We start from the raw sequence: 72,089 nt of genomic DNA on the forward strand, positions 1-72,089 counted from the left end.
AACTCTCTGTAGGTCTGAATCCAATATGGCTCCCAAATGAACCATCCGCTGTGACGGATTCAGGGACGACTTCTCCCAATTTATGAGCCACCCGTGTCTCTGTAAACAAACTATCGTCTGTTGGAGATGGCTCAACAGTAAATCTTGCGACTGTGCTAAGATTAATAGGTCGTCTAGGTATGGGAATATTCTTATCCCTTGTTTGCGCAGACAAGCTGCCATAACCACCATGATCTTGGTAAACACCCTGGGTGCTGTAGCTAGCCCGAAGGGCAGAGCTTGGAACTGGAAGTGTTCCTTGAGGATGGCAAACCTGAGGTAACACTGATGTGATAGTGCTATAGGTACATGCAGGTAAGCATCCCGTACATCCAGAGATACCATATAGTCCCCCGGTTCCATAGCCAACATTATGGAGCGTAACGTCTCCATGTGGAACTTCGGGATCCATATGTAGTTGTTCAACATCTTCAGATTTAGAATTGGTCGATATGACCCATTTGGTTTCTGGATTAGAAACAGATTGGAGTAATACCCCTCCTGTCCCTTTTGTGATGGAGGTACTGGGACAATCACACCTGACTGCAGTAATTTTTGGACTGCTTCTTGCAGGGCATTGGCCTTCGACTCTATACGAGACGGGCTGGTGCAAAAAAATCTTTGAGGAGGCTGCCTCCTGAATGGGAACCCATACCCCTGAGATACTACCTTCTGCACCCAGGTATCTGTTGTTGACTGTTGCCATGTGTGTGCAAATTGCAGGAGTCGGCCCCCAACCCTGGAATCCTCCGGGCGGAGGCCCGTCTCTTCAGGCTGAGGGTTTCTGTTCAGGTTTGGAAGCTAGCTTTTTGCTAGCCCACTGCTTCCTACCCCTGGATTTAAACTGGGGTTGTTTAGGCTCCTCTTTACCTTTCGCTTTGCTTTGCCAGCGAAATGAGCGAAATTTTAAACCCTTGGACTTAGCGTTATAGGTAGCCAGAAATCTGACCTTCTTCGATTCAGCCTCTGACTCTAGGATATCCGATAAAGGTTTTCCAAATAATATATTACCCACGAAAGGCAATGCTTCCAATTCCTTCTTGGACTCCGCATCTGCCTTCCAGGTCCGTAGCCAGACTGCTCTGCGAGCGACTACTGCCAGGGCTGAAGCTTTAGAAGCAACAGTGCCTACATCAATGGCTGCTTCTTCTAAATACTGTGCAGATTGTCTTAAACGGCAAAGACGATCCTCTTGCTCCCTAATAGGAGAGGGGATGTCATTCTCTAGTTCCTCTATCCATTCGCCCATTGCCTTTGCTACCCAGGCCGAAGCCATAGCAGGTCTTACCACTGCACCCACAAGAGAAAAAATATTTTTCAATAGGCTCTCTACCCTCCTGTCTGTGACATCATTCAAAGAGGTAGATGACAGTGGCAAAGCAGATTTATGCACGAGTCGCAGAACATGTGCATCTACTTTTGGAGGAACTTCTCTCTTCGAACAATCTTCAGCAGGAAATGGATAATAAGAATCCCATCTCCTAGGAATCTTATACTTTTTACCGGGCGCTGCCCAAGACTCATCCATCATTTCCGTCAACTCCTCTGACGCTGGAAATTCAGCTTTCACGGACTTTGTTCGTTTGAATACAGGTGCTTTTGCTTTTAATATAAACAAGTGCTGGGCGCTGACTATTTTAGGGACAATCTAATCTTTCTCTTTAAGAATTAGTCGATTCTAGGGTACTGCTGCTTCCTAAGGAGATCACTGAATCTCCACAAGAGACAGAAGAAAAGAAACAACAATTGAAGCGCTGTACTACCAGAATCTTTAAATTAAAATTAAATTTATTTATCCCACCACATCCTATAATAAAAAATATATATACATACAATAAAAACAAAAAGGACAAAAAACACACACGGCCGGTGTCAATAATAAAATATTAGAATAAAAACACCAACAATGAATTATTGGTCATATGGTTGGGGAATTCCACACTTCTATATAAGAAGTAATTAATTAATTTGTATTTAATCAGGGTAAAAGAATCACCCCAAATACAACAATTGAAAAATATCCAATCTTAATGACCAATATTCACTGCTACCATTTCGGATCTACAATACTTCATTGAGCTTCTCAGCGTAATTAATGTCAAACAAATTAGAGATACATAATACTCCGACTGCTAATATTCAATTTACAATTCTTAGAACAATGATTCATCTAAAATTGAACTGCTATGTTAATCTTTTAGTGATTATTTGAATCCTCCATTTAGCCTCTTACTTTCTTAACTCAAGTTCAATTTGCTTCAGAGTGGTATATTGATATAAATACTTTTGCCACTGTTCTGATTAGTGGCTGTGATCCTTAAATAATTCCAGCAGTCTCCTCCAATAGGACTAATTGAAGCACAGTCCATTCACTAAAATCCAATCAGCTCTCACTGGTGGATTTAATCAACACTATTATCATCAGCTCTCACTCAAATAATTATTGGTCATGAATTGACCTTATTTCATAAGTCCCGCAGAGTTTGATGATTTATTGATGAGAGTCCATGATTACTGTATTGTATTTAATGTATTCAACATTTTCAGCAATCTATATCCATGGTGTTAATGGCTAAGTCTCAAGCAGATCTTCACCTCTTATATGGGGTGTGGGGCACAACAATTCAACGGACCTTATTCTCTTGCTAATGCAATGCTAATTCTCTGAGAAGGAACACACGGGTCCGGTTCTGACGGCTAACACTCTGAGGGGACACGATGGACTAACTTGCGGCACGTATTTACTGAGGCTCCAAGGAGGGAACATCTTACTGTGAGAACAGCCAGTTCCATTGGGAGTGCTCTAACTGCATTAGCAAGAGAATAAGGTCCGTTGAATTGTTGTGCCCCACGCCCCATATAAGAGGTGAAGATCTGCTTGAGACTTAGCCATTAACACCATGGATATAGATTGCTGAAAATGTTGAATACATTAAATACAATACAGTAATCATGGACTCTCATCAATAAATCATTAAACTCTACGGGACTTATGAAATAAGGTCAATTCATGACCAATAATTATCTGAGTGAGAGCTGATGATAATAGTGTTGATTAAATCCACCAGTGAGAGCTGATTGGATTTTAGTGAATGGACTGTGCTTCAATTAGTCCTATTGGAGGAGACTGCTGGAATTATTTAAGGATCACAGCCACTAATCAGAACAGTGGCAAAAGTATTTATATCAATATACCACTCTGAAGCAAATTGAACTTGAGTTAAGAAAGTATGAGGCTAAATGGAGGATTCAAATAATCACTAAAAGATTAACATAGCAGTTCAATTTTAGATGAATCATTGTTCTAAGAATTGTAAATTGAATATTAGCAGTCGGAGTATTATGTATCTCTAATTTGTTTGACATTAATTACGCTGAGAAGCTCAATGAAGTATTGTAGATCCGAAATGGTAGCAGTGAATATTGGTCATTAAGATTGGATATTTTTCAATTGTTGTATTTGGGGTGATTCTTTTACCCTGATTAAATACAAATTAATTAATTACTTCTTATATAGAAGTGTGGAATTCCCCAACCATATGACCAATAATTCATTGTTGGTGTTTTTATTGTAATATTTTATTATTGACACTGGCCGTGTGTGTTTTTTGTCCTTTTTGTTTTTATTGTATGTATATATATTTTTTATTATAGGATGTGGTGGGATAAATAAATTTAATTTTAATTTAAAGATTCTGGTAGTACAGCGCTTCAATTGTTGTTTCTTTGCTTTTGCTTTTAACGCTGTCTTGGCTGGTTCTTCCAGAGAAAGCACAGCCTTTACTGCATTAATGAGTTCAGCTACATCTTCTGAACTAAAGCTCTGCGACTGATCATCATACGGAGTTGAATCTATTGTTTCCGCATCATCATCCGATGTATCCTCTTGTGTAGTCTGCCATACAGACGTATCTGTCTTAGTCTTACCTGCCCCTTGGTTGCTTGTAGAGGCTACTGGAACCAAACCATAGGAAGGGAGCTGCATGTATGGATTCATAGTGTAACCTAACCCTTGAGGTGATGCTACTGGAGCTAACCTGTCCGCTATTGAAGATAGAGTCTTTGCGAACATATTCCATGGTGGCTCTACTGGAGGTTGAACTAACTCCTGTTTTTTACTTCGCTGAAAAGCAAAACAGTTTGCACACAAACCCTCATAAGTGACCAATTGATTCATATCAATTACCCCTGACTTACAAGATAAGCATGTTAGGGCTATGGGAGTGCTTGACAAATTCTCCTCATCACTTTTGCCGCTCACAGACATTTTTTCTGATATTGACTACACAATTTTGTGACTGAAAAACACCCTATAATCAGTATATAGAGGTGAAATCAATCTGACCACAGTGCACCTGATTTGAGGGTCAGAACAGGACTGACATTACACAGAAAAGTCAGCACGCATACTAGCAGTCAGTCACATGTTAAAGCATTAGACATTGTCATAAGAGAATACAACCTCCATAATAACTTATACATAAGTAGGAAAATTGTACTTCTGTTTAACTGGTTCTTTTTTCAACATAACATGCAGAAAACACAGTAATATACAGGGGTCTCATATGCAATAGGTACTAAAAATTAACAATGCACACTAAGAAGTAGAAGGAATTTTTAGTACTGTATACCCTGCCTCCAGAGAGCGGGATACAGGGAGACTCACCACACTTCCATATCCAAGCAAAGACGCTCGTAAGACGCTGAGTGGATTCAGACGCTACTGGTGTACACTGCCGCTTTTGGTAACTGATAACGGACACGGACGCTCACCAACGGACACGGACGCTGAGCGACTCCACGTGCATGCAGACGCTAAAGGCCTGCGACTCGGTCTGGGCGGGTTTATATCCAGTGTACACAACCGCAGCGTCTAAGCTGCGACCGAGTACCCTCGTGGTGACCGGAAGTGAGGTCATTCAGTTCATGAAACGAGAGACACGCGGGAACTGGCCATGAACTCAGAGGAGGGACGGCCAGGAGAGCGTCTGAAACCCCCTGTTGACTTAAACTCCCAGGATCGCGGCCTCACCTAGTCCTGGCGCCTATGATCTCCAGAGCGTAGCGCTGTCACACTTGAGATGTTCGGCGCATCAACACACTGTTTGCAGTCTCCACCAAATCAGTGTAGCTGTGTCCTGACCCCTCTAGTAAGAGGAAGTCCATAGACTCACCGTCTCCCCATGCTCCGGCCACAGCCTGGTAACGTCTGCTGGACCTGCTAGAACATCCGACACAGACACCTTCGCGGTACAGTGCTGTCTCGACGGGCAAGCGTTGTTGCGACCCGGTGGGGAGTTGTTGGAGCGACTCTGTCTAATATGCGTTTAAAACGCTGTTAAGAGAAGTCGCTCAAAAACCAAAACAGTAAGTCTATAAAAATAAAGTAATGAAAACTTGAGGCTGCTTTCTCAGCAGCCCTGTGACCATGCGGCTTCCTGCCGCACCAAGCAAAAAACTGATCTGACTGAGTCAGTGGGCGGGACTATATAGTGGAGGCCCCAATGCATCCTGGGAGGCCAGAAAGCTCGTGACCGTGTTGGTGCCATTTTCGCTGTCGCTCGACAATATCCTAATGTTATCCTGTGGATACCTGTGGACATAAGAGAAATCACGTTATCAACGTGTTTATTCTTACAGTGAAATTTTACATTTCGGAATTAAAAATTTTTTTTAAAAAAAAGCTTCTTACACATGATCTGGCATTTCAGAAACCTGTTTTAACTCTTCAATTCAAACTCCAAAAAGCAATGAAATTCCAATCATTAAGTCTGACGCCTTAATGGACGTGTTCCTTGCGTAATACAGATATGGTATGCCATCACAGCCTGTGGGTAAGTGCAGATTCAGCACTCACAGAGTGAGATTGCTGTCACTCACACAATGGTGGAGCTGCTAATTCACAGATTTGTGTGCTCATTGGAATACACACATGCAGTCTATGCAACTGAAGGTCTGAGCGGAAGACAAAGCTGCTCGGATGAGGTAAGAGTGTTGTTGATTGGAGGGAGGAGACAGAGCAGTGTGGATGGGGGAACAGAAGTGTGTGGATAGAGGGAACACAAAGGAGCACTGATGGGGGGACAAAGAAACACGGGGTAATTCAGACGGGCAGCGATCGCAGTCTGAATTAGTTTGTGGGGTGTGCACGCGCAATGGCCACACTATGCATGCGTACCCCGGGAGCCCAGTGAGATGCTATCAGCATCTCACTGGCTGCGATCACCCTGCCTGATTGACAGGCAGAGGCGGTTGCGGGGAAGGAGGGGAGTGTGCCAACGGCGTTAGAATGCCGTTGGCGGGGAATGGTCTGCACAACGGAGGCGTTTCCGGACCATTGGGGGGGCGGGCTGCGGCAGTTATACCCCTGCAAAGAGCGCAGGGGCTATGCTGCCATGGATATACTTGACAGGTACAAAAGCATCGCCGCCGTGCAATGCTTTTATACCTGTGGGGGGGCCTGACATGCGGGGTGGACTAGCCCTGTGTCGTCCCCCCACATGTCAAGAGTAAATGATCGTAGGTGTGTTAAATTTAGCACATCTACGATCAACACTGAATTACCCCCACAGATGGGGGGAGGTAAGACAGAGTGCAACAGATGGGAGAAAGACAGTGGCACAGATGGTGTGGAGACAGTGCCATGTGGATGAGGGGGAAAGAGCAGCACAGATGTGGGAAGGGTAAGAAGGGTAAGAGCAGTACAGATGGAAAGAATGGCGCGTATGAGGAAGGCAGAGCAGCATGGACGAGGGGAATACAGTCCCAACATCAGAGGGGATAAGTATTTTTACCTTCCCTTGGGGGGGTGGCAGTTAGGCCTAATCCTTGCATGGGTTGAATAGGGCAACCTCCCCCCAATAGTGACCCACAAAACTTACCTTCAGGATCTCAGCTACATGAATGGGGTAAGAGTGGTGTGGATAGGGGGCAGATTAAGCAGCAAGTGTGGGAAGGGAGACACAGTGGTGCAACGATGCAGATGGGTTGAAAACACTGGCACGGATGGGTAGAAAACTGGCACAGATGGGAGAGAAGACAGTCTGCCATGTATTGGAGGAGGCAGAGTGACGTTGAAGAGGGAAACACTGAGCAGCATAGAGAGAAGGAAACGGTGGTACAGACAAGGCACAGGTGGGGAAAGACAGATGGTACAGATAAGTTAGTACAGACTAGCACAGATGGGAGAACACAGCAGTAGGGATTGGGGACGACAGAGCAGCATGGGGGTGTATAGGGGAAGTAAGTGTAGATGCATAGACCGTAGAGGGGGTATTATAGTTTTAGCAATTAACCAAGATGTTTGAGGGAGCTAAATGTGTATACTAAGTGAGATATATGTATGGAGTGAGAAGGATGTTGTAACAAGGTGGGATTGTTGTGGTGACCGAATAGGATGGTTGTGGGCAGTGTGTGGTATGGAAGCACCACATAACTACTCAGACCTTCAGTTGCATAGACTGCATGTGTGTATTCCAATGAGCACACAAATCTGTGAATTAGCAGCTCCACCATTGTGTGAGTGACAGCAATCTCACTCTGTGAGTGCTGAATCTGCACTTACCCACAGGCTGTGATGGCATACCATATCTGTATTACCCAAGGAACACGTCCATTAAGGCGTCAGACTTAATGATCGGAATTTCATCGCTTTTTGGAGTTTGAGTGGAAGAGTTAAAACAGGTTTCTGAAATGCCAGATCATGTGTAAGAAGCCTTAATGGGACATGTGAAACCATAAGGTTTTTTGTCTATGGAATATATATATATATATATATATATATATATATATATATATATATATATATATATATCTCTACATACATACACACAAACATATAGTATATGCAGAAATGCCACTCACCTTTCAGGACTTACTATGATTAAAGTTGAATAAACTGACAGAGTCAGGCGTAGATGTGGGCCTACGTTTGGGCTCCTTGAAAGTCCAGATTTTGGCCTTATCCATTTTCTTCCAGAAACAATTTGCCTCCATGCCTGAGGTTCAGACGTTCTTGAAGGGTGTTCTGCACATCCAACCGCCCTTTGTGCCACCCATGGAACCTTGGGAACTTAACGTGGTGTTGCAGTTTCTACAATCGGAATGGTTGAACCTTTACAGGAGGTTGACGTAAAGTTTCTTACGTGGAAGACGGTTACACTGTTGGCCTTCGCTTCAGCAAGGTGTGTGTCGGAATTGGGGGCGTTGTCTTACCTATTTGATTTTTAATGAAGATAGAGTTGAACGCAGAACTCATCAGCAATTTCTTCCAAAGGTGGTGTCTGCGTTTCATATCAACAGCCTATTGTGGTTCCGGTGCTTACTGACACCTCTTCCACTTCAAAGTATCTGGATGTTGTGCAGGCTTTGAAAATCTATGTCAAACGGACAGCTCGTCACAGAAAATCTGACTCGCTGTCTGTACTCTATGATCCCAATAAAATTGGGTGTCCTGCTTCCAAGCAGTCTATTGCTTGCTGGATCAAGCTTACTATACAGCATGCTTACTCTATGGCAGGTTTGCCGGTTCCTAGATCTGTACATGCCCACTCTACTAGGTCAGTTGGTTCTTCCTGGGCGGCTTCCCGGGGTGCCTCGGCCTTACAGCTCTGCCGAGCGGCTACTTGGTCAGGTTCGAACACGTTTGCCAAGTTCTACAAGTTCGATACTTTGGCCTCTGATGCCCTTCAGTGTGGTCAGTCAGTTCTGCAGGAACCTCAGCAGTCTCCCACCCAGTTTGGGAGCTTTGGAACATCCCCATGGTACTAATGTGGACTGCAGTATCCTCTAGGATATAAGAGAAAATAGGATTTTAAATTACCTACCGGTAAATCCTTTTCTTGTAGTCCGTAGAGGATACTGGGCGCCCGGTGCTTCGTGTTTCCTGCACTGTTACTTCGTTAAGTAATGTTGTTGGTTTAGCTGTTGCTGTTCAAGTTTGGTTAGCATGGCTTTCCTCTTGTTTGTGTGTGCTGGTTCGAATCTCACCACTGTTCTGTCACATCCTTCCTCAGGATATGTCCGCCTCCTCTGGCACAGTTTCTAGACTGAGTCTGGTAGGAGGGGCATAGAGGGAGGAGCCAGTGCACACTATTGATTTCTTAAAGTGCCCAAGGCTCCTAGTGGACCCATCTAGACTATAACCCATGGTACTAACGTGGAAACCAGTATTCTCTACGGACTACGAGAAAAGGATTTACCAGTGGGTAATTAAAATCCTATTTTTTCAAACACAGCCTGTGACATGACAGTTAGGAGCTGATTGGCTGGTACTTTATCTCCATTCAAGGCTTAGTAAATAGACCCTCCTTAATCTCCTGCTATGCAGGGAATACCAATCTTTGTGACTACATTGTTCAAAAAGGGATATTTGCTCAGACATGGCTGTTCTATAAATGTTTGGGAATAAATTAAGGTGTAAGTATTTTAATCTACAGTATCCACAGGATCTAAAAAGAGTACTGAAAATTACATTTACTATAACCAACTATCCAGATAAGATGCAGGAAATACATAGGTACTTGCCATCCTGATGTTTGGGATCAGACTCCAGCGGTTTTGCAGTTGCCGTGTCCATTTTGGGAGGCAATCTACCAGAATGCGGAACAGCGCACAAAGAATGACATTGATGCACAAATAGGCATAGTAGCCACCAGGTGGCCAAAGAGCAGGCTGACTCTACCAGAACTATATGGTGGCAGACTAGCGTGGCTAGGTAACCATACTGTCCCCGGCTTGCAGCATTTGACTGGTGCCTTGCCGAGAATGAAGAGAAAGATAATAAGATTTTACTTACCGATAAATCTATTTCTCGTAGTCCGTAGTGGATGCTGGGGACTCCGTCAGGACCATGGGGAATAGCGGCTCCGCAGGAGACAGGGCACAAAAGCAAGCTTTTAGGATCACATGGTGTGTACTGGCTCCTCCCCCTATGACCCTCCTCCAAGCCTCAGTTAGGTACTGTGCCCGGACGAGCGTACACAATAAGGAAGGATCTTGAATCCCGGGTAAGACCCAAACCAGCCACACCAATCACACCGTACAACTTGTGATCTGAACCCAGTTAACAGTATGATAACAATGAAGTAGCCTCTAAAAAAGATGGCTCACAACAATAATAACCCGATTTTTGTAACAATAACTATGTACAAGTAATGCAGACAATCCGCACTTGGGATGGGCGCCCAGCATCCACTACGGACTACGAGAAATAGATTTATCGGTAAGTAAAATCTTATTTTCTCTAACGTCCTAGTGGATGCTGGGGACTCCGTCAGGACCATGGGGATTATACCAAAGCTCCCAAACGGGCGGGAGAGTGCGGGTGACTCTGCAGCACCGAATGAGAGAACTCCAGGTCCTCCTCAGCCAGGGTATCAAATTTGTAGAATTTTACAAACGTGTTCCCCCCTGACCACGTAGCTGCTCGGCAAAATTTTAAAGCCGAGACCCCCTCGGGCATCCGCCCAAGATGAGCCCACCTTCCTTGTGGAATAGGCATTGACAGATTTTGGCTGTGGCAGGCCTGCCACAGACTGTGCAAGCTGAATTGTACTACAAATCCAACGAGCAATAGTCTGCTTAGAAGCAGGAGCACCCATCTTTTGGGGTGCATACAATATAAACAGCAAGTCAGACTTTCTGACTCCAGCCGTCCTGGAAATAAATATATATATATATATATATATATATATATATATTTTTAGGGCCCCGACAACGTCTAGCAACTTGGAGTCCTCCAAGTCCCTAGTAGCCGCAGGCACCACAATATGTTGTTTCAGGCGAAACGCTGACACCACCTTAGGAAGAAACTGGGGACGAGTCCGCAGTTCTGCCCTGTCCGAATGGAAAAACAAATATGAGCTTTTTTTAAGACAAAGCCCCCAATTCTGACAATCGCCTGGCCGAGGCCAGGGCCACAACATGGTCCCTTTCCATGTGAGATATTTCAAATCCACAGATTTGATCGGTTCAAACCAATATGATTTGAGGAATCCCAACACTACGTTGAGATCCCACGGTGCCACTGGAGGCACACAAGGGGCTGTATATGCAATACTCCCTTGACAAACGTCTGGACTTCAGGAATTGAAGCCAATTTTTTCTGGAAGAAAATCTACAGGGCCGAAACTTGAACCTTAATGGACCCCAATTTGAGGCTCATAGACACTCCTGTTTTCAGGAAGTGCAGAAATCGACCTAGTTGAAATTTTTTCGTGGGGCCTTCCTGGCCTCACCCACGCAACATATTTTCACCACATGTGGTGATAACGTTGTGCGGTCACCTCCTTCCTGGCTTTGACCAGGGTAGGTATGACCTCTTCCGGAATGCCTTTTCCCTTAGGATCCGGCGTTCAACCGCCATGCCGTCAAACGCAGTCGCGGTAAGTCTTGGAACAGACAAGGTCCCTGCTGGAGCAGGTCCTTTCTTAGAGGCAGATGCCACGGTTCCTCTTGGAACAGACATGGTTCTTGCTGAAAGCAAATCCCATCTTAGCTCCCGAGGCCATTAGTCCTCTGTGAGCATCTCTTGAAGTTCCGGGTACCAAGTCCCTCTTGGCCAATCCGGAGCCACGAGTATAGTTCTTACTCCTCTACGTCTTATAATTCTCAATACCTTGGTTATGAGAAGCAGAAGAGGGAACACATACACCGACTGTTACACCCACGGTGTTACCAGGACGTCCACAGCTATCGCCTGAAGGTCTCGTGACCTGGCGCAATACCTGTCCCGTTTTTTGTTCGGGCGGGACGCCATCATTTCCACCTTTGGTCTTTCCCAACGGTTCACAATCATGCGGAAAACTTCCCGATGAAGTTCCCACTCTCCCGGGTGGAGGTCGTGCCTGCTGAGGAAGTCTGCTTCCCAGTCGTCCACTCCCGGAATGAACACTGCTGACAGTGCTATCACATGATTTTCCGTCTAGCGAAAAATCCTTGCAGTTTTGACCACTGCCCTCCTGCTTCTTGTGCCGCCCTATCTGTTTACGTGGGCGACTGCCGTGATGTTATCCCACTGGATCAATACCGGCTGACCTTGAAGCAGAGGCCTTGCTAAGCTTATAGCATTACAAATTTGCTCTTAGCTCCAGTATATTTATGTGGAGAGAATTCTCCAGACTTGATCACACTCCCTGGAAATTTTTTCCCTGTGTGACTGCTCCCCAGCCTCTCAGGCTGGCCTCCGTGGATACCAGCATCCAATCCTGAATGCCGAATCTGCGGCCCTCTAGAAGATGAGCACTCTGTAATCACCACAGGAGAGACACCCTTGTCCTTGGATATAGGGTTATCCGCTGATGCATCTGAAGATGCGATCCGGACCATTTGTCCAGCAGATCCCACTGAAGAGTTCTTGCGTGAAATCTGCCGAATGGAAGCGCTTCGTAATAAGCCACCATTTTTTACCAGGACTCTTGTGCAATGATGCACTGACACTTTTCCTGGTTTTAGGAGGATCCCGATTAGCTCGGATAACTCCCTGGCTTTCTCCTCTGGGAGAAACACCCTTTTCCTGGACTGTGTCCAGAATCATCCCTAGGACCAGCAGACGTGTCGTCGGAACAACTGCGGTTTTGGAATATTTAGAATCCACCCGTGCTGTCGTAGAACTACTTGAGATAGTGCTACTCCGACCTCCAACTGTTCTCTGGACCTTGTTCTTATCAGGAGGTCGCCCATTTTCTTTGAAGACGAATCCTCATTTCGGTCATTACCTTGGTAAAGACCCGGGGTGCCTTGGACACTCCAACGGCATCGTCTGAAACTGATAGTGACAGTTCTGTACCACGAACCTGAGGTACCCTTGGTGAGAAAAGCAAATTTTGGGACATGGAGGTAAGCATCCCTGATGTCCCGGGACACCATATAGTCCCCTTGTTCCCAGTTCGCTATCACTGCTCTGAGTGACTCCATCTGGATTTGAACCCTTGTAAGTGTTCAAATTTTTCAGATTTAGAATCTGTCTCACCTAGCCTTCTGGCTTCAGTACCACCCTATAGTGTGGAACAATACCCCTTTCCTTGTTGTAGGAGGGGTCATTTTATTATCACCTGCTGGGAATACAGCTTGTGAATTGTTTTCAATACTGCCTCCCTGTCGGAGGGGGACATTGGTACAGCAGACTACAGGAACCTGCGAGGGGGGAAACGCCTCGACATTCCAATCTGTGCCCCTTTGATACTACTTGTAGGATCCAGGGGTCCTGTACGGTCCCAGCGTCATGCTGAGAACTTAGTAGAAGCGGTGGAGGGCTTCTGTTACTGGGAATGGGCTGCCTGCTGCAGTCTTCTTCCCTTTCCTCTATCCCTGGGCAGATATCTTATAGGGACGAAAAGACTGAGGCTGAAAAGACGGTGTCTTTTTCTGCAGAGATGTGACTTAGGGTAAAAAACGGTGGATCTTCCAGCAGTTGCCGTGGCCACCAGGTCCCATGGACCGACCCCAAATAACTCCTCCCCTTTTATACGGCAATACATCTTTGTGCCGTTTGGAATCTGCATCCCCTGACCACTGTCGTGTCCATAAACATCTTCTTGCAGATATGGACATCGCATTTACTCTTGATGCCAGAGTGCAAATATCCCTCTGCGCATCTCGTATATATAGAAATGCATCCTTTAAATGCTCTATAGTCAATAAAATACTGTCCCTGTCAAGGGTATCAATATTTTTAGTCAGGGAATCCGACCAAGCCACCTCAGCTCTGCACATCCAGGCTGAGGCGATCGCTGGTCACAGTATAACACCAGCATGTGTGTGTATACTTTTTAGGATATTTTTCTGATAAGCATGTGAGCGCCTTATCCACCCTGAGGGGTGTTTCCCAATGCGCCTTAACTTCTGGCGGGAAAGGGTATACCGCCAATAATTTTCTATCGGGGGAAACCCACGCATCATCACACACTTCATTTAATTTATCTGATTCAGGAAAAACTACAGGTAGTTTTTTCACCTCACACATAATACCCTTCTTTGTGGTACTTGGAGTATCAGAAATATGTAACACCTCCTTCATTGCCCTTAACGTGTGGCCCTAAAGGAAAATACGTTTGTTTCTTCACCGTCGACACTGAAATCAGTGTCCGTGTCTGGGTCTATGTCGACCGACTGAGGTAAATGGGCGTTTTTACAAGCCCCTGACGGTGTCTGAGACGCCTGGACCGGTACTAATTTGTTCGCCGGCCGTCTCATGTCGTCAACCCACTTGCAGCGTGTTGACATTATCACGTAATTCCATAAGTAAGCCATCCATTCCGGTGTCGACTCCCTAGAGAGTGACATCACCATTACAGGCAATTTGCTCCGCCTCCTCACCAACATTTTCCTCATACATGTCGACACACACGTACCGACATACAGCACACACATAGGGAATGCTCTGATAGAGGACAGGACCCACTAGCCCTTTGGGGAGACAGAGGGAGAGTTTGCCAGCACACACCAAAATGCTATAATTATACAGGGACAACCCTTATATAAGTGTTCCTCCCATATAGCATTTAATATATATGTATATCGCCAAATCAGTGCCCCCCCTCTCTGTTTTAACCCTGTTTCTGTAGTGCAGTGCAGGGGAGAGCCTGGGAGCCTTCCCCTCAGCCTTTCTGTGAGGGAAAATGGCGCTGTGTGCTGAGGAGAATAGGCCCCGCCCCCTTTTCGGTGGGCTTCTTCTCCGGAGATTGTGAAGTCTGGCAGGGGTTAAATACATCCATATAGCCTCAAGGGCTATATGTGATGTATTTTTCGCCATACAGGTATTCTACATTGCTGCCAGGGCGCCCCCCCCCGCGCCCTGCACCCTCCGTGATCGCTGTGGGAAGTGTGCTGACAGACAATGGCGCACAGCTGCAGTGCTGTGCGCTACCTGAGGAAGACTGAAAAGTCTTCTGCCGCCTGGTTCCGGACCTCTTCAATCTTCAGCATCTGCAAGGGGGTCGGCGGCGCGGCTCCGGGACGAACCCCAGGGCGAGACCTGTGTTCCGACTCCCTCTGAAGCTAATGGTGTCCAGTAGCCTAAGAATCCAATCCATCCTGCACGCAGGTGAGTTGAAATTCTCTCCCCTAAGTCCCTCGATGCAGTGAGCCTGTTGCCAGCAGGACTCACTGAAAATAAAGAACCTAAAAACTTTTTCTAAGCAACTCTTTAAGAGAGCCACCTAGATTGCACCCTTCTCGGACGGGCACAAAAACCTGAGGCTTGGAGGAGGGTCATAGGGGGAGGAGCCAGTACACACCATGTGATCCTAAAAGCTTGCTTTTGTGCCCTGTCTCCTGCGGAGCCGCTATTCCCCATGGTCCTGACGGAGTCCCCAGCATCCACTAGGACGTTAGAGAAAAATGGTTTAATTTGTTGGTCTGTCTTTCTTTAACTACCAGTCGCTAACCTATTGCAGGGCTGCCATGAAGTATTATATAGATACACATATACCCATAAACATAGATACATGCACACAAAGAGACCATCCCGACATTTAAAAAAAAAAAAAGTTTTTATTTTGATCTCAAAACCTTTCAATGAAGATAAGTTGCACCTGGAGGTCTGAAAACGAAGCAGCTATATATGCACATATTTGTTGACCTAATGTTTAAAAGAAATACAACAAAATAGATCAGTTTAAGGTTTATCATCTTAAATAAATAAAATTTTATCCGGGTATGCTCCCTGATTTCTTTCCATGGACATGACAGTTCAAATATAATCCAGTATCTAAAATACGGTGCCATTACTTGTAAAGCCAATGGAGACATGGCATGCTTTCATGTGTTGGTCTGTAGTCACATGGATTCTCTTGACTTCTATGGTCTGCAGGAAATCCAGTCCCACAGAATAGGATGTCAGGATGTGGCTAATAAGCCGTGTCTGTTTTTCAGGATCTCCAGAGTAGGAGCCAGAGCGCTGGATCAAACAGAAGATAAATACGTAACAGTGAATACATATATATCTACTAAGTGCATTAAATCAGATGCTAACTTTTTATTACCCTATAACAATTACAGAGTGGCTCTTTTCCACTAAAATGTTAATTACATTAGATAAAACAAAATTAAGTGAAATTCTAGTTTAAATTTGCAATTATTTTCAATTATTTAAAAAAAAATAACAGTTGTTAGAAATAATAAGAATTTACTTACCGATAATTCTATTTCTCGTAGTCCGTAGTGGATGCTGGGGACTCCGTCAGGACCATGGGGAATAGCGGCTCCGCAGGAGACAGGGCACAAAAGTAAAACCTTTAGGATCAGGTGGTGTGCACTGGCTCCTCCCCCTATGACCCTCCTCCAAGCCTCAGTTAGGATACTGTGCCCGGACGAGCGTACACAATAAGGAAGGATTTTGAATCCCGGGTAAGACTCATACCAGCCACACCAATCACACTGTACAACCTGTGATCTGAACCCAGTTAACAGCATGATAACAGCGGAGCCTCTGAAAAGATGGCTCACAACAATAATAACCCGATTTTTGTAACAATAACTATGTACAAGTATTGCAGACAATCCGCACTTGGGATGGGCGCCCAGCATCCACTACGGACTACGAGAAATAGAATTATCGGTAAGTAAATTCTTATTTTCTCTGACGTCCTAAGTGGATGCTGGGGACTCCGTCAGGACCATGGGGATTATACCAAAGCTCCCAAACGGGCGGTAGAGTGCGGATGACTCTGCAGCACCGAGTGAGAGAACTCCAGGTCCTCCTCAGCCAGGGTGTGCCCCTGACCAAGTAGCAGCTCGGCAAAGTTGTAAAGCCGAAACCCCTCGGGCAGCCGCCCAAGATGAGCCCCCCTTCCTTGTGGAATGGGCATTTACATATTTTGGCTGTGGCAGGCCTGCCACAGAATGTGCAAGCTGAATTGTACTACACATCCAACTAGCAATCGTCTGCTTAGAAGCAAGAGCACCCAGTTTGTTGGGTGCATACAGGATAACAGCAAGTCAGTTTTCCTGACTCCAGCCATCCTGGAAACCTATATTTTCAGGGCCCTGACAACATCTAGCAACTTGGAGTCCTCCAAGTCCATAGTAGCCGCAGGTACCACAATAAGCTGGTTCAGGTGAAACGCTGACACCACCTTAGGGAGAAACTGGGGACGAGTCCGCAGCTCTGCCCTGTCCGAATGGACAATCAGATATGGGCTTTTGTGAGACAAATCCGCCAATTCTGACACTCGCCTGGCCGAGGCCAGGGCCAACATCATGGTCACTTTCCATGTGAGATATTTCAAATCCACAGATTTGAGCGGTTTAAACCAATGTGATTTGAGGAATCCCAGAACTACGTTGAGATCCCACAGTGCCACTGGAGGCACAAAAGGGGGTTGTATATGCAGTACTCCCTTGACAAACTTCTGGACTTCAGGAACTGAAGCCAATTCTTTCTGGAAGAAAATCGACAGGGCCGAAATTTGAACCTTAATGGACCCCAATTTGAGGCCCATAGACACTCCTGTTTGCAGGAAATGCAGGAATCGACCGAGTTGAAATTTCTTCGTGAGGCCTTCCTGGCCTCACACCACGCAACATATTTTCGCCACATGTGGTGATAATGTTGTGCGGTCACCTCCTTCCTGGCTTTGACCAGGGTAGGAATGACCTCTTCCGGAATGCCTTTTTCCCTTAGGATCCGGCGTTCAACCGCCATGCCGTCAAACGCAGCCGCGGTAAGTCTTGGAACAGACATGGTACTTGCTGAAGCAAGTCCCATCTTAGCGGCAGAGGCCATGAGTCCTCTGTGAGCATCTCTTGAAGTTCCGGGTACCAAGTCCTTCTTGGCCAATCCGGAGCCACGAGTATAGTTCTTACTCCTCTACGTCTTATAATTCTCAGTACCTTAGGTATGAGAAGCAGAGGAGGGAACACATACACCGACTGGTACACCCACGGTGTTACCAAAAACGTCCACAGCTATTGCCTGAGGGTCTCTTGACCTGGCGCAATACCTGTCCAGTTTTTTGTTCAGGCGGGACGCCATCATGTCCACCTTTGGTCTTTCCCAACGGTTCACAATCATGTGGAAGACTTCCCGATGAAGTCCCCACTCTCCCGGGTGGAGGTCGTGCCTGCTGAGGAAGTTTGCTTCCCAGTTGTCCACTCCCGGAATGAACACTGCTGACAGTGCTATCACATGATTTTCCGCCCAGTGAAAAATCCTTGCAGTTTCTGCCATTGCCCTCCTGCTTCTTGTGCCGCCCCGTCTGTTTACGTGGGCGACTGCCGTGATGTTGTCCCACTGGATCAATACCGGCTGACCTTGAAGCATAGGTCTTGCTAAGCTTAGAGCATTGTAAATTGTCCTTAGCTCCAGTATATTTATGTGGAGAGAAGTCTCCAGACTTGATCACACTCCCTGGAAATTTTTTTTTTATTTTTTTTCCCTGTGTGACTGCTCCCCAGCCTCTCAGGCTGGCAGGCTGGCATCCGTGGTTACCAGGACCCAGTCCTGAATGCCGAATCTGCGGCCCTTTAGTAGATGAGCACTCAGCAGCCACCGCAGAAGAAACACCCTTGTCCTTGGAGACAGGGTTATCCGCTGATGCATCTGAAGATGCGATCCGGACCATTTTTCCAGCAGATCCCACTGAAAAGTTCTTGCGTGAAATCTGCCGAATGGAATCGCTTCGTAAGAAGCCACCATTTTTCCCAGGACCCTTGTGCAATGATGCACTGACACTTTTCCTGGTTTTAGGAGGTTCCTGACTAGCTCGGATAACTCCCTGGCTTTCTTCTTCGGGAGAAACACCCTTTTCTGGAGTGTGTCCAGAATCATCCCTAGGAACAGCAGACGTGTCGTCGGAAACAGCTGCGATTTTGGAATATTTAGAATCCACCCGTGCTGTCGTAGAACTACTTGAGATAGTGCTACTCCGACCTCCAACTGTTCTCTGGACCTTGCCCTTATCAGGCGATCGTCCATTTTCTTTGAAGAAGAATCATCATTTCGGCCATTACCTTGGTAAAGACCCGGGGTGCCGTGAACACTCCAAACGGCAGCATCTGAAACGGATAGTGACAGTTCTGTACCACGAACCTGAGGTACCCTTGGTGAGAAGGGCAAATTGGGACATGGAGGTAAGCATCCCTGATGTCCAGGGACACCATATAGTCCCCTTCTTCCTGGTTCGCTATCACTGCTCTGAGTGACTCCATCTTGATTTGAACCTTTGTATGTAAGTGTTCAAATATTTCAGATTTAGAATAGGTCTCACCGAGCCGTCTGGCTTCAGTACCACAATATAGTGTGGAATAATACCCCTTTCCTTGTTGTAGGAGGGGTACTTTGATTATCACCTGCTGGGAATACAGCTTGTGAAATGTTTCCAATACTGCCTCCCTGTCGGAGGGAGACGTTGGGTAAAGCAAACTTCAGGAACCTGCGAGGGGGAGACGTCTCGAATTTCCAATCTGTACCCCTGGGATACTACTTGTAGGATCCAGGGGTCCACTTGCGAGTGAGCCCACTGCGTGCTGAAACTCGAGACGACCCCCCACCGCACCTGTTTGTACGGCCCCAGCGTCATGCTGAGGACTTGGCAGAAGCGGTGGAAGGCTTCTGTTCCTGGGAATGGGCTGCCTGCTGCAGTCTTCTTCCCTTACCTCTATCCCTGGGCAGATATGACTGGCCTTTTGCCCGCTTGCCCTTATGGGGACGAAAGGACTGAGGCTGAAAAGACGATGTCTTTTTCTGCTGAGATGTGACTTGGGGTAAAAAAGATGGATTTTCCAGCTGTTGCCGTGGCCACCAGGTCCGATGGACCGACCCCATATAACTCCTCCCCTTTATACGGCAATACTTCCATGTGCCGTTTGGAATCTGCATCACCTGACCACTGTCGTGTCCATAAACATCTTCTGGCAGATATGGACATCGCACTTACTCTTGATGCCAGAGTGCAAATATCCCTCTGTGCATCTCGCATATATAGAAATGCATCCTTTAAATGCTCTATAGTCAATAAAATACTGTCCCCGTCAAGGGTATCAATATTTTCAGTCAGGGAATCCGACCAAGCCACCCCAGCGCTGCCCATCCAGGCTGAGGCGATCGCTGGTCGCAGTATAACATCAGTATGTGTGTATATACTTTTTAGGATATTTTCCAGCCTCCTATCAGTTGGCTCCTTGAGGGCGGCCGTATCTGGAGACGGTAACGCCACTTGTTTTGATAAGCGTGTGAGCGCCTTATCCACCCTAAGGGGTGTTTCCCAACGCGCCATAACTTCTGGCGGGAAAGGGTATACCGCCAATAATTTTCTATCGGGGGAAACCCACTTCATTTAATTTATCTGATTCAGGAAAAACCACATGTAGTTTTTTCACACTCCACATAATACCCTTTTTTGTGGTACTTGTAGTATCAGAAATATGTAACATCTCCTTCATTGCCCTTAACAAGTAACGTGTGGCCCTAAAGGAAAATACGTTTGTTTCTTCACCGTCGACACTGGAGTCAGTGTCCGTGTCTGTGTCGACCGACTGAGGTAAAAGGACGTTTTAACGCCCCTGACGGTGTTTGAGACGCCTGGACAGGTACTAATTGGTTTGCCGGCCGTCTCATGTCGTCAACCGACCTTGCAGCGTGTTGACATTATCACGTAATTCCTTAAATAAGCCATCCATTCCGGTGTCGACTCCCTAGAGAGTGACATCACCATTACAGGCAATTGCTCCGCCTCCTCACCAACATCGTCCTCATACATGTCGACACACACGTACCGACACACAGCACACACACAGGGAATGCTCTGATAGAGGACAGGACCCCACTAGCCCTTTGGAGAGACAGAGGGAGAGTTTGCCAGCACACACCAAAACGCTATAATTATACAGGGACAACCTTTATATAAAAGTGTTTTTCCCTTATAGCATCTGAATATATATAATCATATCGCCAAATAAGTGCCCCCCCTCTCTGTTTTAACCCTGTTTCTGTAGTGCAGTGCAGGGGAGAGCCTGGGAGCCTTCCCACCAGCATTTCTGTGAGGGAAAATGGCGCTGTGTGCTGAGGAGAATAGGCCCCGCCCCCTTTTCGGCGGGCTTCTTCTCCCGTTTTTCTGAGACCTGGCAGGGGTTAAATACATCCATATAGCCCCAGGGGCTATATGTGATGTATCTTTTAGCCAGTATAGGTATTTCATTGCTGCCCAGGGCGCCCCCCCCAGCGCCCTGCACCCTCAGTGACCGCTGGTGTGAAGTGTGCTGACAACAATGGCGCACAGCTGCAGTGCTGTGCGCTACCTCATGAAGACTGAAAAGTCTTCTGCCGCCGGTTTCTGGACCTCTTCACTCTTCGGCATCTGCAAGGGGGTCGGCGGCGCGGCTCTGGGACCGGACTCCATGGCTGGGCCTGTGTTCGATCCCTCTGGAGCTAATGGTGTCCAGTAGCCTAAGAAGCCAATCCATCCTGCACGCAGGTGAGTTCACTTCTTCTCCCCTAAGTCCCTCGTAGCAGTGAGCCTGTTGCCAGCAGGACTCACTGAAAATAAAAAACCTAACAAAACTTTTACTCTAAGCAGCTCTTTAGGAGAGCCACCTAGATTGCACCCTTCTCGGCCAGGCACAAAATCTTAACTGAGGCTTGGAGGAGGGTCATAGGGGGAGGAGCCAGTGCACACCACCTGATCCTAAAGCTTTTACTTTTGTGCCCTGTCTCCTGCGGAGCCGCTATTCCCCATGGTCCTGACGGAGTCCCCAGCATCCACTTAGGACGTCAGAGAAAATAAGATTTTACTTACCGATAAATCTATTTCTCGTAGTCCGTAGTGGATGCTGGAACTCCGTAAGGACCATGGGGAATAGCGGCTCCGCAGGAGACAGGGCACAAAATAAAAGCTTGAGATATCAGGTGGTGTGCACTGGCTCCTCCCCCTATGACCCTCCTCCAAGCCAGTTAGGATACTGTGCCCGGACGAGCGTACACAATAAGGAAGGATATTGAATCCCGGGTAAGACTCATACCAGCCACACCAATCACACCGTACAACTCGTGATCTGAACCCAGTTAACAGTATGATAAATTTAAAGGAGCCTCTGAAAAGATGGCTCAACAATAATAACCCGAATTTTTTGTAACAATAACTATATACAAGTATTGCAGACAATCCGCACTAGGGATGGGCGCCCAGCATCCACTACGGACTACGAGAAATAGATTTATCGGTAAGTAAAATCTTATTTTCTCTAACGTCCTAAGTGGATGCTGGGACTCCGTAAGGACCATGGGGATTATACCAAAGCTCCCAAACGGGCGGGAGAGTGCGGATGACTCTGCAGCACCGAATGAGAAAACTCCAGGTCCTCCTCAGCCAGGGTATCAAATTTGTAGAATTTAGCAAACGTGTTTGCCCCTGACCAAGTAGCTGCTCGGCAAAGTTGTAAAGCCGAGACCCCTCGGGCAGCCGCCCAAGATGAGCCCACTTTCCTTGTGGAATGGGCTTTTACTGATTTTGGCTGTGGCAATCCTGCCACGGAATGTGCAAGCTGAATTGTACTACAAATCCAACGAGCAATCGTCTGCTTTGAAGCAGGAGCACCCAGCTTGTTGGGTGCATACAGGATAAACAGCGAGTCAGTTTTCCCGACTCCAGCCGTCCTGGAAACATATATTTTCAAGGCCCTGACAACGTCCAGCAACTTAGAGTCCTCTAAGTCCCTAGTAGCCGCAGGTACCACAATAGGTTGGTTCATGTGAAATGCAGAAACCACCTTAGGTAGAAATTGAGGACGAGTCCTCAATTCCGCCCTGTCAGAATGAAAATTTAGGTAAGGGCTTTTACATGATAAAGCCGCCAATTCTGACACACGCCTAGCTGAAGCCAAGGCCAACAGCATCGACACCTTCCACGTGAGATATTTTAAATCTACCGTAGACAATGGTTCAAACCAGTGTGATTTTAGAAATCTCAACACAACATTGAGATCCCAAGGTGCCACTGGAGGCACAAAAGGAGGCTGTATGTGCAGCACCCCTTTCACAAATGTCTGAACTTCAGGTACTGAAGCCAGTTCTTTCTGGAAGAATATCGACAGGGCCGAAATTTGAACCTTAATGGACCCTAATTTTAGGCCCATAGACAGTCCTGTTTGCAGGAAATGCAAGAAACGACCCAGTTGAAATTCCTGTGTAGGGGCCTTCTTGGCCTCACACCACGCAACATATTTACGCCAAATGCGGTGATAATGTTTTGCGGTTACTTCCTTTCTGGCTTTTACCAGAGTAGGGATGACTTCTTCTGGAATGCCCTTGTCCTTCAGGATCCGGCGTTCAACCGCCATGCCGTCAAACGCAGCCGCGGTAAGTCTTGGAACAGACAAGGCCCCTGCAGTAGCAGGTCCTGTCTTAGAGGTAGAGGCCACGGTTCGTCCGTGAGCATCTCTTGAAGTTCCGGGTACCAAGACCTTCTTGGCCAATCCGGAACCACGAGTATAGTTCTTACTCCTCTCCTTCTTATGATTCTCAATACTTTCGGTATGAGGGGCAGAGGAGGGAATACATACATTGACTGGTACACCCACGGCGTTACCAGAGCGTCCACTGCTATTGCCTGAGGGTCCCTTGACCTGGCGCAATATCTGTCCAGTTTTTTGTTTAGACGTGACGCCATCATGTCCACCTTTGGTCTTTCCCAACGGTTTACAATTTGGTGGAAGACTTCTGGGTGAAGTCCCCACTCTCCCGGGTGAAGGTCGTGTCTGCTGAGGAAGTCTGCTTCCCAGTTGTCCACGCCCGGAATGAACACTGCTGACAGTGCTATCACATGATTTTCCGCCCAGCGAAGAATCCTTGCAGTTTCTGCCATTGCCCTCCTGCTTCTCGTGCCGCCCTGTCTGTTTATGTGGGCGACTGACGTGATGTTGTCCGACTGGATCAACACCGCCTGACCCTGAAGCAGAGGTTTTGCTTGAATTAAGGCATTGTAAATGGCCCTTAGTTCTAGAATGTTTATATGAAGAGATGTTTCCATGCTTGACCACAAGCCCTGGAAATTCCTTCCCTGTGTGACTGCTCCCCAGCCTCTCAGGCTGGCATCCGTGGTTACCAGGATCCAATCCTGAATGCCAAATCTGCGGCCCTCTAGTAGATGAGCCCTCTGAAGCCACCACAGGAGACACCCTTGTCCTTGGCGACAGGGTTATCCGTTGATGCATCTGAAGATGCGATCCGGACCATTTTCCCAGTAGATCCCACTGAAAAGTTCTTGCATGGAATCTTCCGAATGGAATCGCTTCGTAAGAAGCCACCATTTTTCCCAGGACCCTTGTGCACTGATGCACTGAGACCTGTCCTGGTTTTAGGAGGTTCCTGACTAGCTCGGATAACTCCCTGGCCTTCTCCTCCGGGAGAAACACCTTCTTCTGGACTGTGTCCAGAATCATTCCTAAGAACAGTAGACGTGTCGTTGGAATCAGCTGCGATTTTGGAATATTTAGAATCCATCCGTGCTGACTTAGCACTACCTGAGATAGTGCCACTCCGACTTCTAACTGTTCCTTGGTTCTTGTCCTTATCAGGAGATCGTCCAAGTAAGGGATAATTAAGATGCCTTTTCTTCGTAGAAGAATCATCATTTCGGCCATTACCTTGGTAAAGACCCGAGGCGCCGTGGACAATCCAAACGGCAGCGTCTGAAACTGATAATGACAGTTTTGTACTACAAACCTGAGGTACCCTTGGTGAGAAGGATATATTGGGACGTGGAGATAAGCATCCTTGATGTCCAGCGACACCATATAGTCCCCCTCTTCCAGGTTCGCTATCACCGCTCTGAGTGACTCCATCTTGAATTTGAACCTTTTTATGTAAGTGTTCAAAGATTTTAGATTTAATATTGGTCTCACCGAGCCGTCCGGCTTCGGTACCACAAATAGTGTGGAATAATACCCCTTCCCCTGTTGTAAGAGGGGTACCTTGATTATCACCTGCTGGGAGTACAGCTTGTGAATGGCTTCCAGAACTGCCTCCCTGTCGGAGGGAGACTTTGGTAAAGCAGACTTCAGGAACCGATGAGGAGGAAACGCCTCGAATTCCAGTTTGTACCCCTGTGATACTACCTGTAGAATCCAGGGATCCACTTGCGAGTGAGCCCACTGCGCGTTGAAATTCTTGAGACGGGCCCCCACCGTGTCTGAGTCTGCTTGTAAAGCCCCAGCGTCATGCTGAAGACTTGGCAGAAGCAGGGGAGGGCTTCTGCTCCTGGGAAGCGGCTGCATGGTGCTGCCTTTTTCCTCTTCCTCTGCCCTTGGGCAGAAAAGAGTGACCTTTTGCTCGCTTGTACTTATGGGAACGAAAGGACTGAGTTTGAAAAGACTGTCTTTTTCTGTTGATGTGAAGTAACCTGGGGTAAAAAGGTGGATTTTCCAGCCGTTGCCGTGGCCACCAGGTCTGTTAGACCAGCCCCAAATAACTCCTCCCCCTTATACGGCAATACTTCCATGTGCCGTTTGGAATCTGCGTCCCCTGACCACTGTCTGGTCCATAATGCTCTTCTGGCAGAGATGGACATTGCGCTTACTCTTGATGCCAGGGTACAAATATCCCTCTGCGCATCACGGATATATAGCAATGCATCCTTTAAATGTTCTATAGTTAACAGAATATTGTCCCTATCCAGGGTATCAATATTCTCAGTCAGGGAATCCGCCCATGCGACTCCAGCACTGCACATCCAGGCTGATGCGATTGCTGGTCGCAGTATAACACCAGTATGTGTGTATATACTTTTCAGGATATTTTCCAGCCTCCTATCAGCTGGTTCTTTGAGGGTGGCCGTATCAGGGGACGGTAACGCTACTTGTTTAGATAAACGTGTGAGCGCCTTATCTACCCTAGGGGGTGTTTCCCACCGTGCCCTAACCTCTGGCGGGAAAGGGTATAGTGCTAATAACTTATTAGAAATTAGCTGTTTTTTATCGGGGGAAACCCACGCTTTATCACACACCTCATTTATTTCCTCAGACTCAGGAAAAACTATTGGCAGTTTTTTCACACCCCACATAATACCCGCCTTTGAGGTATTTGTAGTGTCAGAAAGGTTCAATGCCTCTTTCATTGCCGTGATCATGTAACGTGTGGCCCTACTGGACATTACGTTTGTCTCGTCACCGTCGACACTAGATTCAGTATCTGTATCTGGATCCGTGTCGACCCACTGAGGTAGCGGCCGTTTTAGGGCCCCTGAGGGTGTCTGAGACGCCTGAACAGGCACTAATTGATTTGCCGGCTTTCTCATGTCGTCAACAGTTTTTTGTAAATTGCTGACATTATCACTTAATTGCTTAAACACAATCATCCAGTCAGGTGTCGACTCCCTAGGGGGTGACATCACTAACACAGGCAACTGCTCCGCCTCCACCTCATTTTCCTCCTCATACATGTCGACACACGCGTACCGACACACAGCACACACACCGGGAATGCTCTGATAGAGGACAGGACCCTACTTAGCCCTTTGGAGAGACAGAGGGAGAGTCTGCCAGCACACACCCAGCGCTATATATATACAGGGATAACCTTATATAAGTGTTAATCCCTTATAGCTGCTGTTATCTAGTTATTTGCTGCCAAAATGCCCCCCCTTCTCTTTTTTACCCTGAATCAGATGCAGTACTGCAGGGGAGAATCAGGGAGCCGTCCTTCCAGCGGAGCTGTGAGGGAATAATGGCGCCAGTGTGCTGAGGAGATAGGCCCCGCCCCTTCACGACGTCCTTAACTCCCGCTTTTTTGTGTAAAATGGCAGGGGAAAAAATACATCCATATAGCCCTGGAGCTATATGTGATGTATTCCTTTTGCCAGCTAAGGTATATGTGTGTTATATTGCGTCTCAGGGCGCTCCCCCCCCAGCGCCCTGCACCCTCAGTGACCGGAGTGTGAAGTGTGCTGAGAGCAATGGCGCACAGCTGCGGTGCTGTGCGCTACCTTAGTCTTGAAGACAGGATGTCTTCTGCCGCCGCTTTCACCGGACCTTCGTCTCTTCTGGCTCTGTAAGGGGGACGGCGGCGCGGCTCCGGTGACCCATCCAGGCTGAACCTGTGATCGTCCCTCTGGAGCTAACGTCCAGTAGCCTAAGAAGCCCAATCCACTCTGCACTCAGGTGAGTTCGCTTCTTCTCCCCTTAGTCCCACGATGCAGTGAGCCTGTTGCCAGCAGAACTCACTGAAAATAAAAAAACCTAACTAAACTTTTATTCTAAGCAGCTCTGGAGAGCTACCTAGTTTGCACCCTTCTCGGCCTGGCACAAAAATCTAACTGGCTTGGAGGAGGGTCATAGGGGGAGGAGCCAGTGCACACCACCTGATATCTCAAGCTTTTATTTTGTGCCCTGTCTCCTGCGGAGCCGCTATTCCCCATGGTCCTTACGGAGTCCCAGCATCCACTTAGGACGTTAGAGAAATATATTTTAAATTCTGATTCCAGGCCCCCGCAGTGTTGCCATTCTCCACCTGACAAAATAGATATCAATTCCCTTGGCATTACGTCAGGTGCTGTATTTACCACTGACTTATTATTTTCACTAGCAAGAGACTAGAGATTAGCAAGTGGACCTGTGAGCAGCCCTATGCTCTCTTAGACAGAGCAGCTCTCCTCAGTGGCCAGATTTAGGTCCTGAAACGCCTGTATTTATCTAGCCAATCCCCATTACCTCAGCCCAAACAGTGACTACCGTCAGTTTGCAAATACATACTCTGTGCGTCCGCAATGACTAATCATTCACTGCATGGATCAGACAGACCTGCGTGCACCTCTGAATGAGGTCCAGGGTGAGGCCAGTAATACAAACCTTACTACCGAGAAGGACAAGGGGAAGTTACAGAGAAGTAAGACTGTGGCAAATCAGGAGAGTAGGTGCTAATGGTCTTATTGGCAATTTACGGTAACTGCTGCCATATTATTGGGAGTAGTAGTATTGTTTACATATAACTGGCCATTACTACTCCTGCTGGTGGAATCACACTGTCTAGTGAATCCTCACAACCAGTCACACACCCAATGACATTTCCTTTTAATAAACTGAAGCATTTCTAAAAAGCATTTAAATAGGAGCACCACTAATAATAATTGTTACTAATGAGAGAATACCCAATGGCATTTTTACTTGAGTTGTGTTTATCAGAACAAAGCTTTTTTTCCACTTCTATGCATTGTATAGCCTTCAAACATTAGTATAAATGCACAATTAATGCAAATCAAATAGTTTTGCTATGTGTCCAATCATGGATCTACCACGTTCAGCTCAATGGACATTCCCCAATTAAACTTCAAGCAAAATTCAAAGTCAAATTGCCAGAAACATCAATACCCTAATCCAGCACTTTGCTTATCACTATTTCAAATCAGCTAATCTCTAATTCACTTTTCAGACAGAAAGGCAAATTCCCGGGTGAAGAAGTTCTACCCGGTAATTTGGCGAAAGACACGGGTCCTTTTTCTGTATGAAAGGGTCAACTCGGGTTGAAATTCGAGGGACTTTGACCCAGAAATTTACCAAGGTTGGAGAACCGAGAAATTTTTAACCCGGGTTGACCCTTTCACACAGACGAAATACTTGTTTTGTTCCACAAATTACCAAGTAGAACCTCCTGACACAGTAATTTGCTTCTCTGTGCAAAGGGTGGGAGGGAAGGTTGGGGGTGGGATGGAAAGGGAGGGAGGGAGGGGGGGAGGGGGGGAAAGGGGGAAAGGGAGGGAGTGTCAGGCAGAGGCTGGCAAAATGACCTGGAGATGTTTCTTTCTTCACTTTAACATTTTCCACATAGATGCATTACATCCCTTTACACACTGTTGTTCACCCTCTTGCTCCTTAGGCTACTGACAGGTGAGCTTTGAGCGTCTGTGCACTGTAGCCCTGGGAAACCAGAGCTTACACACTATTGCTGGCAAATAGCAAGTTATGAATACAGCAGGTAAATTCAATACCTAAGCCCTAGATTGTAATATATTACTTATACGACATAAAAGTGAACTCACCATCCAGGTCGGATCACGGTAAACTTCCCAGGAACAGAAAGATCAACTACTGTTGATCCCAACCTACACTCGGGACTAGATAAGTCTCCAATAGATCCTCCATCCACCACAAGGGACAGCATAGGCCACAGGTCCCTGAATTCCTAGTAATAAAGAATGACATTTAGCTGCCTGGCACAGAACATAAAGCCATTGTACATAGCATTATTTGGTGATATACAACATAATGATACAATATGACAAGGTGCAAATATAAATTACTAACAGTAATATGATTAAATATATATATTTTAAATGTGGCTTCATTCACTCAAGCAAATAAACCATTGATTAGTCAATCCCTGGGAGATCCGACTCCCGACCGACAGGTTTGCCCAACATTGGACAAGTATGTACCCTCCGCCGACCGACCCGCGCACCCGATTCTGGTTGCCTATCAGGTCTCCTGGTTTTTAAACCTGCTTAAAAACTAAAGAGACCCGACCGCAGACCAGGCGACCGATATTAGAGTGTGTAGGCTGCAGAGACCGGAGCTGGCGATCAATCTCCAGTCTTAGCACACTATCAGCGTGGCGGTAGTGCTGGATCCAGAGGGATTGTGGCACAGTCCACTGCTGCTGCAGGACGTGGTGTAGGATGAGGTGGCAGAGGGCATGGAGGCAATAGTGGGATGCAGCATAGGCATGGCGGCCGTAATGCTGAGTTCAGCAGCGAATTCAAAGAGCCCGGGGGTGGTTAAGGGGGGATAGAACAAATTTCTTCTTGGGTGGGGAACGGACACTAAAATCCTGTCCCCATTCCCCTTCACAATTATAATTAAATAAATTCTTCATTAATAAATCCCCCTTCTCCCAATCATTTTTTCAGCAGAACATTTCAGGACAGATTGGTCTTCTGAAAAATTGGGCAAGTGTAGCAAGGCTTACATGTAGAATCTGTGAGCAGGTCTGCAGAAGGATTGTATAAACCGTCTGATCTGCTGAAGGTTTGGACAAGCGAGTTCCCAGCTTAAGTGTTCAATTTTTCACAATTTCCATGGAGAGATCATTAAAAAGTGTCATTATGGCCTCTGGTGACATATAAATCATGATGCTTAGAGACATCTAACGCACTCCTGTATTATAAGGGTAACAATCCAAAACATTCTGGGGCTGATGTATCAAGCAGTGAAAACAGTCAAGTGGACCAGTGGAGAAGTTCCCCAGAGCAACCAATCAGTTTTAAAGGAAGCATTTATCAAGTACAATCTATTAAAGAATAGGTAGATGCTGACTGAGGATATGGACAACTAAAGTCTTTCCTCTGCTTGATACATCAATCCCTCCAGTGGCGGATTTAGGGGGGGGGCACCAAGGCACGTGCCCCCCCTGTCATTTTTAATAGATGTTTTGTATTGTCCATGCTGCTGTGCGCACCCGCCCCCGACATGTCCCCGCCGCTGTGCGCATCCGCCTCCGGCACCCGACATGTCCCCCTCAGTGGCGCACGCCCCCCTGATGAGTTGAATCTCCTGTTCTTGAGATGGAGACACAGCTGTCTCCATCTCAGGTAAAAGCCGCGATCGCGTTCGCGATCGCGACCGCGGAGCCGCTGCACTGCAGCGGCAGCAGAGAGCTACCATAGCTCTCTACTATAAACAGTCTGGAGGGGTGAAGGGGGAGCTGCTGGCTGCTCAAGTTCCCTCCGTCCTTACAGTGCTGCTAGCGCCTGGTGGAAGGGTAATTACATACTGTAACTGTATGTATGTTTGTATTTGTAGTAATTTATGTATGTGTGTATGTATGTGATTGTGTATGTATGTTTGGGTGTGTGTTTGTGTATATGTGTTTGTGTGTTACTCTGTGTGTATTATATGGTGCAATACTGCATGTCCCTGGTGCAGTAATTCCCTGGGTGGAGACTGGCATGCACCTCTCCATGCAGTGGAAACCAGGTGGCACTTAGTAGCCTTTGTGAGTAAATCAATGTATTACAAAAGGCATAGTGTACCGATGTTTCAATGGGCGTTTTTTTCAAGGTGCTTTACTGTAGGCTTGAAGGAAAAAAAAACGCTTTATGTGGCGTTGAAACATCGGTACACTATGCCTTTTGTACTGTAATACATTGATTTACTCACAGAGACCGCTGAGTACCGCCTGGTTCTACTGCATGGGGGGGGGGCATAGTATGTACAGTCACATCATGTTTATATAATATATTTTTCTTTCCTGAAACAAATGTTTTGTCCCTGTATCTCTACCTCAGCCCCCTCACCCTCCCTGTATCTCCCCCTCAGCCCCCTCACCCTCCCTGTAGCTCACCCTCAGTGTCCCTGTCCTCATCCTGTAACTCCCCCTCAGCGCCCTTACTCTCCCCCTCACCCTCCCTGTATCTCCCCCTCAGCGCCTTTATCCTCACCCTCCCTGTAACTCCCCCTCAGAGCACTCACCCTCTCTGTAACTATCCTCAGCGCCCTTACCCTCCCCATATTTCCCCCTCAATGCCCTTACCCTCACCCTCCTTGTAACTCTCCCTCAGCACCCTCACCCTCCTTGTATCTCACCCTCAGTACCCTTACCCTCACTCTTCCTGTGACTATCACTAAGCACCCTCCCTCTCCCTGTATCTCCCCCTCGGGGGGGGGGGGGGGCGGGGGAGTGGGGGTGACCTGGGGAGAGAGAATGGTGCTGCTGTGAGCGGTCTTTTGCTGGGGGGGGGGGGGAGTGGGGGTGACCTTCCTGCTGTCAATCTTCATGCGATCGCCCCTGCGATCGCTTTCTTCTGTGTTCTTGTCGTTGCCCAGCAACGGCCGTCGCTGAGCAATAATGCGCCTGCGCATTGCGTCCGCTACGTATGTGCAGTTCCGACCCGTTCGCACGGCTGCGAAAACCAGCAGCGTGCGAACGTTTCGGAATGATCCCCATAAGGTATAAGAACTAACTGTGGACCTGTACCCCCTCCAGCAGTGCATTTCGATCATAGACACACTCGATACTCACATTGAGCACTTGACCACACCCCCTCGCACAATTGGTCACACGCACTGAAACTTCGCCACGCCCACTCCACTTCTAACTCCACCCCTCCTTGATAGCACAACCACTTATGGTGCCCCCCCTGTCATTCTTTTCTGGATCCGCCCCTGAATCCCTCTATGATCATATTAGGGCAAGTATCCAGGTGATCGCTAATAACCTCTTTATCCATCTATAGTATATACCAGTCTAATTATCATGCACAAATAGATGAGCACAGTATCAATACAATTCAGCAGTGCCTCACCTCTACTGTCAATGTGCTCTGCTGGGTACTGATGTTGGCACTGGTCAGTGCCAGGGGCTCAGAGGAGATCTGTGCCAGTTGTCTGACAAATGCATGGTCTGGAATACGAACACCAACCAGCTACAAACCAAGATTAGAATTCAGAACAAAATATACATTAAGCAACTTCCTCAAACATATCATTATGGTTTGTCATCTCTCAATGTCCTTCTGTGTACAAATAAACCTAAATATATACATTTGGCATAATACTTACAGTAGTAGAAGGATTAAGCTCCTTATTAAGTCCATCTGATCGCTCCATCACAAGTGTGACGGGTCCAGGTAAGAGATCACGGAGCAGCTGGTCAGAGACGTTAACCTGGCAGTACCTGTATTATTAAAAGTTATTATTATTAGCAGTTACATATACAGCACCAGCATATTGCACACAAACTCATAGCAGATATTCTTTGTATCAGGGCTACAAGGCATCATACGAAACTAATGTTTTAGGAGCATTCAGGTGTATAAATACAGATGCTGCAGCAAGTTTTTTTGCAACAAAACCTTATTAAAACAGAAACTAGCAATTTTAATTGCTGCAGGGAATTTAAATTACACATTCTCTTCTTAGCACACCTCTCATGAATGTCATCTAGCAGTATAAATTCCAAAATGCTCAGAAATTCAATGGAAATTGCACCGTGAGCATATCAAATCTGGAAAGATCTTTTAAAAGAAATCTTGGATTGGAAACCTTTATATAGTTCGCTTCCACATCAGAAGATGGTAACTCAATGAAGTAAGCATTACCCCACAAAGATAGCAAAGAAACACACCAGGCAATTTTTATTAATGATATGGAAGATACCGACATTTCTGGATGATATCGTTCAGCGTGTACGCAACGATGGCAGCGATGTGCGCTCCTGCGGGTCGTAGACAAAGTTTTCTTTTATCTGTACATGCAGGTCAAATGTGACTATAGTATGAAACTGCATATTCGGAGTGGTGGCAGGATGACGTCCCTGAACGATATCGTTAGCAATGTCGTTCAGTGTGTATGCACTCTCTCATTTCAAGGGCAAACACTGACTATATCGCTTTTGGAGCGTATCATCTAGTGTGTACCCAGCTTACCCCGGGCACACTGCCATACTATATGTAAAGAAAATGCAGAAGCTTATTTAAGCACATTTACAAATAGTTCATAAGCCACCTGCCACTTCATGGTGCTCCTGCTTAGGCTGGTACTAATTCTAAACAATGACAGTCCCTCTGTATATTTGGTCATGTATGTGTTTATAAAATTGAAAGGTAGCTTACAAGGAGGTACCCCAAGAGACTCTAGTGTGGCACTCCCTGCTAGCTAATGAGCCCATATATGCATTGTACACAATCAGAGCACAGGATTTCACATACTCCTTGGAGTGAAGGGCCTATACAGAGAACAATTTGTATTGGTATACACCTGCAACTAAGGGCTGTCCTGCATAAACGTTCACAATAAAACACATTTAAGGTCCGTACACATTAGACGATGTCGCTCTGAGCGACGTCGTCTAATGTTTCCCCCTCCCGGGCCGGCCAGTTGGCGGCAGACTGTAGACACTGAGCGATATAACCGCTCATATCGTTCCGTGACATCACGCCTCCGCCAGTCCTGGACGACAGTCCAGATCCTGCATGCATGCACTGCCGACGACGATCATTGCTGACCCGCGGAGCCGCGCATCGGTCGTCGCTGGCGGCATACACACTTGCCCATAAAATGAGCGACGTCGCTCATTTTATCGCCAAGTGTGTATGGGCCTTTAGACTAAAACTGAAAACTTTTCAATACAGACCCATACTGCATATATTTGATCAGTCACCAGCACTAGAGACTATACAAAAAAAGCTCAACAGAATACTCCCTGGTAGGACCCCTGCTCTGCTTTGTGGCGTAATGACTAGGACAGTGATGGGGAATCTTTGGCACTCCAGATGTTGTTGAACTACACATCCCAGCATGCCCTGCTACAGTTTTGCTATTTGGACGAGGAGATCAGTAGTCACAATTGCAACTTCCTAACATTACAGGATATTATCGATTGATCGGTGTATACACCCACCTTTGTATAACAGCATTTATACGGGATAACGTGTACACATTAATGCTAAAGAGTATCTATATCAACACATGAAATTATACTAGTGAATTAATCAGTGGCTTTTATTAAATGATAATGGATAGCTCAGTTATATTGTTCTGACAGATCTAATAATACTTGTACAAATATCACTTTTCCTGGTATTGGTTACTAACTTATATATATCCTGAATGTCCCCAACACATATAGCCAAAGGTTTGGTCCCATTGCGTCCTTTGATGTTGTAAATATTGCTAATGGACTGAGAGTTCTGCGCCAGGCAGGCAATGCCATAGATGGTGTCTGTGGGTAAAGCAATCACTCCATTCTGTTGCAGAATACCAGCAGAAGTATTCAGTATTTCTTTCCAACCTGCAGTAAAACAAAGATGAGAGCTTTTGAGATACGGACTATAAAAAAACAACAAAAAAAAAAAAACAGGTACATAGATGAAAATACGCAGACACACAAAAGTATTCCATGCTGTAAGTAAGCATACAAGCTACATCAAAATCTCTCATGTTCCCTTGATACACTCTTGATACACACAGCCTGTTTAGAACAAATAAAGCGGATGTTGATAACACATCTTCCCAGCGACCTACCTATTCAAGCGTTTGTAAGTTCACAGGGGAAGGTAAGTAGTCAGACACCCGTTCTGCTTGTTTCAAATATGCCGATTACAGGCCGAGGCCATTACAGCAAGCAAGGACTGTTCATGAATGCAGCCAACAAAAAGCAAGAAAAATACATTTAATCTTGTCAAACTACAAATACTTTAAGCTTTTGGCAGGAGTTACCAACAAAAAATAAAAAGAAAATATAAAATTGTGACATACTGTCATCTTCACACACACAGAAAAAGAAAATGCACTCTGTAGTACACTAAGCACTACTAACCAGAATAATAAACTCTGCAATCTAAAAGGCCCTACACACTGGCCGATATTCTGAAAGATATGAACGATCTCGTTCATAAATGAACGAGAACTCGTTCATATCTTTCAGTGTGGAGACTCCAGCGATGAACGATGCGCGGCCCCGCGCTCGTTCATCGCTGGTCTCCCGTCGGCTGTGCATGCAGGCCAATATGGACGATCTCGTCCATATTTGCCTGCACTTCAATGCAGCCGCGTGACAGGGGGAGTGAAGAAACTTCACTCCCCCCGTCACTGCCCCCCCCGCCGCCGGGTCGCTCGTCGGCCGTATCGGCCGTCGGGCACCTCGGCGGCGCATCAGGAAATGAGTAGGGCCCATAAGAGCAAACCCGATCATAATTTTGGGCTAAAAATATGTGACCAGCAACTGTGAGCAGATGACCTCATCTGGTGGGTTCCAAACACTAAGGTTCAAGACACCTTAACCTCTCACTAGTGTGATGCCTTGGGGCGGCTGGCCTGTGCTTACCTGGGGTGTCCCACATGCCCTAGACATGAACCTTAATGTTATGGACCAACCAGATGAGGTCACCTGGTAGCAGTTGGTGGGCCCATATACTTCTGACCAAAAATTATGCTAAGTACCTCAATTTTGCTCTATGTTATGCCGCCCATACAATAGGCCGACTTGCATTAGATATGAGCCGTCCTACGACCCCCACCAGCTCCCCGGTGTGCGATAGATTGTACGATCTGTCTTCCCTCCGCAATTGTCGTCTGATCATATGTGCAGCACATATGATCAGTTGATGAGATGTACGACCCGCGGGGCCGTGCATAGAATCGTATTTGCAACCCAAGATGTGCATGTGACGGGTTGATATTGTGATATCGACCTAGTGTATGGCCAGCATTTGACTGCAGAGTTTATTATAATTATTATGATTAGCAGTGCTTAGTGTACTACAGAGTGAGCATTTGCGTTTTCTTTTTTTTCTGTGTGGAACTACAAATCTCAGTATGAAAGCACATCTTATTTTGTTTAGAATTATAGTGTGCAGCCCTCCATATCTTCACACACACACACCAAAGACAGTAGCACTTTATAATATTTAAAATAAGGTAACTTTTTAACCTGGCATCTGTTTTGTGTACACACGCGTAGTACAATGTATATAACTGGCTTTTTAGTAAGCCAATCCTCTTTTCCAAAGCCAGTGAACAATATATACAAATAATTAAGCTCCCGCAGAAGTGGAAACACTCAGCAGCGGTGGCAAGTATTAGAAAGGCAAGCGCACAGTCTGAAGAAAATGATTGGAAAAGAAAGTCACCTTAGCTCAATGCCTACCTGGCTGTGGGGCAGATGTATTAAGCCTGGAGAAGTGATAAAGAAGAGATAAGTGGAAAATGATTAACGCACCATCCAATCACCACAGGTTTGAAAAATGACAGTAAGGAGCTACTGTGTTATCACCTTCCACTTATCACTGCTTTATCAATTCTCCAGGATTAATACATCCGCCCCACAGTGTGAAGGATTTTCCAGAAAACTGTATCTCCTTCTGTAAAGGTGCATACACACTGGGCAAAAACGTGTAAGCGTGTATGAACAGCGATGATCGTGAACATCGCTGCAGGAAAGTAGCTCAGTGCATACACACTGAGCTATTGTCCCTGTGCCCAGCAATGTTCACGGGTGGGGGCGGTGAAGCACTTTCCACAGTAGAAGACTGTGGAAAGTTCTTTACTCGGCTGTACAAACAGCCCGATGGACGGCTCCGGCTGGCAATGATGCGGGAGCGCGCATCAGCACTCACCGCTCATCACCCGACCATACACACTGGGCTCAAACTCGGCCAAAGAAGCTCAAAACGCCAAAAGTGATCTACTTTGAGCTCAAAATTGGCTAATGTGTATGGGCCTTAAGACACAAATCACCTAATATGCACACCTAAAGTTACTTGATGCCACCCTTAAAAGACTGCAGCTATGAAATTAAAGCCAAGTGGAAAACACCATGCAATGCATCAGTTACTGTATGTTTAACAGTTTTGTTTTAATCTCAGGATAAAATAATGTTATTTTCAAATTCCCTAAATATAATCTCACTTGAGAAAAAAAACCCTTAGCACAGCTTTTTTTCTTCATGTGAGACAGATGGTGCTAGCAAAGAGTACATGATCATTTCATGATTGAGAAGTGCTACCAGCATTATATAACCGTGGAACCTTTGGTGATACAGTCTTGAGAATTCAGGTTTGAGTTTGTACCATGCCAACAAGAAGACACCTACAATGATCTTAGAGAAGACTGCAGAGTAGTCAGGAAAGCTTAAATACAAATAAGTTGAAACGCACAGGGCTACAGAGTAAGCTGTATTTACAGTCAACACCAGGAGCAGCTGCCAATCTTCCCAGCAGTGGGCAAACCTGCAAATTCAGACTATGTTCTGACATATTTCAAAGAACCCAGAAGCTATATTAAGGTGATAAATGGGTATCTATCTATAGGTGACCATTAAAGTTCATCACTCTACCAAGACAGATTAAGTGTTCACAGTTGCAAAATATTAACCTTCCAGCATAATATATTCTGAATAGATAACATAAAGTTGGAATGGTTTAATTATGCACGTTGTTATGAAGCGAAGGCTAGACAGAACATTACCATGACAGTCTCAAACAAACAGTGAAACATGGTAATGATTCCAGGTTCTTCTGCATCAACAGGACCTGGGCGCCTCATAATCCCCGAGTTCACCACAGAATTCTATAGGACATTGTGAGGCCAGGTCTCATAATACTGGAGCTTGGCTAACATTATATCATGCCCCTTAACAATGATCTTAAGTACACAAAATAAATCTAAAACTAAATGGCTCAGGAGGTCGTTGTATGTTGCCTATGCTTAAAAGTGTTTACTTGCTGTATATATCAGTCAATGGAACAGGCAGTGTATGGAAAATGAAAGGCTCCAGATTTCAGTAACATAGAAAGTAAGTACTGCATCACTGAAAATAGTGGACCCCATTTTAAAGCACTGTACTAATGTTAGAGGTTAGAGATGCTAATATGATGTGAGTAAGCTGTACATAAACAAACCCCCTCAAACACCAATGAACTGAAGCAGCAGGTTCGGTTTGAAATGTCGGCATTCAAAATACCGACCACGGCACCCCGATGGTGAGAATCCCGACAGGGGTAGCAAAGTATACTCACCTTTCCTCAATGCTCCCTAACCCTCCCCAGGGGTGCCTAACGCCCACTCCCTGCAGCCTAAACCTTACCTCCCCGGCGGCCCAGCAAACACTCGTTTGGGATCCAGTGTCGGCATTCCGGCATCAGTATTTCAACTGCCAGGATCCCGAAGCAGCAATGCAAGGAGTGGGACACAAATCCCTCACCTACTATATGAGACAGATAAACCCATAGAGAAAGGTGGAACAACAAGCTGCTGAATCAGATTGTTCTTACTTTCTTAAAAACATGGCTTCCTTATTTTTTATTTTTTGTTCAGTAAATATTAGCAGTAAAAATAAGATTTTACTCACCGGTAAATCTATTTCTCGTAGTCCGTAGTGGATGCTGGGAACTCCGAAAGGACCATGGGGGGAATAGCGGCTCCGCAGAAGACTGGGCACAACTAAAGAAAGCTTTTAGGTCACCTGGTGTGCACTGGCTCCTCCCACTATGACCCTCCTCCAAGCCTCAGTTAGGACACTGTGCCCGGACGAGCTGACATAATAAGGAAGGATTTTGAATCCCGGGTAAGACTCTTACCAGCCACACCAATCACACCGTATAACTCGTGATACCATACCCAGTTTAACAGTATGAAAACAACTGAGCCTCTCAACAGATGGCTCAACAATAACCCTTTAGTTAACAATAACTATGTACAAGTATTGCAGACAATCCGCACTTGGGACGGGCGCCCAGCATCCACTACGGACTACGAGAAATAGATTTACCGGTGAGTAAAATCTTATTTTCTCTGACGTCCTAGTGGATGCTGGGAACTCCAAAAGGACCATGGGGATTATACCAAAGCTCCCAAACGGGCGGGAGAGTGCGGATGACTCTGCAGCACCGAATGAGAGAACTCAAGGTCCTCCTTAGCCAGGGTATCAAATTTGTAGAATTTTGCAAACGTGTTTGCCCCTGACCAAGTAGCAGCTCGGCAAAGTTGTAAAGCCGAGACCCCTCGGGCAGCCGCCCAAGATGAGCCCACCTTCCTCGTGGAATGGGCTTTTACTGATTTAGGATGCGGCAGTCCAGCCGCAGAATGCGCCAGCTGAATTGTGCTACAAATCCAGCGAGCAATAGTCTGCTTATAAGCAGGAGCACCCAGCTTGTTGGGTGCATACAGGATAAATAGCGAGTCAGTTTTCCTGACTCTAGCCGTCCTGGAAACATACATTTTCAAGGCCCTGACTACGTCCAGCAACTTGGAATCCTCCAAGTCCCTAGTAGCCGCAGGCACCACAATAGGTTGGTTCAAGTGAAAAGCTGATACCACCTTAGGGAGAAACTGGAGACGAGTCCTCAATTCTGCCCTATCCATATGGAAAATCAGATAAGGGCTTTTACATGACAAAGCCGCCAATTCTGACACACGCCTGGCTGAAGCCAAGGCCAATAACATGACCACTTTCCACGTGAGATACTCTAGATCCACGGTTTTAAGTGGCTCAAACCAATGTGATTTTAAGAAACTCAACACCACGTTGAGATCCCAAGGTGCCACTGGAGGCACAAAAGGGGGGCTGAATATGCAGCACTCCCTTAACAAACGTCTGAACTTCAGGTAGTGAAGCTAGTTCTTTCTGGAAGAAAATCGACAGAGCCGAGATCTGTACCTTAATAGAGCCTAATTTCAGGCCCATAGTCACTCCTGCTTGTAGGAAATGCAGAAATCGACCCAGTTGAAATTCCTCTGTTGGGGCCTTTTTGGCCTCACACCAAGCAACATACATCCGCCATATGCAGTGATAATGCTTTGCAGTTACATCTTTCCTGGCTTTAATCAGCGTAGGAATGACTTCCTCCGGAATGCCCTTTTCCTTCAGGATCCGGCGTTCAACCGCCATGCCGTCAAACGCAGCCGCGGTAAGTCTTGGAACAGACAGGGCCCCTGCTGCAGCAGGTCCTGTCTGAGCGGCAGAGGCCATGGGTCCTCTGAGATCATCTCTTGAAGTTCCGGGTACCACGCTCGTCTTGGCCAATCCGGAACCACGAGTATTGTTCTTACTCCTCGTTTTCTTATTATTCTCAGTACCCTTGGTATGAGAGGCAGAGGAGGGAACACAAACTGACTGGTACACCCACGGTGTCACTAGAGCGTCCACAGCTATCGCCTGAGGGTCCCTTGACCTGGCGCAATATCTCTCTAGTTTTTTGTTTAGGCGGGACGCCATCATGTCCACCTGTGGCCTTTCCCAACGGTTTACCAACAGTTGGAAGACTTCTGGATGAAGTTCCCACTCTCCCGGGTGTAGGTCGTGTCCGCTGAGGAAGTCTGCTTCCCAGTTGTCCACTCCCGGAATGAACACTGCTGACAGTGCTAAGACGTGATTTTCCGCCCATCGGAGAATCCTTGTGGCTTCTGCCATCGCCATCCTGCTTCTTGTGCCGCCCTGTCGGTTCACATGGGCGACTGCCGTGATGTTGTCTGATTGGATCAGTACCGGCTGGTTTTGAAGCAGAGGCCTTGCCAGACTTAGGGCATTGTAAATGGCCCTCAGTTCCAGAATATTTATGTGTAGGGACGACTCCTGACTTGACCAAAGTCCTTGGAAATTTCTTCCCTGTGTGACTGCCCCCCAGCCTCGAAGGCTGGCATCCGTGGTTACCAGGACCCAGTCCTGTATCTGCGGCCCTCTTGAAGATGAGCACTCTGCAGCCACCATAGTAGAGATACCCTGGTCCTTGGAGACAGGGTTATCAGCCGATGCATCTGAAGATGCGATCCCGACCACTTGTCCAGGAGGTCCCACTGAAAGGTTCTTGCATGGAACCTGCCAAATGGAATTTTGCTTCGTAAGAAGCTACCATTTTTCCCAGGACTCGTGTGCAGTGATGCACCGATACCTGTTTTGGTTTCAGGAGGTCTCTGACTAGAGATGACAGCTCCTTGGCTTTCTCCTGCGGGAGAAACACTTTTTTCTGTTCTGTGTCCAGAACCATCCCCAGGAACAGTAGGCGTGTGGTAGGAACCAGCTGTGACTTTGGAATGTATAGAATCCATCCGTGCTGTTGTAGCACTTCCCGAGATAGTGCTACTCCGACCAACAACTGCTCCTTGGACCTCGCCTTTATAAGGAGATCGTCCAAGTACGGGATAATTAAAACTGCCTTTCTCGAAGGAGTATAATCATTTCTGCCATTACCTTGGTAAAGACCCTCGGTGCCGTGGACAGTCCAAACGGCAGTGTTTGGAATTGGTAATGGCAATCCTGTACCACAAATCTGAGGTACTCCTGGTGAGGATGGTAAATGGGGACATGTAGGTAAGCCTCCTTGATGTCCAGGGATACCATGTAATCCCCCTCCTCCAGGCTTGCAATAATCGCCCTGAGCGATTCCATCTTGAACTTGAATTTTTTTATGTATGTGTTCAAGGATTTCAAATATAAAATGGGTCTCACCGAACCGTCCGGTTTCGGTACCACAAACAGTGTGGAATAGTAACCCCGTCCTTGTTGAAGTAGGGGCACCTTGACTATCACCTGCTGGGAATACAGCTTGTGATTTGCCTCTAGCACAGTCTCCCTGCCTGAGGGAGTTGTCGGCAAGGCAGATTTAAGGAAACGGCGGGGGGGAGACGCCTCGAATTCCAGCTTGTACCCCTGAAATACTACTTGAAGGATCTAGGGATCCACCTGTGAGCGAGCCCACTGATCGCTGAAATTTTTGAGGCGGCCCCCCACCGTACCTGGCTACGCCTGTGGAGCCCCCCCGTCATGCGGTGGACTCAGAGGAAGCGGGGGAAGAATTTTGATTCTGGGAACTGGCTGACTGGTGCAGCTTTTTCCCTCTTCCCTCGTTTTACACGCTTACATTTCTGAAGCCGAAAGGACTGTACCTGATAATACAGTGCTTTCTGAGGCTGTGAGGAAACCTGAGGTAAAAAAAATTTCTTCCCAGCTGTTGCTGTGGATACGAGGTCCCAGAGACCATCCCCAAACAATTCCTCACCCTTATAAGGCTCTATGTGCCTTTTAAAGTCAGCATCACCTGTCCAGTGTCGGGTCTCTAATAACCTCCTGACCGAATGGACATTGCATTAATTCTGGATGCCAGCCGGCAAAATATCCCTCTGTGCATCCCTCATATATAAGACGAAGTCTTATGTTCACAAAATAGTATCCCTGTTTGACAGGGTTACAGACCACGCTGCAGCAGCACTATCTGCAGGTCTCAGTCTAGTACCTGAGTGTGTAAATACAGACTTCAGGATAGCCTCCTGCTTTTTATCAGCAGGTACCTTCAAAGTGGCCGTATCCTAAGACGGCAGTGCCACCTTTTTTGACAAACGTGTGAGCGCCTTATCCACCCTAGGGGATATCTCCCAGCGTAACTTATCCTCTGGCGGGAAAGGGTACGCCATCAGTAACTTTTTAGAAATTACCAGTTTCTTATCGGGGGAACCCACGCTTTTTCACACTTCATTCACTCATTTGATGGGGGAACAAAACACTGCCTGCTTTTTCTCCCCAAGCATAAAACCCTTTTTTAGTGGTACTTGGGTTAATGTCAGAAATGTGTAACACATTTTTTATTGCCGGGATCATGTAACGGATGTTCCTAGTGGATTGTGTATATGTCTCAACCTCGTCGACACTGGAGTCAGACTCCGTGTCGACATCTGTGTCTGCCATCTGTGATGGCCTTTGAGACGCCTGGGCAGGCGCGGGCTGAGAAGCCGGCTGTCCCATAGCTGTTACGTCATCCAGCCTTTTATGTAAGGAGTTGACACTGTCGGTTTATACCTTCCACCTATCCATCCACTCTGGTGTCGGCCCCACAGGGGGCGACATCACATTTATCGGCATCTGCTCTGCCATCACATAAGCCTCCTCATCAAACGTGTCGACACAGCCGTACCGACACACCGCACACACACAGGGAATGCTCTGACTGAGGACAGGACCCCACACAGCCCTTTGGGGAGACAGAGAGAGAGTATGCCAGCACACACCAGAGCGCTATATAATTTAGGATTAACACTATATTGAGTGAATTTTTCCCAATAGCTGCTTGTATATACAATATTGCGCCTAAATTTAGTGCCCCCCCTCTCTTTTTAACCCTTTGAGCCTGAAAACTACAGGGGAGAGCCTGGGGAGCTGTCTTCCAGTTGCACTGTGAAGAGAAAATGGCGCCAGTGTGCTGAGAGAGATAGCTCCGCCCCTTTTTCGCTGACTTTTCTCCCGCTTTTTTATGGATTCTGGCAGGGGTATTTATCACATATATAGCCTCTGGGGCTATATATTGTGATATATATGCCAGCCAAGGTGTTTTTATTGCTGCTCAGGGCGCCCCCCCCCCCAGCGCCCTGCACCCTCAGTGACCGTAGTGTGAAGTGTGCATGAGGAGCAATGGCGCACAGCTGCAGTGCTGTGCGCTACCTTGGTGAAGACTGATGTCTTCTGCCGCCGATTTTCCGGACCTCTTCTTGCTTCTGGCTCTGTAAGGGGGACGGCGGCGCGGCTCCGGGACCGAACACCAAGGCCAGTTCCATGCGGTCGATCCCTCTGGAGCTAATGGTGTCCAGTAGCCTAAGAAGCCCAAGCTAGCTGCAAGCAGGTAGGTTCGCTTCTTCTCCCCTTAGTCCCTCGCTGCAGTGAGCCTGTTGCCAGCAGGTCTCACTGTAAAATAAAAAACCTAATTATATACTTTCTTTCTAGAAGCTCAGGAGAGCCCCTAGTGTGCATCCAACCTCGGCCGGGCACAAAATCTAACTGAGGCTTGGAGGAGGGTCATAGTGGGAGGAGCCAGTGCACACCAGGTGACCTAAAAGCTTTCTTTAGTTGTGTCCAGTCTCCTGCGGAGCCGCTATTCCCCCCATGGTCCTTTCGGAGTTCTTAGCATCCACTAGGACGTCAGAGAAATCTGCAATTTGTCACAAGATCAGATTTGGCAGATTCTAGGACTTGGTGAGAACTAAATGATTGCTAATTATACTCACAACTTTTGATTAGAGGGTGTATTTTGTGTGTCACATGACTAGTGGAATCTTTTGTGGGGTAGCACACTAATACGTTTTATTCTCTGTGACAGACCACAATTACTAGGATAACTACCATTAATCATAATGAAATTAGATTCTATTACATGTTCCACACACATTATCTTGCATGTAAACAACTGAATACTTATTACCAGTTATATATAGCACACACATATTCCGCAGCGCTGTACAGAGAATATTTGCCCATTCACATCAGTCCCTGCCCCAGTGGAGCTTACAATCTATATTCCCTATCACATGTACACACAGACACATTCATGCTAGGGTTAATTTTTTTTGTTGGGAGCCAATTAACCTACCAGTATATTTTTGGATTGTGGGAGGAAACCGGAGAACCCCGGAGGATTGTGGGAGGAAACCCGCGCAACTACGGTGAGAATATACAAACTCCACACAGATAGGGCCATGGTGGGAATTGAACCCATGACCTCAGTGCTGTGAGGCAGTAATGCTAACCATTACACCATCCGTACAAGCTTCCAATATTCAACTCTTAAGTCTGTGGCTTCCAGCTTGCCTAAATTCCTCTCCCCACATAAGATCATGGGTCTGACCCTCTATAGCAGAGTACACTACTGGAGTGAGGTCTACCTGGACGATATGGTGGCCGACCAGCCAGTATATATCTGTGGTACACATCAGAACGATGTACTGAAATACGAAGCAATCCTTCATTACACCGCCTGGCGCCACAGGCGATATTGCATGTGGCGCCATGCAGTGTAATGTAGGACAGAAGGATGGGTTGCTTCGTATTTGCATGCAGCATGGCTAACCAGACGATATCGCTAACAGCAGCAGAAGAGCACAGATTGCTCATACACACTGCATTAGCCAGTCAATAGGTCATTGTGATTTGCCGGAAATAACATAATCGGGCCACTATCACTCCAGTTTGTACCCAGCTTACAGCAAATCCCTGCCTTCCCTGTCCTAATCACGATTGGACACGTTACTGTCTCCAACACCGTCCGCTCAATCATCACCTGAATTAGCTAATTCCAAACATTCCTCCATTACTATGGACCAGTGGGTTTAGTGATGTATTTAAAAGTGCCAACTTGATCAAGAGGTTCAGTTGTTATGTGATGGGGAACAAATGTGATGTAAGTGGCTTTGGAATGATTGTTGGTGCCAGTGGGATTGTTTGAGTAACTCAGAAACTGCAGTTCTCCTGGGATGTTAACAAGCTATAGCTCTTACAGAGAATGCAAATACATGGAGCAGATGTTCTTTTAGTAAAAGTGCCTTGTTAATCAGGGAAGTCAGAAGAGAATGAACAGACTAGATCAAGCTGGAAGAGGATTCTTGGTCTACGTGCTCAGCACTTATTCAATCCTATACTTAATAGAAATGACCTCAGTCATAAACAACACTCTGTGACAGTATGAGTAAGGGGGGGGGGGGGGGGGGAATTAAGGAACAACTACTGCTGGAGGTTTAGCGCTACCCTCCATACAAAAAGTGCCTGCCCATCTCACCCTCACTGAAGCCTTTCACAGTGGGATGCCCATGCAAACCCGCAATCATAGACATCAACATCTTATTGTTCCTGCAGAGCACACATATCTCTGCAGACATGAGAACAGGTTAGTGGAGTTCTGCAATGCAGGAACAGAGGAGTCCTGTGAAAGACTGTGGGCTGTTCCTGGGACTCCATCACTAAGCAGCAGGTAAGTACATATATGTACACAGTACCTGGGACATGCACTTCAGTATAGGGACAACATAACCCAGGGGTGCATTCCCTTCCAGTGGGGCGCTGTTGCCCCAGTGTAGGAGGAGGCGCTGTCATCAGTATTGTATATAACACCATGGCGTCCCCTCACACTCCCGGCAGCACTCACACTGTCCCCTTCACATCCTCCTGCTCACCCTTCACATCCTTGTCCGGGCCGTTCCTACACCCCCTAGGTCCGGCCGGCAGCCTCATTATCCTACAGGCCATATCTACCACCGGGGTCTGTCTGTGACATGCGATCCCGGCTACTGCACCCTGCAAGCGGCCAACCAGCCTCATCTGGGTCCTCAGCTTCCCAAACACCCACGTGTGCGGCCGCGCAGCACTTCCGGGGTCAGCATACGCACCCAATCCGCGGCCCGCACTGCGTGACGTCACTAGTAGGGGGTAGCAGGCGTGACGTCACGCAGTTGCATGCAGTGAAAGTCATCGCCGGCGGCTGCTACCGTCTGGAGCTGATCGTCGTCAGCTTGTGGCCTGCTATATCCGTCATATATTTTTAAATATATAAAACGATCTATAAATTAAATTATCATCACTATCACTTGTCATTGCAAGAATATGGTTTATGTTATATGATGTTCCTGTGGCCTACGCTGCTATGTGGGGCACGCCGGGACGATCAGACATCAGGGACAGTGCAATGGCTGAGCAGCGCGACCGCATTTATACTACAGTTTACTTATTGCCTGGCTGAGAAATTGCTAGAAAAAGAGATCGAGGGTAAAAGCCAGACCCATGCTAAGTACGTTACATATTGCAAAGTAGGGAGAGGGCCATCGACCGGTTTATGGCTGATGTAGAATAATTTACATGCGAAGCCATGCCCCTGTATTCTGATTGGCACATGGGCCAGTCAGTGAAAAAACAGGGATGACCATCGATAGTGGGAACCATCGATGGTTATCCGCTGCATAGTTGACAGCCATCGATGGTTACTTTCCATCCATGGTAACCACACCGATGGCCATCCCTATTGCAAAGTCACGGATTTTTTGTCTGCACACTGAAACATGCAACTTGTAAGTGGGTCTTGAAAAAGTTGACTATGAGGGTCATTAGGTCGACAAGACTTAGGTCGACAGTCATTAGGTCAACCACTATTGGTCGACATGTACTGGGTCGACGTGGAAAAAAGGTCGACATGAGGTTTTTTATAATAAAATAAAAAAAATTAAAACTTTTTTATACTTTCCGATCCACGAGGACTACGATTGGGAATAGTAACCTGTGCCAAGCGTGAGGGGACACGGTGCCCTAATTGGGGCTCCCCATCACTTTACGAAGAAAACGACACCAAAAAAAGTAATAAAAAAAACTCATATCGACCTTTTTCCATGTCGACCTATTGACCACGTCGACCCAATGACTGTCGACCTAAGTCTTCTCGACCTAATGACCCATACCCGACTATGGGGGTCATTCCGACCATATCGCTCGCTGCAGTTTCTCGCAGCGATCGGGTCGGAAATGCGCACTGCGGCGCCGGCGCTTGCCAGCCATCGTTGCCTAGCGATGGCCGCAGAGGTGGTCGCTGGGAGGGAGGGGACTGGATGGCGGTGGACCGTTGGGGGGGCGGGCTGCGGCGGCTGCATGACGTCACACGCAGCTGCTGCGGGCCGGGGAGTGACGAGTAGCTGCGCTGGTCGGGAGCTACTCTTGAAGTGCAAAGGTACTGTGCTCCCAGTGCCACATATGTCCCCAGTGCCAGATATTCCCCCACGGTGCCAGGTACTCACATGCCCCCAGTGCCAAATATAGCCCCCCCATGTGCCAGGTACACATATACCCCCCCCCCCCAGTGCCACATATGCCCCCAGTGCCAGATATTCCCCCACAGTGCCAGGTACTCACATGCCCCAGTGCCAAATATAGCCCCCCCCATGTGCCAGGTACACATACAACCCCCCAGTGCCATGCGTGCCCCCCCCCCCCCCCCCCCCCCGCACTCCCCCTCTGTTTTGTGAAGGAGGGACACGGAGGAGGGCACAGCGCGCCCTCTCCGGCGGGTCTGTTAAAGGAAGTGCCGGTTCGTGAGCCAATCGGAGCTCACGAACGGCACTTCCTTTATTAGACACGCAGGAGGGACACAGGAGAGGCGCGCGCTGTGCCCTCCGTGTCCCTCCTTACAGCAGGGAGGGTTAGTGAGAACAGATTGACATGCGGACGCTCGTCCGCATGTCAATCTGCGCTAAATCAGTGGCGGCGCCCCCGCAGCCCCTCACCCCCAAGCCACCGTGAGGGCTGCGGGGGCAGTAGTTATGCCACTGGTTCTCTTTCACTATCTACGCCATCAACTACTACCTTTGTAACCTGGTGGCGAGCCACTGAGCCAAAGCGTGACAAGTGCATATTTCGGGTACCTGTTCGGAGCTTGCTCCTCCCCCTGATGACTTCAGAGGTCCTTTCCCCAAGTTGGTTTTAGCCATAACCGTGACTGCACTGTCTCAGTGGCAGGGGCTGGCAGGCAACGTTCAGCTTGGGGGGCAGACTCAAGCAAGCGGCCCGGTTTTTCACAGGGAATATGCAGTCAGGTGGCCCTGGAACACTTAAATTGCACTGGCCCAGGGGGCAGATGGCACCCAGCCCCCCTTCCCAGCTAGCCCCTGCTCAGTGGCTTTACTGTGACTGGCAGTGACTTCCTACTGGAAGTCCTACCTGCCAGTCACCCGCAGGACAAGCAGTCCCATTGGAAGGTGTTTCCTTCCTCTGGGACTGCCAGACAGGGCTGCAATTAGCTGAAAGCTGGCTTCTTATAGGAAGCCAGTCCCTGCCTGGTCACCAGCCCTTATCCGGCTACTATGTGCTGCAGACGATGCAGTCCATAGAAGCCGGGGGTTTGAGCATGAGCACTGAAGCCGCTGCATGTGCAGGGACCAAGTGCTTGTCAGCTCCATTGCACAAGCGCCGGGACACAGGACTCTCCTCACTGGCATGGGTAGCGGCACTGGCAGCCCCCCTACCTAAAAAGGTAGGAGCCATCGCAGATTAGAAGCCACAAGCACTAGTTTTGCCTATCACATTGACCATAAATATTTTGAATTGGTCCGGGACCACCAACCCGAGGCATCCCAGAGTGCCAGGACACCCAGATTGGGACCAATGAACAGTGACGTGCAGTGTGGGGGAGGCAGAGCCTTTCCTGTAATACTCCAGTATACTCCAGAGTTTGACTATATAAATTATATGACAAATACAAAGAATGGAGTTAAAAAAGGAGATTTATTGTAAGAACTTACCTTTGTTAAATCTCTTTTTGCGATGTACACCGGATTCCACAGGGGATAACATCTGGGTGTAGAGTTGGATCTTGATCCGAGGCACCAATAGGCTAAAGCTTTGACAGTTCCCAGGATGCCTTGCACCGCCTCCTCTTTAACCCCGCCTCCAGGCACTGGAGCTCAGTTTTCTTAACCAGCCCAATGCAGTAGCAGGTGAAAGAGACGATAACAGTTAGTAGCCACAGCGAACCACATTCTCACGTCATGAGAAGGTACCAGCAGCTAATGCCATACAAACAGAAAGAAGCTAAGTGTGTCAGGGTGGGCGCCCTGTGGAATCTAGTGTACCTCGCAGAAAGAGATTTAACAAAGGTAAGTTCTTATCATCAAATCTCCTTTTCTGCAGCGGGGTACACTGGTGTTCCACAGGGAATAACATCAGGGATGTCCTAAAGCAGTTCCTCATGGGAGGGGACCTATTGTAGCGGGCACAAGATCCCGGCGTCCAAAGGAAGCGTCCTGGGAGGCAGACGTATCAAAAGCATAGAACCTAATGAACGTGTTCACTGAGGACCACGTAGCCACCTTGCACAATTGTTCTAGGGACGCGCCACGGCGGGCCACCCAAGAAGGTCCAACAGACCGAGTAGAATGAGCCTTGATAGTAGTAGGAGCTGAAAGTCCAGCCTGTACAAAAGCTTGTGCAATCACCATTCTAATCTATCTGGCCAAGGTCTGCTCATTCGCAGGCCAGCCACGTTTATGAAAACCAAAAAGGATAAAGAGAGACTCAGATCTCCGAAGGGAGGCGGTTCTCGTCACATAGATACGGAGAACCCATACCACATCTAAAGATCGTTCTTTGGAGGACAAATCAGGAAAGATAAAGGCAGGAACTACAATCTCTTGGTTAACGTGGAAAGATGACACCACCTTAGGTAGACTAATCAGGGCGAGATCTAAGAACCGCACGGTCACAGTGAAAAATTAGAAAGAGAGACCTACAGGATAAGGCACCCAGATCTGAAACCCGTCTAGCAGAGGCAATAGCCAGCAAAAATAAGACCTTAAGCGTAAGCCATATAAGGTCCACAGACTCAAGAGGTTTAAACGGAGACTCTTGTAGGGCGTCCAGAACAACCGACAAATCCCAAGGATCCACAGGAGGAACATAGGGAGGTTCAATGCGTAAAACACCCTGAGTGAAGGTATGAATGTCAGGCAGAGTCGCAATTTTTCTCTGAAACCACACGACAAGCTTGAAACATGAACCTTGAGGGAGGCCAGACGAAGGCCTGAGTCCAGGCCCTGTTGCCGAAACACCAGTAGTTTGGCAGCACTGAACTTGCAAGCATCAAAATTCTTAGCCGCACACCAGGTGAAGTAAGAATTCCAGACCTTATAATAAATCTTAGCCGAAGCCGGTTTATGGGTTTTCAACATCGTTTGAATGACCGCCTCAGAAAAACCTTTGTCCCTCAGAACTGAAGCTTCAAGAGCCACACAGTCAAAGCCAGTCGGGCCAAATCCTGGTAAATACAAGGGCCCTGAACGAGGGGGTCTGGGCGTTGAGGAAGTAGAAGAGGAAGCTCTATCGAGAGACCCTGTAGGTCTGAGAACCAATGCCGTCTGGGCCAAGCGGGAGCGATCAGAAGTAGGAATCCTCCTTCTTGCGTGAACTTCCTTATTACCCTGGGCAGGAGTGACACCGGAGGGAACAAGTTCGGCAGCCGAAAGTTCCATGGAATTGCCAGGGCGTCCACGAAAGCTGCTTGAGGATCCCTTGTCCTTGCTCCAAAGACTGGAACCTTGTGATTGTGTCGAGACGCCATCAAGTCTACATCTGGTAGGCCCCACTTGTGCACTAGGAGTTGAAATTCTTCTGGATAATGACTCCACTCTCCGGCGTGTACGTCCTGACAACTGAGGAAGTTCGCTTCCCAGTTGAGGACCCCCGGAATGCACACTGCCGATATGGCTGGCAGATGGCGTTCCGCCCATTTAAGAATCTTTGACACTTCCAACATCGCCATGCGGCTTCGACTGCCGCCTAGATGATTTCAGTATGCCACTGTGGTGGCGTTGTCCTACTGTACTTGAACAGGCCTGTTCTGAACCAGAAGCAGGGTCAGTTTCAAAGCATTGAACACTGCCCGCAATTCCAAAATAATTATCTGGAGGAGAGATTCCTCCCTGGTCCACTGACCCTGAAGAGATTGTTGCTCCAACACCACGCCCCAACCCCGCAGACTGGCATCCGTCATTAGGAGGACCCAGATGGAGATCCAGAAGGGACGACCCCTGCTCAAATGTTGGTCCTGTAGCCACCAGCTCAGTGACAGTCGAACTTCCGGAGTCAAGGAAATCATGTGAGACCTGATCCGGTGAGGCAGGCCATCCCACTTGGCAAGGATTAGCTTCTGCAGAGGGCGAGAGTCAAATTGTGCGTACTCTACCAAGTCGAAAGCCGACACCATGAGGCCTAGTACTTGCATAACTGAGTGTTTCGACACTCGCGGGCGAGAAAGGAAGCATCTTATCCTGTCCTGAAACTTCAGGACCTTCTCTCGGGACAAGAACAACCGTTGGTTGTGTGTGTCCAACATGCACCATGCTCTGAGCAGGGACCAGGGATGATTTCTTCCAGTCGATGAGCCACCCATGGACTTGTAGGAATCGGACAGTCAGTTCCAGATGACGGAGAAGAACCTCTGGGGAGTTCGCCAGGATCAACAAGTTGTCCAGATATGGCAGGATCCTGATACCCTGACGGCGGAGCAGAGCCGTCATAACCGCCATGACCTTGGTGAAGATTTGCGGAGCCGTGGTCAGTCCAAAAAGCAAGGCCTGGAATTGATAATGTAGGTTGCCAGTAGCAAACCGCAGGTATTGCTGATGCGATATGGCAATAGGTATATGTATTGTATATCCAGGGAAACCATATAGTCCATGGGCTCCAAGGCCAGAACAATAGAGCGAAGAGTTTCCATACGGAATTTGGAAACCTTCACAAACTTGTTTAGAGACTTGAGGTTGAGAATGGGCTGGGAGGAACCATTCGGTTTCGGAACTAGGAACAGCGTTGAATAGTACCCCCTGCCTCTCTGAGCCAGAGGCACGGGCACTACCACTCCTGTGTCCAGGAGGGATTGTACCACCAAATGGAGAGTTATTGCTTTTACCGGATCCGAAGGGACATTTGTCAAGCAAAACTGGCGAGGGGGGCGCTTCTTGAAAGAGTGGTCTATAACCATACCTGATCAAACCGTAGAAGTCGGCCTCCCACCCTGGGGTCCCCCAGAGGGAGGCCACCCCGTCATGCAGCAGGCTTGTCTGGTTTGGAAGCAGGCTGATGGGCAGCTTAGGAACATTTAAGTTTGGGCTTAGCGGTGTTTTGGAAGTGCGAGCCTGTTTCGGATACGCCTGACCCTTTGCTTTATTTGGAGGTCGAAATGAACGAAAGGTGGTAATCTTAGCCTTCTGAACCGAAGGATTAGTACTCGGCAAACATGCAGTTTTAGCAGACGCTAAGTCAGCAACAATCTTGTTCAGATCTTCCCCAAACTGAGCTCCAGTGCCTGAAGGCGAGGTTATACAGGAGGCGGTGCAAGGCATCCTGGGAACAGTCAAAGCTTTAGCCTGTTGGTGCCTCGGCTCAAGATCCAACTCTACACCCCGAAGTTATTCCCTGTGGAATACCAGTGTACCCCGCTGCAGAAAAGTCCATGACAGGTTAGGCAGTGCCTCCCCTGCCTACCTTGTCCGCACATCTCTGATCAAAACTCACCAAATTTCCAGCAGTATATACTGCTGCACCTGTGTATAATGCCCACATGTACCTTTGGGCTCATATATTGTGTGTAATTCTGGCTCTGGTACTAGCCAGTGCCTTCTCAGTCATGTACCTCTAGCTCACCGCACGTCCCTGCCACTGATATAGATAGACACAGACAGATGTAGCCATGCTCATCTTGCTGCGACTAATTACAGCCGGCGATCCCTCCATTAATTCCATTGGGAATTAATAGAGCGATCGCCAGCGATTGCCAGCTGCGAAAAGTCACAGCCCGGCATGACATGCAGCAAGCCGTGTTGCAGCATGCGAGTTCACAGCAAAGATGAGCATGGCTACATCTGTAGGTGTTGGGGGAGAGGAGGCAAGTTGCAGCTTGCCCCCCCCCCCAAAAAAAAAAAAACAACAACCCCAAAACATTGAGAGGCAATGTACTGGGTCACGGGGTACAGTGCAGCTGCCATCTAGTGTTTCCAAAGGCATTATTTACGACGGAGATGCCCCCTGTGATGCTGCTCTACTCCTCTCCCCCACCCGCAGTTATCACCTCCCCCTTGCACCCAACTCCAGACCCTACAGTGTGTGGCTAGTTACTGTGGGGTGGCCCCTCCTCTGGGACCAACCCTGCGCCAGTGATGTAACTAGAGGCTTGGAGGCCCCAAGCAAACTCTCAGGTTGGGCCTCCTATTTGATTTCTATAAATGCTTAGGTCTACATGTTTTAACATATCCAAATCATTTGTGTATCATGCATATTAGAAATATGCGAGGCGGCGCATCTTAGTACTTACATCTCAGTACCCCTTCTCAGTAATGCTGCTTTCACATCGCAAAACCTGCTTTTGAAACGGTTCTTTAAACGTTCTTAAAACGGGTCTGAGCAGTTAAACCCCCTTCACATCGCATGTTGTAACCAGTATATTACCATTTCATTACCGTTTTGGTACCTTTCACACTGAACCCGTTTCACCCATACAAAACAGTGGTTGTCATTTTAAATGTTTATTTCCTGCTTCTGCCTGGTGAGATCACACATGGAGACAGCCTATCACCCTCTGGGGCTTGCAAATACCGTTTCAGACCCTTTCACACTGCACAATTAAACGGGTCTGAAATGGGTAGGACCCTGCTTTTTTACCATTTCAAAATACCGGTATTTTGTAAACGGTAAATTGAAGGTGACCCTTTCACATCGCAGCTCGAACCGTTTAGGAAGCCAGTAAAAACGGCAAATTACCGGGTACAAGCTGCGATGTGAAAGGGGTATAATTGTTTTGTCATGCTCACCACTGATCTGCCAACAAGAAGCTAAGCACTTTGAGCTAGGTTGGATATCTACAACAGAACTTGTAAAAACTTGTCGGGAGACAACTGTCTGATATTTTGTTAAAGTGGAACAGTTATTTGATGCCCGTTACTGTGGGCACAGCTGATAGTCACAGTCACGGTCTGGAATCTAAAAGCAAATAAAAACTTCAGAATAGGCTAAAATAGGTTCAGAAACTGGACTGGGCACTCGGGTCATAGTGCATGGCAATATATAAAGCTGACCTTGGTCTAGGCAATGTGAGCAAATATACAGTATGTCCTGAGATATTAATAGTGCTTATTATTCCGTACAGTATCCTATCCTTCATTATCTTAACTGGACAAAACATATGTCAAAATAAAAATGACAAGAAAAACAAAATTGCACTTAAAACTTAAATTGCTGCACCCTAGGCACTGCCTGGGTCTTTTTTGTGCTAGCTATTTACTGACAGAACAAGTTACAGATTTGTAAAAGTAAATAGTAAGGCCCATACACACGGTGAGATTCAGGCTATGCCCGATTCTCACTATGCGACAGGGGCTAGATCGGCACTTAGTCAGTATCGCAAGCACACTCAGTATGTGCTTGCGATACTGACTATGTGTAATTTTGGCTAAGTGTCAGTTTTGACTATCTCTTCTATAGAGATAGTCAAAATTGACTTGCCTGCACAGTCTATCTATTCTTGCGATGACGACAGCGCGGGACCGCGCATCGGCATCGAATCGGGATCGCAAGGTGACTTTCACCTTGCGATCTGCACTAACTTTTCTTATGATTTTGACTATATTGTCAAAATCGTAAGAAAAAATCTCGCCGTTTGTACGCACCATAAGAGCTTAACCTGAAACCTGTTGTTGGAAGTTCAATATATTAACACATACTTGCCTACCTGACCCTCTCCATGAGGGAGAAAATGCTCTGTTCCTGGACTTTCCTGGTAATGTATGATTGCCATCACCTGTGGTGAAACACCTTTCTAATCAATTAACTAGCTTACCACAGGTGATGGCAATCATACATTACCAGGAAAGTCCAGGAACAGAGCATTTTCTCCCTCATGGAGGGGGTCAGGTAGGCAAGTATGTATTAACATTAAAATAGAAGTTCATATTTTATGGCACAGAAGTCTGCAAATTGATTCTAGTGGGCATCACATGAAAGCTATGCTGAAATGGAAAGCACTGCAAAGTACTGTATGATGGCTGTATCCAAAAAGAGATTTGTAAATCCCATTTATTTTCTTAAAGCTTCACTTTTTTGCTTACTTTACCAAGATTAAAGGAAATGTACATATTATATAATCTGCTGGAACAGTGGCCTCATTGTCAACAAAGTGCTGAAAAGCTTACTTCAGTTCACCATGCAAGTGTACCGAGGGGGTAATTCAGAGTTGATTGCAGCAGCAAATTTGTTAACAGTTGGGCAAAACCATGTGCACTTCATGTGTCACAGATATAACATTTGCAGAGAGAGAGATAGATTTGGGTGGGTTATATTGTTTCTGTGCAGGGTAAATACTGGCTGCTTTATTTTTACACTGCAATTTAGATTTCAGTTTGAACACACCCCACCCAAATCTAACTCTCTCTGCTTATGTTATATCTGCCCCACCTGCAGTGCACATGGTTAGATTTGGGTGGGGTGTGTTCAATCTGCAATCTAATTTGCAGTGTAAAAATAAAGCAGCCAGTATTTACCCTGCACAGAAACAAAATAACCCACCCAAATCTTACTCTCTACACATGTTATATCTGCCTCCCCTGCAGTGCACATGGTTTTGCCCAATTGCTATCAAAAATCCTGCTGCGATCAACTTGGAATTACCACCATAGTTACTATAGAAGGTATTCATCCTGCTGCTATATCCATTCTAGATTAACTCTAAGGTAAACAACTATTTTTCATAAGTCGCATGAATAGTTATTGGAGTCCACCTGTGGGCATATCACAGGTGTCAAATGATTGCACCTGTTTCTACGAGCTACCCCATGCAGTTAGTGCATTTTCAACAAACACTTAAATAATAACATCTGTAGCAGATCTAGGACAAGGTTGCGCAAAAGTAATGGGCCCTACACACTTGTCGATGTGTGCGGGTGATATGAACGATCTCGTTCAGTAATGAACGAGAAATTGTTCATATCGCGGTCGGTCATCGTTGGTTCTCTGTCGCTTTGCAATGTAAGTCAATTTGGACAATGATCGATCATCATTCAGATCGTTCATCGTCAAAATTGCAAGAATTGCTGAGTGTGTAGGGCCCTTTAGAATCAGGGAAAGAGTACAAGATTTCCAAGTCACTAAATATATCCCAATGCACAGTTAAGTCCATCATTGAAATGAAGAAATTATGGTGCATCTGCCTAGGACTAGCCATCTTCCAAAACTGAGTGTCTGGGCGAGAGAGCTGTAGTGATAAGGACTCAAGAGACCAATGCAAAGCTAAAGGAGTTATGGTGTGTACATACGGTGACATATTTTATTACGATTTTGACTATATAGTCAAAATCGTAAGAAAAGTTAATGCAGATCGCAAGGTGAAAGTCACCTTGCAATCCCGATTCGATGCCGATCCGCGGCCCCGTGCGGTCGGCATCACAAGAATAGATAGACTGTGCAGGCAAGTCAATTTTGACTATCTCTGTAGAAGAGATAGTCAAAATTGACACTTAGCCAAAATCGCACATAGTCAGTATCGCAAGCACATAATGAATGTGCTTGTGATACTGACTATGGGGGTAATTCCAAGTTGATCGCAGCAGGAAATTTTTTAGCAGTTTGTGCAAAACCATGTGCACTGCAGGGGAGGCAGATATAACATTTGCAGAGAGAGTTAGATGTGGGTGGGTTATTTTATTTCTGTGCAGGGTAAATACTGGCTGCTTTATTTTTACACTGCAAATTAGATTGCAGATTGAACACACCACACCCAAATCTAACTCTCTCTGCACATGTTATATCTGCCTCCCCTGCAGTGCACATGGTTTTGCCCAATTGCTAACAGAATTCCTGCTGCGATCAACTTGGAATTACCCCCTATGTGCTGACCTAGCCCCTGTTGCATAGTGAGAATCGGGCATAGGGACAATAATAGCATAAACACTTCATACATCTTCGTTGTATGCAAGGGCTGGACAAAGAAAGCTCTTGATTATACAAACTCACATCAAAGCTTGTCTCTATTTTTTGCAAAGACATGGGATACAGAACCATGGCCCTCATTCCGAGTCGTTCGCTCGGTATTTTTCATCGCATCGCAGTGAAATTCCGCTTAGTGCGCATGCGCAATATTCGCACTGCGACTGCGCCAAGTATCTTTGCTATGAAGAAAGTATTTTTACTCACGGCTTTTTCATCGCTCCGGCGATCGTAATGTGATTGACAGGAAATGGGTGTTACTGGGCGGAAACACGGCGTTTTATGGGCGTGTGGCTGAAAACGCTACCGTTTCCGGAAAAAACGCAGGAGTGGCCGGAGAAACGGGGGAGTGGTTGGGCGAACGCTGGGTGTGTTTGTGACGTCAAACCAGGAACGACAAGCACTGAACTGATCGCACAGGCAGAGTAAGTGTGGAGCTACTCTAAAACTGCTAAGTAGTTTGTGATCGCAATATTGCGAATACATCGGTCGCAATTTTAAGATGCTAAGATACACTCCCAGTAGGCGGCGGCTTAGCGTGTGTAACTCTGCTAAATTCGCCTAGCGACCGATCAACTCGGAATGAGGGCCCATGTGAATTGATCTGCTGAGACCAAAATGCATCTCTTTAGCCACTATGCAAGTGCTACACTTGGTTCAAACCTAATGGGCCCTACACACTGGGCGATAATACTCAAAGATATGGACGATCTCGTTCATTAATGAACAAGATACCATTCATATCTTTGAGTGTGGAGGCACCAGCGATGAACGATGCGCGGCCCAGTGCTCGTTTATCGCTGGTGCCCCGTTGCTTGTGCATGCAGGTTGATATGGACGATCTCGTCCATATTTGCCTGCACTGCTATGGAGCCGGGTGACGGGGGGAGTGAAGTTCCCCTCGCTGCCCCACCACCACCGGGTCGCCCGTCGGCCATATCCGCCGTCGGGCAGCTCGGCGGCGGATCACGCAATGTGTAGGGCCCATTACACTGAACATCACAGTGAAAACACCAACCCAACAGTGAAATGTGGTGTTGGCAGCATCAGGCTATGGCGATACTTGTCTACAACAGGGAACAGAAACCTTATGAATATGAATGTAGCAAAGTACAGAAAAACAGGTTGAAAACTTGCTGCAATCTACAATAGCACTCGGACTCTCTGTATCGTCCAACAATGCCCCAAGCCACATTGCAAAAGCCATAATATAGGGCTTAATTCAGACCTGATCGCAGCAGCAAATTTGTTCTCTATTGGGCATGTGCAGAGAGAGTTAGATCTTGGGGTATTATATTGTTTCTGTGCAGGGTAAATACTGGCTGCTTTAGTTTTACACTGCAATTTAGATTTCAGTTTGAACACACCACACCCAAATCTCACTCTTTCTGCACATGTTATATTTGCCCCACCTGCAGTGCACATAGGGGGTCATTCTGACCCGATCGCTCGCTGCAGTTTATCGCAGCGCAGCGATCGGGTCTGCGCATGCGCCGGCTCCGTTGTACCATAGCGATCGCCTCTGCCTGATTGACAGGCAGAGGCGGTCGCTGGGCGGGAGGGGGCTGGACGGCGGCGTTAAGCCACCGTTTAGGGGGCGCGGTCCGGCCAACACAGGTGTGGCCGGACCGTTGGGGGGGAGGGCCGCAGCGGCTGCGTGACGTCACTCGCAGTTGCTGCGACCCAGGAGCTACTCCTGAAATGCAAAAGCATTGCCGCTGTGCGATGCTTTTGCATTTCTGCGGGATGGGCCGGCACTGACATGCCGGGTGGACTAGCCCTGTGCTGGGCGTCCTCCCGCATGTCTGAGTGCCTGATCGTAGCTGTGCTAAATTTGGCACAGCTACGATCAAGTTGGAATGACCACCATGGTTTTGGCCATTAGAGAACAAATTTGCTGCTGTGATCAGGTCTGAATTAGGCCCATAGTGCTTTAACATCATAAAAGGTCAATATCCTGAACTGTGGTTAAAGAGCGCTCAGCCAATGGCAGGATATGATAGAATAGCGTAGGAAGTGGATGAAATGATTAGTGGTGGTGGACATCTAAGTGAGGGTCAGCGGATATAGTGGTAGTGGGGCTGTGGATAAATGAACTTGGAGTGTAAGTGTGGGATACTAATGATGATTCGGGGTGGGGCGTGATGGGCTGAGTCGGTGCATGTGCTGGGGAATCTAGTTGGGTAGAGGTGTTGATAGGGTGTATGGATAGGTGGATGTGCGAGTTATGTAACAGGTATATGTAAGACTATATGTAAAACAAGGTCCATATATTTGTATTGATCTCGAGGCTGATTGTGAAGTTGCCAGTTTGTGGATAAAACAGTTCTTTGGGGTACCCTGTGCGTGGCTAAGTCCTTGGCTCCAATTGGTGAGTTGGAGCTAGCCAGTGCATTCAGATCAGAATTGGCGAGTACTAATGCAATCACTTGTTTTCAGTTTTTGCATTCTGATCAGTTTGACAAATGGTTGAATTTAAACAAAATTGGCACATATATTCTGTATTATTGGGAATAAACTTCAATTAAATCCATCATAGTTCCATGTTATTACACAGCAAAATGTGGAAAAAAAAACAGCCCATGGGAGTGGAGCACCTTTTGTAGTCACATTAACAATAAAACAACCTAATTTTCTGTAGGTCCCCCTCGTGCCATCAAAACATCTCTGAACTATCGAGGCATGGACTCCACAAGGCCTTTGAAGGTGTCCTGTGGTATCTGGCACCAAGACATTAGCAGCAGATGCTATAAGCCCTGTAAATTGCGAGGTAGGGCTTCCATGGCTCAGTCTTATTCTTCCAGCACATCCCACAGATGCTCAGTCGGATTGAGATCTGGGGAATTTGGACTCTTTATCATAATCCTCAAATCACTCTTGGACAATTATTAGTGTGGTTGGGTGCATTATCCTGCTGAAAGTGGTCACTGTCAGCAGTGAATACCGTTGCCATGAAGGCATGTACTTGGGGGGTCATTCCGAGTTGTTCGCTCGGTAAAAATCTTCGCATCGCAGCGATTTTCCGCTTAATGCGCATGCGCAATGTCCGCACTGCGACTGCGCCAAGTAAATTTGCTATGCAGTTAGGAATTTTACTCACGGCATTTTCATCGTTCTGGCGATCGTAATGTGATTGACAGGAAATGGGTGTTACTGGGCGGAAACAGGCCGTTTTATGGGCGTGTGGGAAAAAACGCTACAGTTTCCGGAAAAAACGCAGGAGTGGCCGGAGAAACGGGGGAGTGTCTGGGCGAACGCTGGGTGTGTTTGTGACGTCAAACCAGGAACGACAAGCACTGAACTGATCGCAGATGCCGAGTAAGTGTGGAGCTACTCAGAAACTGCTACGAGGTGTGTAATCGCAATATTGCGAATACATCGTTCGCAATTTTAAGATGCTAAGATTCACTCCCAGTAGGCGGCGGCTTAGCATGAGCAAATCTGCTAAAATCCGCTTGCGAGCGAACAACTCGGAATGACCCCCATGGTCTGTAGCAATGATTAGTAGGTGGTATGTGTCAAAGGGGGTAATTCACAGTTGATCGCAGCAGCAAATTTGTTAGCAGATGGGAAAAACCATGTGCACTGCAGGGGGGGCAGATATAACATGTGCAGAGAGAGGTAGATTTGGGTGTGGTGTGTTCAAACTGAAATCTAAATTGCAGTGTAAAAATAAAGCAGCCAGTATTTACGCTGCACAGAAACAAAATAACCCACCCAAATCTAACTCTCTCTGCAAATGTTATATCTGCCACACCTGCAGTGCACATGGGCCCTCATTCCGAGTTGATCGCTCGCTAGCTACTTTTTGCAGCCGTGCAAACATATAGTCGCCGCCCATGGGGGAGTGTATTTTCGCTTTGCAAGTGTGCAGCCGAGCGGGACGAAAAAGTTTTTTGCAGTTTCTAAGTAGGTCTGAACTTACTCAGCCCTTGCGATCACTTCAGCCTGTCCGGTCCCGGAATTGACGTCAGACGCCCGCCCTGCAAACGCCTGGACACGCCTGCGTTTTCCCTACCATTCCCTGAAAACGGTCAGTTGACACCCATAAACGCCCTCTTTCTGTCAATCTCCTTGCGATCGGTTGTGTGAATGGATTTGTCGCTAGAAGCATTGCACAGCAACGATGCTGTTTGTACCCATACAACGCGTGTGCGCATTGCAATGGTGCATACACATGTGCAGTAGTAACCTGATCGCTGAGCTGCGAAAATCGGCAGTGTGCGATCAAAACGGAATGACCCCCATGGTTTTGCTCAACTGCGGTGGGGCCGGGCATGACATGCAGAGTGGACTAGCCCTGTGCTGGGCGTCCCCCCCCCCATGTCAGTGTGGATGATCATAGCTGTGCTAAATTTAGCACAGCTACGATCAGGTCTGAATCACCCCCATTGTTTTAAAACACATAAAGAGGTTCAGAATTAATCTATGAACCCAATTTTATGTTTTTATTTTATGCTAACTTTGAGTCAATTATTTTCATAAATAAAATACCCAATTTATTTTACTATTAATACTAATCTGTCATAATTAAGGAGATATGTCTATCACTAAAAGAATTATCCTACTCTATGTAGACAAAAGTTATTGGACGCTAACATCAAATAGAACAAGATGACGTCACTGACGTCAGTACTTTGTAGAATTTTCCTACACTATGTAGACAAACGTTTTTAGACGCTACCATCAAATAGATCAAGATGACGTCAGTATCTTTATTGACGTCAGTACTTTGTAGGTCCACAACGTGCAGTGATTACTGCAGACACCCTTCTTGGCAAACTGTCCACAAGTTCCTGGACAACACCAGTCGGTATGTTTTGCCATTCCACCTTAAGTACAGTGACCAACTGCGACACTGAAGAAGATCGAGTCAGCCTAGAATGCACCCTTTGCTCCAGTTTGTCCCTATGGTTTTCAATGGGATTAAGAGCTGGACTCTGAGCGGGCCAGTCCATCCAGGTTACAAATCATCTGTATACCAGTCCAGCGTCGCCCAGTAAACATGACACCGCACAGCCTATGATGATCCCCTTTTCAAACTCGGTTAGCTCCTTCTGGCAAGCCATTTCACTAGTAAATAATATATGTGTCTGCTGCAGGAGCATACCATTTACCTCCTTTCTCCCATCTCCCACCCATTGTTAGCGCCAAGGGCTCTAAACTACCATTCTTTATGCATTCACCTTTCTATCATATCTATCATAACCAGCATTCATTTTTTCAGCAATTGTTGTTACAGTAGCTCTTCTATGGGATCATACCACACAGGCTATCTTTCACTCAGATATCAATGAGCTTTAGGTGCCCACAAACTTGTCGCTGGTTCACCAGTTTTCCTTCCTTAGACTGCTTTTGGTAGGTACTAATAACTGAATACCGGGAACACCCCTCAATACCTGCCATTTTGGAGATGCTCTGACCCAGTTGTCTAGCCCTCATAATTTGGCCCTTATCAAAGTCACTCCGATCCTTGCACATTTTACTGCTTCCGACACATTAACTTCAAGAACTGAGTGTTCACTTGCTGCCTAATATATCTCACCCCTTGACCGGTGCCACTGTAATGAGATAATCAATGTAATTCACTTTACCTACCAGTGGTTTTAACGTTATGGATGATAGGTGTATATAAGGAGATTTATGGTAGACTTACCATGGTTAAATCTCTTTCTGCGAGGTACACTGGGTTCCACAGGGAATACATCGGGGTGTAGAGATGGATCTTGATCCAGAGGCACCAACAGGCTAAAGCTTTAGACTGTCTCAGGATGCATTGCAGGGCCTCCTCTATATAACACCGCCTCCAGGCACTGTAGGCTCAGTTTTAGTTAACCAGTCCAATGCAGAAGCAGATAAAAGAGAAGGCAGACGTTAGTCACATAGAACCAAGTTCTCACAACAAGAGAAGGGACCAGCGGCTAATGCCATACAAACCCAAAGAAGCTAAGTGTGTCAGAGTGAACCCAGTGTACCTCGCAGAAAGAGATTTAACCATGGTAAGTCTACCATAAATCTCCTGTTCTGCAGCGAGGTACACTGTGTTCCACAGGGAATACATCAGGGATGTCCTTAAGCAGTTCCTCAAGGTAGGGGACGCACCTTAGCGGGTATGAGAACCCTGCGTCCAAAGGAAGAATCCTGGGAGACGGAAGTATCAAAGGCATAGAACCTAATGAACGTGTTCACTGAGGACCACGTCGCTGCCTTGCACAATTGTTCTGCAGACGCGCCATGGTGGGCCGCCCAAGAAGGTCCAACAGACCGAGTAGAATGGGCCTTTATAGCAGCAGGAGCCGGAAGCCCAGCCTGCGCACAAGTTTGTGCAATCACCATTCTAATCCAAGTTTGCTTATTTGCAGGCCAGCCACGTTTGGGGAAACCAAAAAGTACAAAAAGGGTATCTGACCTCCTGATAGAGGCAGTCCTCTCCACATAAACACGGAGAGCCCTTACCACATCCAAAGACAGGTATTTGGAGGACAAGTCAGAAGAGATGAAGGCTGGAACCACAATCTCTTGGTTAAGGTGAAAAGATGACACCACTTTAGGTAAGTAATCTGGGCGAATTCTCAGAACTGCCCGGTCACGATGGAATATCAGAAAGGGTGGACGACAGGACAAAGCGCCTAAGTCCGACACCCTCCTAGCTGAGGCAATAGCCAGCAGAAACAGGACCTTGGCTGTGAGCCATTTAAGGTCCACTGACTCAAGAGGTTCAAATGGAGACTCTTATGTGAATATGCACTCCCCCATGGGGGTCATTCCGAGTTGATCGCACGCTGCAACTTTTTGCAGCCCGTGCAATCAGATAGTCGCCGCCTATGGGGGAGTGTATTTTAGCAGTGCAAGTGCGCGAACGCTTGTGCAGGAGAGCTGTACAAAAACATTTTGTGCAGTTTCTGAGTAGTTCTGAACTTACTCAGCCACTGTGATCACTTCAGCCTGTCAGGTTTCGGAATTGACGTCTGGCTCTTGATTGGCTGACTGAGAGATGTATGGCACATATTACACAGACCATCATTCAACGCTTTCCCCTCAGGCAAATCCCTGGATGCATGATACAGGAGCGTCCACGGATTTCCCGCCCTTTGTGTTAGACATTTCAGTGAATGTAACCGCAGAGCCTATGAGTACGATACAGCCAGACAGAGTACAATACCTGCAAATAAATCCCCTAGTATGCGACAGCATACACAGTACACAACACCAGCGTCTAAATCCGGTACTATGTGAATGCGTACACGGTACACAACACCAGCGAATAAATCCAGTATTATGTGACTGAGTACACAGTAGAATACACATAACGGTAAATACTGTGCAGCACAATGGATCCGCAGCGCCCATTACACAGTACATAATACAATAAGCAAACAAGAAAACCGCACTTACAGTACATGACAAAATAGGACAGGTATAGAAAACTCATGGGTTAGGTACCATCAAAGGGAGTATGGAGTATAAGTTAGTGTAAGTAAGGAAAGGCACATGAGGAAGGCAGTCCCTGCTCTTGCAAGCTTACAATCTGAAAGGTGAGGGGCTAAAAGACCAGAGTGACACAGACAGGGTAGACAGTGAGCATAGACAAGAGGGCTAGGTCATTCATCCTGCCCTGCGGCCGCTCTTCACACCGTCGCAAGGGCCTACGCCCCCTTAACCATCGCACACCCTTTCCCCGTAAAATATGTAACCACTACCAACATTAGCCTTAAATGTAATACTCCATATAATACAAATATTGCCCGGCCAAAGGACGTGCAGAGGTTAAGGGGGCGTAGCCCCTTATGACGGTGTGAAAAGCACCCATAGGGCATGATGAATCGCCTAGTATACAGTGTAGATCATGCTATGGACACTAAATTACTTTTCTGTTGCAATGCAATAATATATTTAATAGACTTCAGTATTGATGCAATATTTGTACTGTGATGCCTTTACTTTGATATACTATTCTTATTGGGGGTAATTCCAAGTTGATCGCAGCAGGACATTTTTTAGCAGTTAGGCAAAACCATGGCCCTCATTCCAAGTTGTTCGCTCGCTAGCCGCTTTTCGCAGCATTACACACGCTAAGCCGCCGCCCTCTGGGAGTGTATCTTAGCTTAGCAGAATTGCGAACGAAGTATTCGCAATATTGCGAAAAGATTTTTTCTGTGCAGTTTCTGAGTAGCTCGAGACTTACTCTTCCAGTGCGATCAGTTCAGTGCTTGTCGTTCCTGGTTTGACGTCACAAACACACCCAGCGTTCGCCCAGACACTCCCCCGTTTCTCCAGCCACTCCCGCGTTTTTCCCAGAAACGGCAGCGTTTTTTCACACACACCCATAAAACGGCCAGTTTCCGCCCAGAAACACCCACTTCCTGTCAATCACACTCCGATCACCAGAACGAAGAAAAAACCTTGTAATGCCGTGAGTAAAATACCAAACTTCGTAGCAAATTTACTTGGCGCAGTCGCAGTGCGAACATTGCGCATGCGTAATTAGCGGTAAATCGCTGCGATGCGAAGAAAATTACAGAGCGAACAACTCGGAATGAGGGCCCATGTGCACTGCAGGGGAGGCAGATATAACATGTGCAGAAAGAGTTAGATTTGGGTGGGTTATTTTATTTCTGTGCAGGGTAAATACTGGCTGCTTTATTTTTACACTACAAATTAGATTGCAGATTGAACACACCCCACCCAAATCTAACTCTCTCTGCACATGTTATATCTGCCTCCCCTGCAGTGCACATGGTTTTGCCCAATTGCTAACAAAAATCCTGCTGCGATCAACTTGGAATTACCCCCATTGTACATTAAAATTCTTTATTTTTCTAGCCTATGTACATATTATAATTTCAAATATTTTTTTCTGTTCTCCATGTCTGTAAACTTGCATATATTAAAAGGCGTTTTCTCTTCTGAAGTTGCCGCGGTCAGGGCTGGGCAGATGCGGCGGATGCCACCTTTTGCAATTTGTTCTTGAGCTCATGCTGATAATGTGATTCATGGGGCCAAATGTAATAGAGTGAGAGTTTCAGAAAGTGAGAGATTTGGTAAGGTTTTTCAGTTTTTTTTAAAGTGGCAATCATTTACACTGCAAAACCAGGTTGATCTTGCTGTGTAAATGATTGCCACTTTAAAATAACTGCAAAACCTTACCAAATCTCTCACTTTTTAAAGTTCTCACTCCATTACATTTGGCCCATGATGTCTCATTCTACCGACAACAGGGAAAAAGAGGGATATCCCACTCAGCACCAGGCATTCACTAAAGACTCGCAGTTCTCATCAGAGCAGGTGGCTCAGTCCGGGTACACGGTCAGACAGTGAGACTCATGCATGCTACCGGCAGGCCTGAGATCCCAAACGTCCTGATGCAATGCACCTGCCACATTGCTGGTAGTTCTGGCTGGTCATGGGGTGTGCTGGCACACACACTGCATAACCCGTGTGCATGCCAGTGTTTCAAGCTCTTACAGGTGAGTGCTGAAGTCATTTTCTCTTGAAATAAATGCACAATAGATTGTTGTTGGGACTCTATAAGCACTTGCAACACACACATTGGTGATCATGCTGATTGGGCTGCAAATACTCCTCAAATTGCAGGCACAAAATGTATTCACTGAAGAAGAAGCATTGTAATTGTTGTAAAATGCACACAAGTTGGCACCATGGCATCACCTTCTCTTACATCAGTGTTTTTAATCATGTATTTTGCTTGTGAAGAGTACTCTTACCATTTGTTTCATTTATTTGATCTACTCCATGATGAATATGGAATGGGTAAATCTCTGGTCAACTAAGTAGAGACAGAAAAAAGAAACCCTTATAGTAAAAGCACCTCCTCTTTCTCCCTGTAAGAAGGTAAAATATTTTACGCTGACAATTTATGCTAATTACTGATTCGTGCCACAATTTTTCACAAAATGACAGTAATCTCCACAGAGAAATAAACATCAGGATCCTGATGGTGGCACTGGGCATGGATGCTGTGGGCAGGTGCTTCACTAAACAGGCATGGGTGACAAGTAGCAGGAGTGTGGGCAGTCAGGGACAAGTTTGCACTAGAAGGGCTCTGGTGCGTAAAACATTTACAGGAGGACCACTGAGTAGTAATCACAAATTTTCACTTACTGTACTATATCCTAATGTGCAAAAGAGTAAACTAACCAGAGTAACGGCTGGTACTTTTTGCCATTGCTAGTGCACAAAAAAAGCGGATTATTTTTTTCCGTTAATTTAATTCCTTCGAAGTAATCCAACAATACTATGGGTTAGTAACCCGCTCCCTTACGGTAGAGACAGGGAATAGGGTAGCTTCTCCTGTTCCTCTATGTCTTTGAGTGTCTCTTCCAACTTAGTCCAAATGAGGGGCCGGATATAATGCGGGTTGCTGGTCGAACTCTGACCTTTTTTTCAAAGGGGCAATCACTTACAAGGCAAAACCATGCCTTGTAAGTGACTGCCCCTTTAAAAGTCAGAGTTTATATGCGAAAAGGCTGGCACTCCAGTGCTACATAACATTACTTGCCTTGGTGCCCTCCTGGGTCAGTCAAGCCCCATGTACAGTAATGTAAAGCAGATGGCACTCACAGGTCTTCATAGAACCAAGTAAAGGACTAAGGAGTCTGTTCTAAAGTCAGTGTTTCGATGTTGACACCCTTATCAAGTGTTCTCGATAAAGGTCGCAACACAGAAATGTTACACTTGGAACAGACTCATTAATCTTTTATATAAATCATAAACATATCTACTGTATATATACATTTATCTATATATGAAGAAAAAACTTTGAAAACATATTGGGGGTGGGGTGGGGGGGTAATCTGCAGGCTGCCATGGATTACTTTTTTTAATAAAGTAATTTTTATTCAATAGAATGGAGATTAAGTTACAGAAATTGCATATCAACGGCATATCACATATATCAAACAAATCACATTTTCATTTATGAGATAAGTTTACAGCAGTGGAGTAACAAGCTGTGTCCCCGATGAAATGAGCAAAGATATACAATTGTTCGAAATATTTGGACTTGCAAGATCCGCAACTAATATATAAATCTCCATTAACCTTTTTGTTTTTCACCCTTAAACTAACCCAAAAAAAAGAGTACAAGAAAAGAAAAGGGAAAGAAAGAAAAACATAGAAAGAAGCACAGTAAGGAGGAATCACCTAACTCAGGACCTCTTCAGTCGTGCATGTATTTAGGCGAACACGCAGAGCTCAGCAGCCAAACATCTGAACATACATCATTAAACATTATTTCAGTGACACAATAGCACTTCAGTGCCCACTATGATTGAGGGACCAGGTGGGAGTGGGGAGATTCCAGCCATGGAGACCAGACTCTTTCAAATTTGGCTGATGCGTTTTGTTTCATATAAATATATCTTTCATTGGATATTGTATCGTTAACTAGGGTCTTGAGCGCAGAAACTAAAGGGCCACTAGGGGCCATCCAGAGCCTTGCAATGCAAACCTTAGCCAAGGCACATACATTGCGAGCATATAGACCCGCCGGATCAGACACAGAAGTAGAGCATGCCATCCCCAAAACACAAAATTGTGGGGTAAGCAAGCCGCCAGTCACTCCTGTACTCTCCAGAATCGACCTGACCCCCGACCAGAACACCCGCAGCCTCGGGCAGTCCCACACTAGATGTCAAAATGTTCCCACATCCACCCCGCACTTAGGGCAGAGGCTAGACCCGCCAGTCCCAAAAGTGGCCAGTCTAACTGGAGTCATATATGTTCTATGTAGAATGAAGAATTGAATTTGTTGTTGATACCTGAGAGACTTGGTGACTGTAGCAGGATATTCCAGAGCAAGGGCCCAGTCCTCCTCAGTTATTAGACCCACATCCTCCTCCCACTTTCCACGGAGACGTGTCAAAGGGTCCGTATGGAGTTTGGTAAGAAGATATCCATACGCAAGGGAGACCATCTTAACTCGACCCAATGTAGTCACAAAGGTCTTGATGGGAAATGGGAGGATTCGTGGGGGGGACTCAGCAAATTGGGACTGGAGGGCATGACGAAGTTGAAGGTATCTGAAAAAGCAGGAGTTGGGTAAATCAAACTCATCTTTCAGTTGCTGAAAGGATTTGAGTACACTATCTAGGTAAAGTTGTGAAATAGAAACCACAGATCTAGGGGCCCATACCTCCCGTCCCTCAATCGCATGCAATTCAGGAAGCCAGTCAGAGTACCAAAGGGGGGTATCTGGGTCCAGGCCGTCGTACCCTAAGAGGTCCCTCAGGGCCCGCCATATCTTTAAGGCCTGGAAAATAATAGGGGGAAGAAACCGAGCTATGCTCCCACTCAGCAGCACCTGCATAGGAGAGAGGTGAGGAAAGTAGCAGCGAATTAACTCACAATGTAAAGAGTCAATGCCAGAATCCTGCGCCCATACACTAATATGAGTCAGCTGAGCAGCGTAGTAATACATCTGAAAGTTAGGCATAGCCAGGCCGCCATCAGAGCGTTGCCTGGTGAGAGTATTTAACTGTATCCTAGGTCGTTTATTAGCCCAAATCAGTGAGGATAAAACACTATTCAATTTCCTAAAGAATAATGGATAGATATATACAGGGGACTGGATAATAATATATAAAAGTTTGGGCAGTATGATCATTTTAATGAGATTAACCCTGCCAGACACCGTCAGTGGAAGCTTACACCAAGTTTTGGATTTGTACACGACCTGCTGCATGGTCGGGTCAAGGTTCAGAGGGATAAAATCAGAAGGGTAGTTAGTTATTTGAATTCCGAGGTATTTAAATTGTGTTGTCCAACATAATGGCAGGGAGATTTTGGGAACAGTAGGAGGGGGGCCTATGACTGGCATAATGTATGATTTAGACCAGTTGATTTGAAGACCCGAGTGAGCACCAAAGCTCTCCATCACACGCAGCAGAATGGGCATTGACTTGGTGTAATTTTGCAAAAACAACAACATGTCGTCGGGATAGAGAGCTATCCTATCCTCACGTGGGCCCGTACAGATTCCCACAATATCTGGGTGCGATCTTACCAGACAGGCCAAGGGCCCGATGGCCAAGGCAAACAGTGTGGGGGATAGGGGGCAGCCCTGCCTAGTACCACGGGACAATTGAAAGGAGGGGGATACATAGCCATTCACCAAGATCCTGGCACTCGGATGTTGATACAGTAATTTAGTCCATCTGATAAAGTTGGGCCCAAAGCCCATACAAGCCATCACCTCCCATAAATAAGCCCATTCAATACTGTCAAAGGCTTTGGCCGCGTCCAGCGAGACCACAGCCGAGTCAGAAGGGAAGTCATGTGGGAGTTGTAAAATGGTATACAATCTACGTAGGTTAATAGACGTGGACTTCCCTGGCATGAAGCCAGTCTGGTCCGGGTGAATGAGGGAGGTGATCACTGTGTTAAGCCGTACTGCCAATATCTTTGCCAGGATCTTAGCATCGGTGGGAATCAGAGATATCGGCCTATAGGAGTCTGGAGACCTAGGGTCTTTACCGGGCTTTGGAATCACTATTATAACTGCCTCTGACATAGAGGGGGGAAGTTCGTTATTGGCAAATATATCTAAGTATAAGGCATGGAGCCTGGGCCCGAAAAAATCAATATGAGTTTTGTATACTTCGGAGGGAATTCCGTCACACCCCGGAGCCTAGCCATTAGGGGACACACCAATAGCCGCAGTCACCTCCGCGAGCGTCAAAGGCGCCTCCAGTACCTCACGGGCCTCAGAGGAGAGAGCGGGCAGTGGAATACCCCCCAGATAATATGAGAGATCTAGAGTAGAGCATGTCAACTGTGAGCTATAAACCTTAGTGTAATAAGATCGGAATAACTGCGCAATGTCCGGCGTGGTGTCAGCAAGGGAGCCATCACTGTCAGACATTTGGGTGATCGTAGTCCCAGGACGATCATGATGTATCAGACGGGCCAGGAGGCTACCTGTCCTATCAGCCTGCATATAAATATTAGTAGCCCTAAAGAGGAGGGATCGTGAGTTTTTATCAGACAGGTGGGCCAGCCAAGCCGATTGAGCCACCAGCCTGCGTGTTTTCGTCGTGGGGGTACCATCCATCAAATATTGGGATTCCAGATCTCTGGCGTCACTCTCAAGGGCCTTTTCCCTCTCCCTAGAGGATATTTTATGAGCTGCTATGCGTCCAATATATGAACCCCTCAAAAACGTCTTAAATGAATCCCAAACCATCGTCCCCGGGGCAGACCCTGTATTGTCGTTAAAGTAACCCCCCCACTGAGTCTCCAGGTCACTGCAGTCACCCAGCTGAGTCAGCCAAGAAGGGTGCAGCTTCCAATAAGAGTGCCCCCTCTGACTCTCCACAGCAAGAGTCATCAACAAAGGGGAGTGGTCAGAGAC

General features: G+C 46.8%; 1 protein-coding gene across 2 annotated transcripts; it reads right to left on the bottom strand.

Annotated features, from left to right (window-relative positions):
• Window positions 1-15,511: 15,511 nt before the first annotated feature.
• YRDC (yrdC N6-threonylcarbamoyltransferase domain containing) lies at window positions 15,512-46,624 on the bottom strand. 2 transcript variants are annotated; one of them, XM_063954322.1, is made up of 6 exons: window positions 46,387-46,624; window positions 34,555-34,750; window positions 32,521-32,635; window positions 32,265-32,384; window positions 29,004-29,146; window positions 15,512-15,937 (listed from the first exon to the last, which is right to left on the bottom strand). In XM_063954322.1, the coding sequence occupies exons 1-6, from the start codon at window positions 46,529-46,531 to the stop codon at window positions 15,877-15,879; spliced, it is 780 nt and encodes a 259-aa protein (XP_063810392.1). In that variant the 5' UTR covers window positions 46,532-46,624; the 3' UTR covers window positions 15,512-15,876. The 2 variants fall into 2 exon arrangements, with proteins under 2 accessions (XP_063810392.1, XP_063810393.1); XM_063954323.1 differs by lacking the exon at window positions 46,387-46,624 and adding an exon at window positions 46,210-46,321.
• Between the last annotated feature and the right edge of the window lie 25,465 nt (window positions 46,625-72,089).

Source organism: Pseudophryne corroboree, chromosome 2 (assembly GCF_028390025.1).
Source record: "Pseudophryne corroboree isolate aPseCor3 chromosome 2, aPseCor3.hap2, whole genome shotgun sequence".
Taxonomy (NCBI): domain Eukaryota; kingdom Metazoa; phylum Chordata; class Amphibia; order Anura; family Myobatrachidae; genus Pseudophryne; species Pseudophryne corroboree.

What these genes read in the sequence shown, in the direction of transcription:
- YRDC (XM_063954322.1), bottom strand. Translation starts at nt 46,531, where the DNA reads ATGAGGCTGGTTGGCCGCTTGCAGGGTGCAGTAGCCGGGATCGCATGT. An exon ending in CCCGGACAAGGATGTGAAGG is followed by an intron (nt 34,751 to 46,386) that starts GTGAGCAGGAGG and finishes GTTTTACTGCAG; the next exon opens with GTTGGAAAGAAATACTGAAT. An exon ending in AGCTTAATCCTTCTACTACT is followed by an intron (nt 32,385 to 32,520) that starts GTAAGTATTATG and finishes CTTGGTTTGTAG; the next exon opens with CTGGTTGGTGTTCGTATTCC.